At 34.5% G+C, this 72089-nt stretch overlaps 5 protein-coding genes and 1 long non-coding RNA gene across 11 annotated transcripts in view; 4 read left to right on the plus strand and 2 right to left on the minus strand.

Moving 5' to 3' along the window:
- The window catches only part of LOC132706571 (odorant receptor 30a-like), an 8289-nt gene extending 3985 nt beyond the window's left edge, over nt 1–4304 (minus strand). Inside the window, exons 1-7 of one of the 3 annotated variants that reach the window (XM_060677956.1) lie at nt 3974–4298; nt 3678–3917; nt 3307–3625; nt 3156–3255; nt 1347–1439; nt 1138–1293; nt 1–845 (exon numbers count right to left, since the gene is read on the minus strand). The exon at nt 1–845 is cut by the window's left edge and continues 3985 nt beyond it. In XM_060677956.1, the coding sequence (XP_060533939.1) occupies nt 801–845; nt 1138–1293; nt 1347–1439; nt 3156–3255; nt 3307–3625; nt 3678–3917; nt 3974–4271 (1251 nt within the window). In that variant the 5' untranslated portion in view covers nt 4272–4298 and the 3' untranslated portion in view covers nt 1–800. Of the gene's footprint in view, nt 1294–1346; nt 1440–3155; nt 3256–3306; nt 3626–3677; nt 3918–3973 lie in introns of all 3 variants that reach the window. The other 2 variants (XM_060677957.1, XM_060677955.1) reach the window with 2 other exon arrangements.
- Nucleotides 4305–16297: 11993 nt separating this feature from the next.
- LOC132706751 (cuticle protein CP14.6-like) lies at nt 16298–16752 on the plus strand. Its single transcript, XM_060678255.1, has 2 exons — nt 16298–16437; nt 16492–16752. Exons 1-2 carry the CDS (start codon nt 16310–16312, stop codon nt 16727–16729), a joined length of 366 nt encoding a protein of 121 aa, XP_060534238.1. The 5' UTR covers nt 16298–16309; the 3' UTR covers nt 16730–16752.
- Nucleotides 16753–21739: 4987 nt separating this feature from the next.
- Nucleotides 21740–29146, plus strand: LOC132706686 (odorant receptor 49b-like). The gene is made up of 7 exons (XM_060678164.1): nt 21740–21969; nt 22035–22271; nt 22324–22669; nt 27431–27530; nt 27596–27688; nt 27745–27900; nt 27953–29146. Exons 1-7 carry the CDS (start codon nt 21747–21749, stop codon nt 27992–27994), a joined length of 1197 nt encoding a protein of 398 aa, XP_060534147.1. The 5' UTR covers nt 21740–21746; the 3' UTR covers nt 27995–29146.
- An 811-nt stretch (nt 29147–29957) lies between these two features.
- On the plus strand, nt 29958–32224 carry LOC132706482 (uncharacterized). The gene is made up of 4 exons (XM_060677836.1): nt 29958–30769; nt 30828–31064; nt 31565–31892; nt 31950–32224. Exons 1-3 carry the CDS (start codon nt 30517–30519, stop codon nt 31822–31824), a joined length of 750 nt encoding a protein of 249 aa, XP_060533819.1. The 5' UTR covers nt 29958–30516; the 3' UTR covers nt 31825–31892; nt 31950–32224.
- Nucleotides 32225–32342: 118 nt separating this feature from the next.
- LOC132706413 (uncharacterized) lies at nt 32343–34690 on the plus strand. Of its 2 annotated transcripts, XR_009619584.1 has the most exons (4): nt 32343–32451; nt 32503–32658; nt 32713–32834; nt 34388–34690. It is a non-coding gene; the product is annotated as an uncharacterized LOC132706413 (long non-coding RNA). The 2 variants fall into 2 exon arrangements; XR_009619583.1 differs by lacking the exon at nt 34388–34690 and having other exon boundaries at nt 32713–34379.
- Nucleotides 34691–42596: 7906 nt separating this feature from the next.
- On the minus strand, nt 42597–59247 carry LOC132706040 (odorant receptor Or2-like). Of its 3 annotated transcripts, XM_060677101.1 has the most exons (8): nt 59050–59247; nt 57369–57605; nt 51848–52004; nt 51680–51763; nt 48189–48288; nt 48041–48133; nt 47832–47987; nt 46042–46696 (listed from the first exon to the last, which is right to left on the minus strand). In XM_060677101.1, exons 1-8 carry the CDS (start codon nt 59195–59197, stop codon nt 46640–46642), a joined length of 1032 nt encoding a protein of 343 aa, XP_060533084.1. In that variant the 5' UTR covers nt 59198–59247; the 3' UTR covers nt 46042–46639. The 3 variants fall into 3 exon arrangements, with proteins under 3 accessions (XP_060533083.1, XP_060533084.1, XP_060533082.1); XM_060677100.1 differs by lacking the exon at nt 46042–46696 and adding an exon at nt 42597–44779 and having other exon boundaries at nt 51680–52004; XM_060677099.1 differs by having other exon boundaries at nt 51680–52004.
- Between the last annotated feature and the right edge of the window lie 12842 nt (nt 59248–72089).

The following is a 72089-nucleotide window of genomic DNA, read 5'->3' on the forward strand; positions in this document are numbered from 1 at the left end:
GGTAAAACAATTCAAATACCTGACGCAAGTATTTAGGAAGACAATGATATCCCGAAACAAATAAATACAAGGGTCCAAGCTAAAAACAAGCACATGCCCCTTTGGTGTTCAAGGTTTAATGACGTTATCAAAGGAACTGCAACCACAAAAACTACACTAAGAACGACTAAAGATATTTGAAAGGAAGGTGCGGAGTAAAATATTCGGCTCAACCAAGCAAGAAGCAACAGGACAATACCGAATATAAACTAACGAGAGGTGTCTACAGATGGTGATATAATGAGCGTAGGAAAGGTCAGAAAATTACAGTAGTCAGAAAAATACCAGGCAACAGATTGACAAATCTAGTGTGGTGAGTGAGTAATGGTGGGGAGTGATAACATTGGAAAGGCCATGGAAAAAGGAAAATGCATGTAGTAAACTCTGCAAAATTCACCCAGAGTTGTGAAGTCAAAGAAAGAGAGAAAGAAGTGATTAAAATTAAATGTAAGGTTTCAACAAGACAAAATTTATTTACTCTAAGGTAGCGTTATTGACAATGTTTTCTATTTCAAGGCACATTTGAGAAATGTAACACAACCAAAAAATAATTTAATAATTTTGGTTAACTTCTTAATGAAGGTAACATTCGATTTTAGTAAAAAATGCGAAAACTTAAAATGACTTATTAAAAAGAGTAGACAAATACCAAAAATTTAGTCAGTCCTATAAACTAAGAAGAAAAGGCGTTTTGATTTAAAGGTGGATTTGATTCAATAATCTTGTGATATTACAAAAGCAGCCGAATTTTTGCAGTCAGATTAGGACGTCATCACTGACATATAGGAGTACGCCAGTTTTAGTCGCTAAAATGGAAACATGCATATTAACAAAAATGTTTAAGTTTTTCTATTGTGAAAAAAAGTAACTTGGCTAAGGTTGTTATTTGTTTTTATTTTGTAGAATAAATATCGTATTATCCAAATAAATGGTTCTATCCAACCGCCATCTTAAACTGTCACTGTCATCACGTATTATAACAATCGATCACTCGGAAATACAGTTTAAAATAGTGTTGAATAATTCTGAAATAGTGGCGTTTAACATGTTTTAGGATAGAAACACCATTGGGGCACATTTATTTCGCTTTTTACATACCGACATAGCCGACAACATAGTCATCGGTCCGAACGGTCCTATGCTAATACTGAGCGGCTTGCGACAACCCATCATCATGATTCCGATCAGAACTTTCGACTCTTGGCTTTGATCGAACCATTTGCTTTCGTAAAGCGCCGCTCCCAAACTGGAGCTCTAGAAGCAGGAAACTTCGACTTGATTGTCTCTTTGTTGTTAGATAATTTTGCCTGTAACGCGATTTCATCAGAAGTCCACGCTAGGATCATCAACTGAATGCATACGACAAATGCGAAGATGCTGTTGAACAATGTGTCTTGGCCCTGAAAAGTTTTTGCTATAAGGTCAGACAAGTTGTAAGATTTTGCATGGATTTGCATTCTTTTTTAGCCATATTTAACATGTGTATTGAAAAATTCTGGAATGTTACATCGAACCGCAAAGGAATTGTGGTGTATTGTGTGAAGAAATTCGAAAGGAATTCCACGAAATGGCGGTGTATCCATCCAACAATGTTAGTTAAATGGTTTTGACACTATTATAAATAATGTTCACCCAAGTCAAACTGGGAATACAGTGTGCCTAATATAGCCAATGTATTTCAAAGGGGAGAAAGTGACACAACGTTGCCAAGAAACCCAGGTTCGGTTCAGCCCAAAAAATACCTGCCTATCATTTTAAATCCATATAAATAAACATGCTAATACAAATATATGTTTTGAATTTGTAAAATAGGAAAGAAAAGCTGAATAGTGTCAGTGTTTTAGGGCAGGTATATTGGATTTGTTTAGAGAGGTATTGATGACTGGAATGAGCAAATTTTTTTGGATTGATTTGATTGAATAAAAGATATAGATAGAGCTGCTGAAAGTTGCCCTCGCATAAAGAAATAGAATAGAATAGAATAGAATAGAATAGAAATAAAATTAGAGTAATTATATAACATGTCATAGAAAAAAACGAAAAGGAAATGTGGTCCGCTGATAATCTCCAAGAAAGCGTAAATGATCCTATTATTAGCGTAAATTCTGGCTACAGAACGACATTGACATTTCCGGTCTGGACCAAGAATAAATAATTTAACGTAAAATTCGGTAATCTAAAACTGTTGAGATAAAATTTGGAGCAAACAACACACTTTGCCTGAAAGATGTATAAATAAATTTGTTGTAACTTTTAAAACAAGAGAGAAATTAATCCATATCGTAAAAAATTAAACCTTTTAATATAGATTGATCTCAGAACATAAAAGCGAATTCTGATTTTCACCATCGAATTGCTCTCAAGAAAACGAAAAGGCCAAAAAAAAACAAAAAACCATTCGGGGCCGTCTTTTTCAGTAAGGCATGAACATTTGGGTAATTTGGATCTCAGAAACTATGCGGGTTATTAATTTGGTAAATCCATCTTGAATTAACTTCAAACAAAAATATAATAAAACAGTGAGAGCGGACAACTCTATCAAAAAAATGTCTACCTTTTAAAGCTAAACTTTATTTTTATTTAGCACTTTTTGACGAACATTTTAAAAATAAAGTCATAGTTTGAGTTGATGGTTTATTTTTTAAATTAACAGCTATAATTCCTAAACACTGTTTAACAAACGAAAGCAGTTGGAGAAAGCACACTCTATCCAAACCATTTTACTTCTGATCGACTAGTTCTTCATCATGCCGCTAGTGTTATGTTGCTTTTTGATATGAAGAAATTGATTGATAAAAAAATTGAAGAAAATACTCTATTACAACAGTATTTATTCTTAAATCTATGGATATGTCACCAATTTAAGTTTAGTTGTATAAGAGCTGTCAATTTAAAAGAGTTTTGAATCATCCCCCATCATTGAGCATTGAATCATCCCTAAACAAAGACATTGATATTTGGAACATATTTTCCACTACCTTCTTTTGCCAACTTAGGTAATAAACTGCCTTTATTATTAGTCCACAAAGAAAAATTAATGCTGCAATAATTTGTACTAAAACCCGTTTTCAAAAAGTTGAGGTTTTTGAGCATAGGCATCAAACTTCACTACTTACTTGGACGACTTGGTATAAAATTGTAGCCAGTATTACTGAAATGACATTGTATTCAAAAAATACTGCATCTCTGACGGAGCAATTAACGTCATTTATGTAACTAAAACTATATTGTTAGCAAGCTACAGTAATATTTTTATAGGACCGCTACTTAATTAAGTCCTGGTGTTTCACACACAGCACATTCAACATTTGCAAAGTTGTCAGCCTGCCACTGAGTGCGTATTGAGGATAGTTTCTGAAATAGTGCTGGAGTATTCGCAGGCGACTCCTCACGTAAATCATTACTGAGTTGTAGTAAACGTTGTTGGGCAAAACGTAGCAGCTGGCCACGAGGATAGATATGAATTGATGAACCATCACCCAAATGTGGTACCGGTTTTTGTCGAACGGGTACCAGAACAACAGAGGGGTGGGCTTTTCTCCGACTCCGTCGACGATTTTCGAAAATTTGTAGCTATTGACAATCGCTGGAACGGCCATTAGTAAAAATAAGAAAATGTTTGTGGACCAAGTGTCTACCAATGGCACACAGAGTCGAGGAAGAAAGTATACTGGAGATGTAGAATAGTTTGCTCAACATGTGACAAAATCTGACGTGTTCCTTGTAAATTCTAGTGACGTCGTCGTCGTCTATATCATACAAACTCGACTCTTCTTCTGTCGCTTTTGCTAATAAATCTCTACATTTATTTGACTGATAAGAATACGCCTTCACAACTAAAATCATGCAGTAGAGCATTTTGGATGCTCCTTCGATAGCTTGAATTTAAATAATCGGTAATCGACATCCAGCATGCAAGAAGTAAATGGCTTACCTGAATTTGGATCGCTGTTCAAAAGACTGGGAAAATTGACAGCCATCAAAGCCGGTACCGAACACAAAATTGCACGCAGAACAACAGAATACAATTGGTACATTAAATTAGCAAATTTGGAAAGAGGCGGTCGATCCAGCCTCCACATACAAACGACCGTCATGCTTAGCTTTGCAAAATGGAACAACCTCATCCTCTCAGACATTTTGCGAAAATAATTATGTCGTACTTGTGTTAGAGCTTTTAAAACGATCGCAGGATATATGTAAAGAAACGCACCCTTTGAGGTCGTCGTCATCAATTATTAAGCAGAAACCATAGACGTAGCATAAATGCCAATGCCATCAATAATACTCTAAGATTCTCTTCGCTTCTAGTAACTTTAAAATTAGGTCGGATAATGAAATTCTCGAAGCCTCCATTTAATTATTTATTACTATCTTCTTAGGCCTAATTTTCCAAATTATGACCTCAAAAAATTATTGCCAATTTGTTTTGGAGCGATATTGTTGCCGTCCGCTACTGACGAAACGACATTACCGCCATCTACACGTATAATTATGCGAAAAGTGGTAATTCCTAGAGAATCCGAAAGCCAGCCTACAGTGCCCTGTAGTTGTAAACCGCAGGTGTATTATTATCAACATTTAAATAATTGAAATCCTTGGCTTGCGGTTACTGGGGTAGAAAAAGAGGGTTGCCAGAACTTGGTGAATCGTTTATGAGCGCAGTTTAAAAGAATGACCAGTTTGTATTAAATGCCTTTATATGAAGTCAACAAATTGTTATTGACACATCATTGGCGCTTGTATTTTTAAGACTTATTGGACGTGTGTGTATACCAACGATATCGTTTTGTTTTAAAGTTGTGGTGTCGGTGAAATAAGAGAGAAATTGTGCATTTTTAGAAAATTATAAAATTCCGGAACTAAAAACGACACTTGTATGGATTCTATTATTAATTAATGTTCACGTCACTGTTTTTGCAAAATTTACCCAAAAACTAATGGTATGCAAGACATTTATAATGTTTTATTTACTTTATCATTGTTGAGAACATATTAATTAAGGTAAACATTCATCCAAGAAAAAGATTCCTATCGTAGATGAGCTTGAACAAAATACTCCATCAAGAAACGATGAGAATATGAAAAAATCGTCGAAATTACAGCCGTAAAAAAAAATTCTTTAGGCACTGTTCAACTGATTTAAACTGATTGAAACGTTTAAAAAGAATTGACACCGGAGGAATCCACAAGATTTGTAAATAGTATTACAGTATTCTGTGCTTAGTGCACGGATTCTGCAAATTCTATGTGTGCATTTTGCTAATTGGATGTCTCATCCAAAGATGCGCGAGAAGCTCGCAACAAATCAAACATAAATATCGGTATGCGGGTTTCTTCATTCTCTTCCAATAAATACACATAAAGGAGCAATGTTCAAATTTCAAAATTAGGGAATTTTAAGTTAATCAATTTAAGGGAACGACAAAATCAAACACAGGTTGATGTACGACTAGTTTTATTTCGCGTTTGGTGGAAAAAGTAAGAAAGAGACATAAAAAAGAATGTGGCGCTGAACAATAAGAAATTTCTGTAAAAACAAATCAATTTCTGCAAAATAAGTCAGAATTTCTGACTAAGGGCTCTCGTAAGGGACATTGGGAATCGAAACGTCAGATATACAGGGTGATTCATAAGAAATGGACGATCTCTAAACTGGAGGTAATAAACACCAAAATATTATGAAGTATTTTTTATTACTATTAGCAACATTTTTATTGTCAACTATTGATTATTTGTTGCTCCCAGTAGGTACGGCTGGTCTCCTAAAGAACTGATACGACTCTTCAAAAGCACTTTTGTTCAAAGTTTTGAGAAGTCCCACCATGTCGTTGTCATGCGAACTTCATTGTTTTCATATTTCTAATACTGTCACTGTCAAATAAAAACAAATTGTCAGTGTTGTCACAAATAAGGTGGAGACAGGGAGAAACGTTTGAAAGGAAAAAGGGATCTGACAGACAGTTAGTTCAGTTCAAGGCGCTTCGTCGGATAGTCGAGGATGACCCGGATGATTTTCAGAGCAGTAAAACCACAGTTTATCTAAGAATTAAGCCATCACAAGTACAAGACAGGAAAAAACCGCATTCACTCCCCAAGGGAAGCAAGCACGGCTTATTGCCGCTCTTAATTATCAAACACAAGAACGGCAGTTTTGCGATGGCGTCATAGTTTCCAATGACAAGATCTTTAGTCATCCGGAGGAATGGGAGTGGTATGGCGGATCGAATGAAGATTTTTTGGTCCAATTTATCCTGAAATATTGCAGAACAGTATAGCACCGCTTTATCCAGAAAATAATTATATTTTCCAATAAAAAACTGACCTGTTCAAACTGCAAACATCGTGACGCAATGACTCCAAGTTGCAAATATTAAAACCATGGCCAAGTAACAGTTGTGACATCAACCCAACTAAAATATATGAGGGATAATGAAAAACGGCTGTATCGAAGAAATTTTTTGCCTTAAAACAGCGAGGAGATATGGCAAGCTATTCATGAAGTATGCAAATAATTTTCTCTTAAAGAAAACTTCACAACTCCTTTTATGATCATGAGCCGAACACTTCAAGCTGTAATAGATGCGGATGGCGATTGCATAAAATATTAACTTAAAATTTGTTACGATTCTTGCATTTACCCAAACCTAATTATTTTTACGTTGTTTATTAAAAAGTTACAAATTATCTTTGTATTTTTAAAGTAAATAAAAGTTGACCCTGTTTAGTTTAGATGTTTTTTAATGAAAAAACTTACGAGAACAACCAACGATAAACAATAAAATTGAATAAAATTCTGAATGCTCTAATACCCATATAAGCTTAATATACATTTTTGCAAGACATTTTCACAAATTTACCAAAAAGGATGTCTCCCACTACTCGCAATAATTTCGTGTGCAAACAAACAGTAAAGGCCGATTAGGGCAAGAGTTTTTAGTAATGAAACTAGATTTATTATAAGAGACCGATTACACTTTTCTTGTAGTTATGAAGTGGCTCACGCAATGGCAATGGTCTTACCCTTTGGCTAAAATAGTTAATGAAACTGTTAAACATAACCACAATAAAAAAAAACTCAACTGCATTTAGATCCCATATTAAAGTTCAAAACAAACTTTGTTTTGTATCAGGTTTTTATGAAACTAGCTGTACATTTTTTTTCTTTTAAGTATTTATAAAAAAATCAGACAAAATTCCTTTGGAATACAAAAAAGTCAAAATTTGACAGAGTTAGAGGGCCTAAACAAACTTTTCTGTAAAAAATTAAATATTCTTCAAGATTTTCATTATGTTATTCTAAATAATACGGTGAAACTAATTCCCTCCAATTTCAAATTCGTAATTTTCATGTCGAAAAACCTGAAACTAAGTAATTGAAAATTGAGAAATTGAGAAAATTCAGAATTATGTCTAGTACTTTACTACTAGTGCTATTCCAGTTTGCACTTTACCGTACAAAAATTATGACAAATTATCCAGAAATTTTTACTTTTTTTCGGAAATTCTGATTTACGTTAGAAATTCTGAAAAATTTGCCTTATTAAACTAAAAGCTATATTTATTTTGTGGCCTTTAAGGGCTTCCGTAATGGAACCTATTGGTCTATTCTAAAATCATCATCGGTCCGGAGGTAGTCGACCTTATGGGCAGAAAAACGTCGACTTCCTCCTCCCATCTTTCAAATTCTCGCGGCGCGACCATCCCTCCCTCCATCGTCAAGTACGATCCCGTCTCGACCGTAGCAGGATTCTTTTAATTTAAATCGCACCGAAAATATGGCTGCCGCGGGTCGCGCAAAAACTGGACGGCCCGTCCGAAAACAACTGAGCATCGCAATCGGCGGCAATTGTCACTTATTAGGCCGGTAATCAACCGGCAAGGCCCCGCCCACCAACGATGAACGAAAGCAACGTGGTGTCAGCAGACGAAAATGATGAAAAGGTTTACAACTCATAACTTCAACTTACTATTTCATTTAAAGTCATATATAGACGGTGTTTGAATAAACATGCACCAACCCTCTGTTGCAGATTCGTAATCTAAAACTGCAACTACTGTATCACTCCAAGTTAATGGATGTGCCGCGTAACAATCAGCTATATGATCAGGACATCTGAATAATCGAAAATCTGTACGGGGAACAAGGGTGTATTCTCTCTCCCCCCTTGTTACTTTTAAAAAATCGATGAAATCGATGCTTTTCGAAAGTATACGCGCTCCTCACTAAACTCGAGATCTCGATAACGGTGCATCGTAGAGCGTATCCGTTGGTACAGATGAAATTAGCATAAAAAACCGTTTTTATTTTTTGTCTGTCCGTTCTCCGTTCTTCGTTGCTCCATTCTCTGTTCCAGGGTTTTTCGACTATAACTTCTGATCGGATTGAGCTACACGCTTCAAATTTTGCTCCTTTTTAACCTTCGCCTTCTGCGTTCATCTTTTTTTTTTCGATTTTCGACTATTTTTTGGACGTTGCTATGAAACACGATAAGTGTCCGAAATTTGAAGCAATCGACTTCATATTTGGCAGGCAAGTAACATTTGGTTAGCGTTTGGACCCTTAACAGAACCTATTGAAATTAGGGGGGTTGGGGAGCCGGGAAGTATTTTTCAAAAATTAAAAACTTCGTTTGCAAGGGTAATTTCTCGAAAGCTGTTTATGGAACCGAACACATTCTTGAATGAGAGCACATAGAAGATAAACTTTTATTCTTGACAATTTTTCAATAACGTACAGCGTGCGCAGTAAATTTAAAAAAAAAACTGAAAAATGGGTCCCCCTATTATTGAAAATGGGCAATAACTAAAGGACTGTGTTTCAGGTATCAGTTTCATTTACATGGCAATAAAGCTCGCATACACAGCTAAAATTTTTATATTTAAGGTTTTCACCTATTGCACAGGGTATTCACAATATTCCGTACTATATTAAAAAATGTAATAGGTGCACCAAATTTGCAGCTACTGACTTCAGATTTGGCAGAGAAGTAACAGTCCAGACCCACACTTAAACTATTAATGTCGAGCGCAATTAAGTACCACAAAGTATTTTTCCTTATTTTTTGAATTTTTTTTGTGGTAATTTTGGCTTCCAGAAAAACATGCTTTTTTCCATAACCATTAAGCCGATCGGCAAAATTCTTTAACTGCCACACGAGGAAGTAAGTTTTCTGTAAAAATTTTAGAAATATTTCAGCACCTGAAGCACCCCACAGAAGTACCGCAAAGTATTTTTCCTTATTTTTTTTTTTTTTTTTTGATAATTTTGGTTTCCAGAAAAACATGTTTTTTTCCATAACCATTAACCCGATTGGCAAAATTTTTTACCTGCCACACGAGGAGGATCTAGTGCTATAACAAATATTTCTAGCATTTTTTTTATTTTATACAGGGATTTTAAATTATAGGCAAAAATCTAAAAGACTTTGAAAGTTGTTCTTTTCCAGAGTAAACTATTAACCGCAAAATCAAAAATCGTAAAAATTTGGCTAATGGGTTCAAACAGGCCACATCGAAAGCTACAATTTTTGTATTCACGGTTTTCGTCTATCACATACGCTGTTCGAGATATTTGAAAAAATCAAAATGAAAATCACCATTTCTCGCCCTCAATCTAGACGCTATCACATCATTTACTATTACCACATACTGCATGGTTCCAAAAAACAAGTATTTTCTTGAAAACCACTTACTCCATTGAAAAAAATCATATACAAGGAAAAGTGGGAGATACAGGACTATAACCCCTATTTCGAAAATTGTTTGAATCATATATAGGGTGTGTCGTTTATGGGCAAAAATATCAAAAACATCATAAAAATTTCCGTTTTTGTTGGTAAATTATTGGGGATAAATTGAAAAACTGCTAAAAATTCGTTAATTTGATTTGAACGGTATCGTAAACTGTGTCGAGAGAGAGTTTCAGGTTTCGTCAATGATACAGGGCGCGCGAGATATTTGAATAAATATCATTCAACAACGCTATTACTTGCACAAATTTTAATATTCAACAAAGTTTGCTGTAACTATGAAGTTCGGCGAGGCTTCAAAAACACTTTATACAGGGTGTATGCGCAATAAAATTACATCGATTTTGCGAAAGTTCCAAAGTGGTCCGCAGGAGCACGATAGAAAAACAATGCGTTCTTTTACCACAAGAAACCGCGAAGCTCTTTCTTTTTAAAACCAAAAGCTGCTTCGGGCTACGAACTTGCCCCACCCAGCGACGATTTTTCGAAAGCAATTTTGTTTAATTTTTACTCCTATAAAATGTTTAAAACGGCGTTTTAAACGTTACCCTTTTAAATACCATTAGATACGCTGGCGGCACTGTTATCATAAGCGATACCATGAATATCTTACAACAATTATTAAATAAAATCGGTATAGTTGCTCCAGAGTTCGGACTCAATATAAATATAAATAAAACAAGTTTACGATATTTAACCGAAAACCCTACGAAGACAAACAGCTAAAGACTTGGAGTAAGGGAGAGTAATAGAAGGTGTCAGGCAGCAATCACTAACGTTCGGGCACATGAAGAAGACGATGGTGTTCAGTTCATCAAGTAGATACAGAGTAAGGTATATTTTAAAAACGGCTTGTGCGAAACTCCTCACGGCGCACAGTAGACGATTTGACAAAATTAGTAAGAATATATTCGTTTGATAAACGTAACAAGTTTGGTAAGTGTCACTTTAGTCACGGGTTTGATTTGATGATGTTTGCTGTTTAACGAAGCTGATGATGACTGATGAACTTTTCCTAGACTAGCGCAGGTGTTATTGAAATGACATCATATATACCAAAACTGAATGTATACTCTACCAATCAAATAACCCAAGGTTGCCAAATGATCGAAACATAAACATTCTAACGTTGGTAGATTATTCAATAATCGCACTATCAAATAAGAGCATCGGACACACTAAACTTCAAGAAATCCAAACGACGAGTGTTGCGGTAAACTTTTACGCATGCCCAAATTGATACTGATGGCTATTGCGGTTTTTTTGGTTTCAAGTAAAGGTCGGAGGAAAACTAGACACAACAAATAAAAGTGTTTTTCTACTCGTGTCTGTAAAATACCTAATTACACACCGATCTAGAGTACGGGAAGCGTCACTTTACCACGTCAGTTTCGTTTCTCACGGATCCGAGCCATTTCGGACATTTCCGGGATTTTACCGCACGGGTTTGGGAGCAATCGGATGTTTTCGGAGATTTTACCTCACGGTTTGAATTTTGACGTTTGTCAATTCTGACGGTCATGTCAGTGAATATATACGTGTTGTTTTACAAAAATTAACCCAAAAACTAACGGTCGTAGAAAAAGTATAGTATGCAATACGTTCGGTAAACCTTTTAAGTCACTCGTTTATTAAACACTCGCTCCGCTCGTATCAAATAAACTCATGAGTCAAGTGCCTTTTGCATAATATACTATTAGTTCACTTTTTAGATATTTGTCTTTTTATAATTTTCTTCATTCCTTATCATCAAACATAATTTTTACTGAAGAGTCATTTAGAACAATTGCCTGTAAATCTATAATGGTACAGGATGAACCTAAACTCCATCCCTGAATTTTGACGTCTGTCAATTCTGACGGTCATGTCAGTGAATGTATTCTTGTTGTTTTGCGAAAACTAAACGGTCGTAGAAAAAGTATAGTATGCAACACGTTCGATAAACTTTTTAAGTCATTTTTTAGTCGTTCATTAAACCCTCGCTCCGCTCGTGTCAAATAAACTCGTGAGTCCAATTCTGTTTACCGCACTTCTTGCATAATATACTATTGTGAATCAATCACAGTTTATTTGAATAACCTTTTCCGTCCGTCCAAAAACAAAAGTAGTTCCACTGGTAGTAGTTATAATTTAGACTGATTCAACTTTTGGTTTGGTAATTTTGATTAACAACAGTAATTAATAATAATTAAAAAATTGCATTCTAAGAAGGCATTAAATAAACATAAATATTGTGAGAAATAAATAATAGACATTTCACTTTTATCTTCTTGTTTAGAGTTGGAATATTGCCTGCCCTAAGATTCATCAAAATGCTTCGGATTGGGTAATGTTTCTAGTTCTGTTTACTAATTCAGACTAATGCTAACTAACGTTTTACCGTCAAATTACCGTGTGTTGGAATTATCATTTTTACGACCAATTTCGGTTGTCTTCTTGCAGCTTTTTTGTGAAGTGAAATGAATTTCATTAAACCAAATATTCGTGAACCAATTTAATCTAATTCGCAATTACAAATAGACCACATTTTCAAGTATGAAATATTTTCGAAGGAAATTCGACGGGTTACAAAGGCCAAAGTACTGCTAATACCGCTCAGTGTAAATCAATGTAAAAATTGCTATCCATATGGATTATTCAAATTTATTATAATGTATTTAATAGGATTATTTGATTTCTATTGTTGCGCTCGGATAAGAATTCCTCACTGTGCCCTCGCGCCTTTGTGTTGAAGACAAATTCGATACGTTGTCTCCATTTTGTTAACATACACAAGTGCCAAAAAATCAAAACCTTAATTGCCGCCATTCTTGATCTTTCGTAATTATTCGTTCATCACCCGTTTAGCCTGATACGTTATTTTATTTCAGGTACCGTACGAAATACAGCGAAAAATTGAGTGTGGGTGTCGCCTCAATATTTTCAATACACAAAAAAAATTTTTTTTGTTTGAATTAACGAATTTTGAATTGATTGTATAGTAAGTTTTCTGTAAAAAATTTATAAATATTTCAGCACCTGAAGCACCCCACAGAAGATCTATGTGATTCGTGCATTTTTTTAGGTGTTTATATTATTGTCGTAGAAAAGGAATACTATAAATAGAAATAAATTGATTTCTAGCAGTGGCGCGATTAGTACCCAACTGATATTTTATAGTCTAGTTATCTCTCCACCTTTCGCACTTTCCTTTTTTAATCAAGTACTACACAGATAATACATAATTCTTAAGAAACTTGATATAATTGGATTACATTTATTAATTTTTTGAGCACTCATACTAGGCGTACTCTTACATCTTAAGTGTTAACATGCACTTTAAATATTAAGGTATGTCCATAAAAAAATCTAAGCAATCGGGATCAGGAGATCTTGCTGCCCAATGTTTAAACCCTCCGCGGCCTATACACAGATTCTAAAGATATATCTAAACCATTTCCGACACATAAATGATCATGACGTCCTCAAGCGTTCCAAGTAGAAAAAAATAGTATTAGTATCATTACTTTTCGTTAATTTAATCAAATTCTGATAAGAAAAAGGCAAAGGCATTTTTTTTTCTAAAACACGTTATAGAAATAACAGACGAATGTCACTGATAGAAATCAAAGAATGTGTCGTGCATCAGAAAATGTCTCTTGATTTGACAAAATGCATTTACTAAATTTCACAAAAAATACTCTAATCATTTTGTAGATAATATATAAAACATATTTTTTCCTGGAAACTTTGAATCTCAAAAGCTAAGACGTTTAGGACATATAATACCAATAATAATAATAATATTAATATTAATACCTCTTCTTTGTCAAAAAAAACAATACAATTTCATGAACACCAAATTGTGACTCACTCCCGATTATAGGAACTTCTACAGACACAAAGAGAAAGAAGAGTCATACTCAACAAGAGATATAGTTCGACAACAGCCTTCTAGAAGCCTAAAATAGCGCGAGTATATTGCAAAACTATTAGTGAAAATATATATATATATCTGATAAACTGTATTAAATTTCCTTAAATGAGAAATACAACAAACAAAAAACTAAAAATTGGGTTAATTGACACTCGATGTAATTTGCGTTTGGCAACTGCCGAAGGACAACGAGATGTGAAAGTTTTTATTTCTTAATGCGTATATAAACGTTTCTTTCTACTAAAATAACAACATATATCTATCAAAAACCATAACGTCCGAATAAGGTAAACCTTTATACTAGGAACGGATCACAATTTGACCTCCAATATGGCGACGCAACTCCGGCCCTTACTCAAAGATATTTTAATAGAACTTGCTGCCTACGAACGACCAAAGTGACATCTAGCGATCTTAAATCAACCGCGGATCGTAAAGATTGCAATAGAGCACGATGCTTACAATGCCATTGTGTGGGGCGCAGATCATACGCGTACGTGTTTTATTTCTAATAATTCTGCGTCACATAATGGCGGAATTAACATATCTAGTTATCCGGAGACCGTAAGGAATATACGGATAATGTTGTTTATGGCCCATCGACAGGCCAACTGCCTGAAGATATAAATCGGAGCAATGTATGGAATTATTATGATCGAGGTAGCTGTACTGCATTTTAAATGGTTCTATGCCATTCATGAGGTTAGTTTTGGTTAGTTAGTCCTTTATTGTTGAAAAAGCTGTTCATATGGAGACGATAATAATTATAATACCTCCATTACAATAAAGTGGAGAATAAGTAGACGTTTCTTTTTACAGCTTAACAAGAGTCATCTTTTAAAAAAAGTTAAAGTACTAATTGTAACACTTCAAAGAATGCCGGCTATTTTTATAACTCTAGATATTGTTCTCGATGGGAATGTAATTAAGTAGTTTATAACAAATGTACCAATTTTGTCAAAAATTACAGATTATTTGTTTCATCTAATACCCTTCACAGACCGATGTGTTGTATTGTTTGTAAATTTTTTGCCTCTTGTTTTTACACACAACCAGCACCTGTCAGTAATAGTCAAATCTAGCAAAGGTTTAATTAGACGCTTGGTGTATTGCGTATGTTTAAAATGTTTTCTTCTAGTAACATTTTTCCTAAAGATAGAAAAAAATTCAGGAAACATGTAGGTTGTATTTGGTATTCCATAGCCGGAAAGCGTTAGTATCTCCAATGTATAGTGACAAACTATTAAAAAAGTCCAACGATTAGTTTTTATCAGTATAATCGACTTTAGTGTCCATCTAACTAACCAAAATGTTCCGCAGAAAGCTAAATTTGCGGAAATGTAATAAAAAACCTGAGTCAGAGAGGGATCTTTTGTGATCGCAATAAAGCGTTGTGACTGCATTGTTGCAGGAGCGCAAGCAGTTTGTCGGTGTTTTTACTGACAAAGATAATCTCTGTTGTCAGATTATAATAATCTCTGTAGTTGAGATTGATATAGGTATTCCACAGGGATCGGTTTCAGGTCCTATCCTATTTACACTCTATATCAATAATGTAGAAACCATTTTTACAAATTCAACTTTCATGCTATATGCCCACTTTCATTGTCATTTCAGATGAGTGCGAACTTTTATTGTAAGATAAATGCAACGATGTGTTGAGCAACGTCAATCACTGGTATAACAGTAAATCCGGATAAGACAACAATTTTAAGACCACCATCCTCAGAAGACATGTTCTTGTCTTATTTTGAAGACATAATTGTCCAGTAGCTCAGTCTTTTAAAACCAGACCGCCTAACAAAATTCATATATTTTTGCCAAATATAAAATATCGTCTAGATCACTGCAAGTCTTTAATCGCATTCCCGATGAAAAAATAAAATGTAACTCTTTGACATTTTTTCAAATAAGATTAAAACAGTATCTACTTCCAAAATTTTTATACACTGTTTTTTTTCACATAACCTTTTTATAGTATCTCTGTACATTTAGTGTACTTGTTATTGTAAACTTTTTTTATTTGACAATTCCAATACAAATTGTCAAAATATTTGTCTTTATGCAAAATTATTGCCATTATTATAAAAAAACGTGTTTGATTTTGAGTAAAATCAAAGATACTTGAACTGACAGCTTTGAATGATTGAGTTAGTATAAATGAAGTAATTGTTTTGTTTTAAAAAACTGTTCTTATTAAAATATATTAAACAGTCTATAAAAAACGATATGCATATGCATGCTAATGAATTTCGGGTGTAATAAACTTTCCTTATAAAACTTTCTCGTTCGATCATCAATCCCACCTCTCCAAGCGAATAACAAAATCCCTTAAAGTGAAGAAATTCCAAATTACAATTAAGTGGGAAACCGGAGCGTAATTACTATAAATTATTGCTTTTTCCGAAGTTTAAGAAAGAAAAAACAGAATGAACCAACGATGCCCGTATGTATCTATTAATCTGTGACCTTTAATTTGATGACTCGCATTGGTAGTAATGAGGCAACCTTTGCATGATATTCCCCGAAGCATCAGGTATTTAATACGAGAAAATGAAAATCTGATGTATTTCATTATTATAAACAAGTATTCGCAATCGAGATGCGTGCGCGGTGTTACCTAGTCATCGTTACGATCTTTTGTGTTCAAGTATGTGTATTGCATCCCCAGAGGGGGAGCAAAATTGCGCTGGCCACAGACAGGCGCACCCCAAACAGTTACTATTTTAGGTGAGTACGCACGATTTTGAAGCATCGTTGCCAAAATTACGTTTCCTTTTCTAGTTACTATACCGATTACGGTAATTTTCGTGAAGAAGAGGGTATTATCACGCCCGTGGGAAGTCAACAAGTTTTAAGGGTACGTGGCAAGTATTATTACACCGGCGACAATGGTAAAAAGTACGAGACAATTTACACCGCCGATGAAAATGGATTTCGAGCTAAAACTAAGATTAGCCAACTAACATTGGCAGCTGATTCTACTCTGCTAGCGAGCTTGGCTGGGGGTGGGTTGGGCTGAATTCATCTTGACTGTTGTTAATAAAGTGCTTAAAGAAATGCGGTGTTTCATGTGTCTGACCCAAGTGCATCGAACAATGACTAATAATAGAACTGTAATAATAACTCTAATAGAATATCTAAATTGCCTAATGTAGTTATTAATAAAATATTATGAGACCGAAGGATCACAAATATGATAAACAGAAAAAATAAAAAAATATTTTTTTAATCATGTTGTAGATATCTTAATTTTAAAAATAACTTTGTTCATGTGACATTATAACAATCATTTTTGCAAATTTAAAAGTTTAAAGTGACATTTGCGCAACTTTAATCGCATACAATTATTATCAAAATAAATAAGAACTAAAAGTTCAGATTTTTACGAAATTATATATTTTGACATGACAATTGTTTCGACAACACCGTGTATTTATCATGATAATCTGAACTTCTAGTTCTTATTTATTTTGATAAATGGATTTTCATCAAGTAAAAGCCACCTCAGTTCAACAATTATTATTTATGAAGCTTTGTAAAGTGGGTTAATCCGAAGAAGAAAGGCTTAATGAAACGAATGAAAAAAGAAACTTAAGCAAAAATTCAGAACAATTAGAGGAAACGTCGAACAAGATTTAAATATTTTACTAGACTTAATAGTATATTATGCAACAAGTACGGTAAACGGCATTTGACTCACGAGTTTATTTGACATGAGCGGAGCGAATTTTTAATAAACGAGTGAGTTAAAAAGTTTACCGAACGTGTTGCATACTATACTTTTTCTACGACCGTTAGTTTTTGGGTTAATTTTTGTAAAACAACACGTATACATTCACTGACATGACTGTCAGCAAAACAACATGGACACATTTACTGACATTACCGTCAGAACTGACAAACGTCAAAATTCAAAGCGTGGGAAATATCTCCGAAAACATCCGATCGTTCCCAAATCCGTGCGGTATAATCTCGGAAATGTCCGAAGTGGCTCGGATCCATGGGAAACGAAGCTGACGTGGTAAAGTGACGCATTCCGCACGCTAGCTAGGGGAGTAGAAAAATATCTTTCTTCTACTCCCGTCTGTAAAATACCTAATTACCCACCGATCTAGCGTGCGGGAATCGTCACTTTACCACGTCAATTTCGTTTCCCACGAATCCGAGCCATTTCGGACATTTCCGGGATTTTACCGCACGGGTTTGGGAGCAATCGGATGTTTTCGGAGATTTTACCTCACGGTTTGAATTTTGACGTTTGTCAATTCTGACGGTCATGTCAGTGAATATATACGTGTTGTTTTACAAAAATTAACCCAAAAACTAACGGTCGTAGAAATAGTATAGTTTTATAGTATTTTTTAAAGAATAGTATTGTTTTAAGATGATATTAAAAAATAAATATTTCTTAAAAGATATTTAAAGTGTTTTTTATCATTATTTTTCAAAATTGTGTAATTCGCTATTTACAGCGTAAATATTTATTTTTAAAAACGTTAAAAGCTTTGGCCTAGTTGCTTTTAGGTCGTTCCGAATCTGCTGTCATTTTCAATTAGAAAAAGTCCCTAAGAGTACTTCTCGATTTTCAGCTTCAAAAAATTGTGCCAGTCCATGACTTTAGTCGATGCTATATGCAAAAATCATTTTCAGCGCCTTTTAGTAATATCTAAACAAAAAAATAATTATCAAATTTGAGCCATAAACAAACATTCTACAGAAATAATACTTAAGAGAAGCGCCTGCGGTATTTTGAGTACTCCGTATTCGAGCTTCATGGAAATTAGTTATAGGTGTAGATACAATCAGGATTTTGGTATACTTAAATAAGAATTCTTTGATACTTTATCCTTAAAGAAATTCCTTCTCCCTGTTTTGTTAAATAGGCCCACTTGGCCTTGACTTTAGGTTAAAGAAATAATCAAAGTAAGGTTCTAGTGCATTTTTGAGAGATCTGCCCAACAAAAACTATCAAAGTTGAACCATAAACAAAGATTTTAAAAGGGTATGCAATTCTTAAGTGGGACACACTGTATATGTCTAGAACGAAGGAGGGAAGGAAGGAAGACGACAATTTTTAAATAGCTGCTTATTTGGTGTACTATTTTAAAATACTTTTAAAATTGAAGCTGGATCAACGAAAAAAATGGAGAAACATAGCGAGAATAACCCTGTCAATAGTAGAATAACAGCTTCGAAAAAACACCCTTTCATATTTACCATTTCTAAATATATCTAATATATAGAATTATATAGCAGAATTACGCAGATCTGCTTGAACGGATTGCTGCTTTAATAATAATAAACAACTTTTAAATTCCAAATAAAATATTCAATATAGTTCAATGGATCAGGGGCTATTAAACTTACCTGATAAAACTTCTATTTTGCAATGTTAATTCGAAAGAAATTCCTTCCATTTCTTTGAATTGCAAATGGCTGTACATATTTAATATGAGAAATTTGTAAAAAACCGGACCATATAATTAATAATTAATTTAAGTGAAATTTAAACATAATTGCACGCATCAGATTCCAAATTCCAATAATTCCATAAAATTTAATAATTTAACAGTAACAGGAACAAGCAGTGGTTTTATTAATGCATAAAATTCGCAAATTTTTTTCATACAAAAAATTGCATTTGCTTGGAAGACTGACATACCGAATCCATATCTACTTTTTACTCGTGCACCTCAAACTCCATCCTCCTTGCAGGTATGGTCTGTTCATAGATATAAGAAAGTGACCAATTGCTTTTGAATGGGAATATCCAAGGGTTGTCATTAACATACAATGCAACAAGATTATTACCTAAAGTTTCGGAATTTAAATTCAGATAAAATTGTGGTCCGTAATAGAAAATAATTTAAATATACCTACCTGTGTTTAATATTCTTTGGTTTGGTATACTACTTATTTTAAGTTTACTAGTAATCATTCTTATTTCGTGTGTAATACAGCGTGTGTTGAATCGTGTGCGAATTATGCAAAACATGTGCGAGTCTAGTGTATCTCAGGAGATGCTCCCGCCCAAAAACACTATTCTATTGAGACTAAGGAAGTTATAAACAATGTTTATTTGACCCTCAGGCTTGAAAAAGATGAAACCGGTGTTAAATGTGGCAGAACTACCTTATGAAAGTGTCAACACATGGGTTTTAGATTTAAAAAAATTGACAAAAGGCAAGTTTTAATGGAATCTTCTAGAATTCGGAAATGGCGACTGGAATATATAGAAAAAATTAGGATTTACAAAGAACAACATAGGCCAATTATTTACTTCGATGAAACCTGGTTGGACACTTATGATACCCCGAAAAAGGGTTGGGTTGATTCAACTGATGAGTGTAAAACAAACGCGTCATCAAAAAAAGGTAAAAGAATAACTATTTTGCATGCTGGCTCTAAATATGGTTGGATTCCAAACTGACTTTCTCTGTCTGCGAAAAATATTAGAGATTCTTCTCTGGATTACAATGAAGACACCACCGCCGATTTATTTGAAAGTTGGTTTAAAAACAAACTTATCAAATGTCTGAGAAAGTGTGGAAACAATTGTCATGTCATAATATATAATTTCGTGAAAATCTGAACTTTTAGTTCTTATTTATGTTGATAAATGGATTTTCATCAAGTAAAAGCCACCTCAGTTCAATCGAAAACTACATGTATAATAACGACATTCATTTTCACGAAAATTATACCAAAAAGCAATTAATTGAGGTTCTACAAAGCTTGAACCTACAAAAGGACTACCTCTGTGATAATTATGCAAACAATCTAGGGCATACGATTTTAAGGCTTCCACCTTTCAAATTCTCAAATTCAAATTCTCTTAGACATATAGAAAAAGCAGAACAATCGTATATCCATATTGCAAATAATATACAACAAATAATAATTAGAACAGGCGATGATAGCGATAGTGATACTGATATATTTTGTGAATAATTTTAAGTAATTTAAGTAAGTAATAAAAATAATTTGTTATTTTATTTTAGATTTAAATATAAATACATTCATAAATAAATAAATAAATATTGTTTAGTATCTTTCCTAACAAAACCCCAAATAATTAAATTCTAAGCAAAGTACGGACCTGTTCGGCCATATTTCATTCCTACAGCTTTCCCGGGTATTTCCTTAATTCGTATCAGTCACTATCTTATATCTATGAACAGACTTTACCAAGTTATTATATTTAATAGACGCGTTAATATAAATGATTAACCGGATCAGTGTTTGGTACCCCGATAGAAAATTTTCACTAAATCACGGCACGGATTATTTGACCCCATTCTCCTTATATAACAACAAAGCTACACTTTTTTCAAAATTTATATGGGGCAATGTGCAACTAAAAATTTGTTAAACTCTTCTGGAAACATACATTGCCGCATAGAGAGAAAACACTACTAGTCCTAACATGGAACCCTGAGGTACTTCACCACCAACGTAATATAAGCAGATAATTATCTTATATAATAATTATATTATATTTAAAAATATAATTTAAAGCTCTGTATTAATAATTTAACAAACCACAAGCTAGGCGAAACTGAAAGAAAGGAATATAAAAGAAATATTCCATCGGTGTGCACAAACAGAGTGAAATATTTATGAATGCGGTAGCGGGTTTGAAAATTACAGATTGCGGATGGCTTGCGGAAAATTGAAAGGCGAAATTATTTTTATAATAAGGGATGCATACGTGTAAGTGTTTAAAGAAACATATTACGGGCCAGTAGCGTTGCAATTGACCTACGACAACCAACAGGATCCAATCAAAGGTAAAAGTAATTAGTATAATATAAGGAATTTTTATCAAAGAGTATGTTATCAGATATCAGTTTAATTAAATTGATGAATTTCTACACGCACTATATTCTACCGAACAAATTATGAAGTCTAAAGCTGTGACGCTACGCCTCTGAATTCCTGAAAGGGGAAGTTTCATTTTTTATCGCATACGTTAAAGCCGGCAATAGCACCGAATGTCCGGATGCACCATCTTTAAATAAGGCGGAAATGTTGTAATGACTCTAGTGTTGGAAATGGAAACTCAGAAGCAACTTTTCCACTATGCGATATTCGCTTTGAAACTGACAGGCATGTGGCGACTTGGTACGCCGCATTTTCCAAATATTTTCGAGTACATTTATGTAATATATTCGTTAGTACTCAAGGTTATTTGCATGTCTCTGACGGTATCGATGGCTGTGGATATACCCAATGTTTTAAGGACAGATCCTGATAAAGGTAATGATTTTCATAGTGCAAGCTTGACAATTTGAGCTAGGTATATGTTTTTACTTTTATTTCAACTATTGATAGCATATCGAAATTGACTTACTGCATACTACTGTTTGCCAAGGTCCTTTCCTATCCTAACATTTCAAGAGAGATACTACCTCAAGCACTGTCATATGAACGTTGTATCTATGACCAACACCATTCAGCCACTATGGAAATTTATACGAAACACGTCAATTTCTGCCACACGTTGAGCAAATTCTTTTACGTTTCCACGATGTTCACTGGAACGGCTTTTTCTGGATTTGGTATGTGATATGGGACCTACGACCTTTTCTAGTCAATAGCTGGGCATTTCAGGAATCATCAATAGTCTTCAATTTCACAAGCATAACACTAACAGTAACCAAACTTTGAACAAACCTCTACCCTTACAACTGTGGTACCCGTACGACAAAAACAGGCACCATGTGTGGGCACTCATGCACCAAGTGGTATCCATTAGCGTATGGACGATTTTTATTATATCGCTACAAGTGTTTAGTAACAGCACGTTGATATTTCTCAGGAGTCAGTTAAAAGTACTGCAAAACCAATTCAGAAATTTTAATAAACATGTCGGTGGTGATGAGCATGTACTGGATAGAGGTAGGGCCGTTATTAAGAGCTTGAAAGCGTTGTGCGTGGCACATCAAAATCTGCTTAGGTAAGTCTTGTATTCCAATATCGTTACTCTTGTTACACTCCAAAGACTCGAACCAACGGTGGAAACGGAAAAAATTATAACTCACCACCTAGGAACCGACATATAATGTCTTTATTAGGAGTTTTCGGATATTGGGTACAGCTGTCTTATAGGCCTTCCGCTGGACAAGTGTCCTATTTTAAAATCCAATTTTTATACCTAAGCTATCTGACTCGGTTCGTATGTGGAGCCCGTTATTTTGTGGGGATATTTTCTTCAAGCTCCATGGTGTCGGCAGCTAGTTTCAAGTATCTGATCCGTTTTCTCATCTTATATGTACAGAGTGTCCGATTTAAAAGATGTTTTAAGTAATTGTTTTTTAATTATTTTGTATTATTTTGATTTTCGGTCAATTACATACAAACTGGTCAAATAAAGTTACATTTTTCTATATCGAACACCCCATATTGTACTAAATTTTTAAATGCCCCTTTAAAAGACGAATCCAAAAATATATATAAATATGCGTGTTGCGATATTTCTTCTTCCATTTTTGTAAATGAAACACCCTGTATATTTTTGCATTTTCTGATAGCCCTTTTAAAAGACGAATCCAACGATATATCCATTCCGAATTTATTGACGACTTTTAACAAATTCCGAAGCAATATTAACGCCTTAATTAAATCTCATAGCTTTGTGACTTAATTCTGAAAGTGTTTCTCATGTTTTTTTATGAAATTGCTGGTTATTGCTGCGTCGGTTTTTGATGAATCGAACTTGTTGACGTTTCGCCAATCATCTTGGTGGCTTCTTTAGAGCAGAGAGAAACTGAAACAGTTTTATGCGAATATCAGTGAATTTTAGACAATGGATTGGCAAAATGGCACCATTTTGTGGTCAGTCAGGTCAGCAAGAATATCGGATTTAAACCCACCGGACCTCTTTTTGAAGGGGGCTTTAAAAGAGACAGTATACAAAAATAAGCTCGTGGAAGTTTTTGTATTAGAGTATCAAATTCTGGAGGCAATAAAGTGAGTGTCTAATTAGACGTGTATGGAGAATGACTTATGGTAAAAAAATTAAATGTTGGTTACTTATGTAAGCGAATATGAGCTACATATATAAAATATTTTTGGACATGCGGTGTTGCCAGATATACTGGAAACATAATAATAATAATTAATAAATATAATATAATAAATTATTAAAATAACTTTTGTGTTTTAAATGACACACTCTGTATATTATTTGATTTTTGGAGTCTGCGAAACATTCTGGAACTGTTTTATATAACAATACAGTATGTAAAATACTTTTTAAGAAATTTGGCAACAAACAACAATAACAATTTTTCTCGTACCCGTACAGCTAAACATTTGAATTTTTGGTTACCGTTCCCTATTAAATTGCTTTATCATAATATGGTATTAGAATGAACTTATCGCGTACAGGGGTTCATAAGATTTGGCGCAATTGGCAAGATATAAAAATCCATGTCACTTGGAAATTTTAAATTTAATATTGCCACGTAAATAAGCAATTAATTTGCCATCCAAAAGTACCAAACTATGGTATATCTATTTTAGCAGGTTTTTGAGTTATATGCAAAAAACCAAAATATTGCAATTTAAGCGAATTAAAGTTATCACATTTGATCTGGCATTGGTGACGTCGTTTTTTGTAAACATATGTGTCTTTGACATAAATAAGCTCAATATTCCATTATTCGTGTTTTTAAATGTAAATAAGGAAATACACATATACCAACCAAAATTTAACAATCACCGGTTTTAAATTGTTTTTAATGAAATACATTATGCCTGAAAAGACCTCAATTTGTTCTAAGATATCCACGGATTGACTTCATAACATTGGAAACTATTGCCTTTTGAATTTAGTTTGGATCAAGTTGTTGAAAAGCCTGCCTAAGACGGCGTTCCAAATCTTCTCTTATTCCAACTGGAAGTTTATACACTCATTTTTTAATAGCGCCGTCAACCGGTGTAATATCTGCCGACCGCGGTGGCCAATTCCATGAACCTAGACGCCTCATCCATCGGTTTTCAAACATGATTGTAAGTTCTTGACTTAGTCGATTTGTGCAATGAACCGGAACTCCGTCAAATTGTCTAAAAAATCTATAACTACTGTTCGTAAAATATCCAAATATCTTTCTAACCAAAACGCGTTGAAACTAAATGTATGTTGAAATCGCTTTTCTTCAAATTTTGGATTTTCCGATTACCAAAAATGATTAATATCTCTGTTAAAAATATATCCCCCTTGAAAATTTTGAAATCCTTTCAAACAATCTCGATCTTCTTTTATTCTAACCAATATCATTTCACGAGGGAGAAGAGATTGTAATGCAATTATTTTGTAATTATGCGTATTATGTTTCTTCAGTATCCGTTGAATCGAGGAATAAGATATGCCCAAATCATCTTTAGCGCTCGGAATGGACGCATGTGAAAATGTGTGAAAATATGCTAATACGTTGGTTTCATTTTCTACTGAGTTTGTAACAAGTTTTGGAAGTTCCCTTCTTCGTGGGTTTCGAAATTTTTTTCAATTCTTTTACGCTTTTTCTCATACATTGGTGGCAAATGCCGATATTGTTTATTAGATCTTCTACACTTTCTTGAAACAATTCTTTAACAGTCACCATAAATGTAAAACATATTCAAAATATCTGCCTTTGCATAATCATGTGCTTGTTTGCCCAAATAAATGCCACTTTTAACTATGAAAACACGATAAAATGAGAAATCGGAATGCTTCTAGACATGTCACTACCCAGATATATAACTCGAAAACCAGGAAAAATAGATATATTATAGTTTGATATTTTTAGATGGCCAATTAATTGCTCATTTACGTGCCAATATAAAATATGAGGTATTCCTTTTAAAATTCCCAAGTAACATGGATTTTTATATACCTCCAATTGGGGCTTATCTTATGAACGCTCTGTACCCGATAGGTTCATCCTCAAACTATATTATAATAAAGCAATTTAAAGGAAACCGCAAAAAAATGCAAGTATTTAGCTGTACGGTTTGCAAAAAAAAATTATTTTATATCAGTAAAATGTTCAAGATAGGTATGATATATGTTACACAAAAAAAGTTCCAGAATCTAAAAATGTAATAATATACAGGGAGTTCCATTAAAAAAACGAAAGTTGATATACGTTACGAGTATATCTTTCAACACCGAATGGCCAAAAATATTTTGCATAGGTGACGCATATTCGCTTACATAACGTTTAATAGGACACTCAGCGTGAATAACTCTGTATATTGAGGTTTGTCAAACGATACTGTGTAATGTATGTTATTGATGCAGCAATTTCATAAAAAAATATTAGAGACGCTTTCAGAATTAAAATTAATTGCGTTTCATGTTGCTTCGGAATTGATTAAAATCGTCAATAAATTCAAAACAGGGCACTGCAGACCAATATTCATATACATCATCGGATTCGTCCTTTAATGGGTTATCCGAAAAAGCAAAAATATACAGGGTATTTGATTTTGTAAAAAATGAGAGAAACATCGTATTTAACAATAATATTTCAATTATGAATATTGTCTGAGAAAAAGTATTATTTTCTAAAACATGTTAAGCAGAAAAATGTTTTGAAAAAAACATTTAAAGCATAACCTGAATTCCGAAGACATTCACTAATAACGCATTCGACTTTTAAAGGGGTGAAAAATGTAACAAAATATGGGGCGTTCCATTAAAAAAATATATATATTTGACCACCCTGTATGTAATTCAAATGATACAATTGAAATAATCCAAAAAATAGGGAAATTTTTGTACTGGAACCAACTTTTATATTCAAACTTTTGTTGTTCCTTGTGCCTTTCTTGGACCATTCTCTCAATGCCTTCGAATGAGCTAACCTTGGTAATCGCAGATAGTAAAAGAAGCTCGCTTACAAACTTAGCTTCTTTTACTCTCCACGCATGGACGAAATTTATCTTCCCTTTTGTGTTTTTTGCCTTTTCATTTCGTACCAGGCTACATAATCTAGATGTCCATGACAGAGTTACCTTATTTCAGCTTACAGGCCTTTTTGCTAACTTTTTATGGTTTTGGAGGAACGTAGATGCGATTTCAACGTCGTTAGTGCAAGTGTGTTGATTTTCCTCTTTGCAAATTATATTTCTACTGGCATTCTTGCAGAGATAAAGACTACCATTAATAGCAGCTAGGTGCGCTCCATAACACATAACTACAGCGTCTTCTATAGCCTTCTGGTTTAGTCTGGAAGTGGCCCATCTCCCCTCCTCCAGGTAAATGTGAAGGTGTAGCAACGTCAAAAAGGCTTCCATGAAAACTGTAAGCGTTGTATTAAATTCACCTTTAATGGAGGATCGTCCTTGGCGCGACTAAGTTCTTACGGTTTTGCCTTGCCGCCAAGTTGATATCCCAGAGTCCACATCACAATTAATGGTGGGTTGTCTAACCAATGATCTAGATTTATATAAAGATTGTATTTCTATCCTGAGAGCTAGCAAGGTGAATGGAAAATTAAAATCCTCTAGTATAAGTTTTATATGGGTGTCCCAAATTATTGCTACATTTTGAATATTTTTCACCTTCCGCTCTATTGAGGTGGGACAAGAAGGTTAAATTTAGTCTTTGGATATTCAGGTGAATATCTTTTATCAAAACTTTTTTCAAATTCTAGTTTCAGTTTTCCAAATATTTCCATAAACTAATAACTAATAACTTTAACTTCTTGTATTTCTGTTTCAAATATAGGTATATACAAGTTGTAAACGAAGCGTTCAAGGCAACGATATTTTTCGAATACGCGGTCATATCCTTAATCCTGGGGATGGTGCTCTTCCAAATCATTGCGGTATGAATTAATTAATTTTAAATAGTTAAAAATGCTTTCTCTTTGCCAAATATTATTCTCTGCAGGGCTTGGAGGCGTCATTAAACAGTACCTTCGGCTTTGTCGTAATCAGTCAGCTCATGTTATTGTCATGGACAACCGACGAAATCGTAGTTCAAGTAATTCAATTTCTAAGGTTTTGTTTCGTAAATATTCATTATATCCTTTCTTGTAGAGTTCCGAATTAGCAAGCGCCTTATACGAGAGCAAATGGTTCGAACAGAATAAGAAATCGATGTTATTCATTCGCTTTATGATCATGAGGTGCCAGAAACCGATTAGCATCGATATAGGTCCGTTCGGTCCCATGACGATGTTTTCTGCGATGAGTGTAAGTCAAATTGTACAAAATTATATCAGTTAACATACCTTTGCTCCCTCAGCGATTAAAATTGGCTTACTCGTACACGTCGGTAATGCTATAAAATGCTAAAAATCAGAGGTCACATGGGAATGTACAAAAATGGAGACTCATAAACAGGATTGGAATTATTGCTCAATGGATAGTCACCCCCTTCGCATGGACTTGTTATTGTTATAAAATAGCGTTTTTATACATCTGTAACTTTTAACAAAGTTTACAGTATACATTGTATTATATAATTTATTTAAAATTTAGTCACATAGGTTTTTGACTCCCCTCTATCGGTTTTCAAAATATTAACTATTTTCTTTGAAACATTTTAATTTCTTATTGCATGGTTAATTGAATATTTTGAAAGCTGACATATTTCTTTGCAATTTTCCAGGATCCTAGGTACCAGTTCCCTGTGGAAGTTTTTCGCAAAACTGGCAAAAAAAAATCTTTTTGAAGGGATGCATTGTTTATTATGAAATATTCTGACAATTAATTAAAACTGCTTACAATTGATAAATATTTGGTTTGCAAGGTTTTTGAAATAAAACATCTAATTAGTTTAACAGCCGTAAGTAAGTATGTATTTATTAACAACTAACAACATTTATTGGATTGAAAAACATTTAATCCTGTTTATCATTTTTAAACTGAGCGAAAAATGTTTCTATTATACGTTCAGTTGTTCATTGAATAAAAAAATAATTTATGGTTTATAACAAAAAGAAACAAGTTTATATAATTACATAATTGTATTAGTAGAGTGAGATCCAAAGATCCCAAAATAAAAGAAAATGTCAACAGGTTTACCTGTTTTATTTTATTGCCTTTATTGTTTTCAGTGTATTAATAAAAACTCAACTTAAATAGTTCAATGACGACTCCCAGCTGCAAATAGATTTTATTCTTGAAAATATAGACACGTCCCAAGAAAACTTTAACAGTGCTTAAACTCAACCTGTCTGTTCGGATTGTTGACAGGCGAAAAAGTTAAACCAAATAATGAGAAATTTTGGAGAATTTCAAACATCACAACATAAAACCGTTTCATTTCAAAAATGGTTCTTCTGCTTCGGTCCAAAATACTGAAATGAACTTCCGTCAAATGCGGCACGTCTGCCTTCAGCAATATTTGAAAAAGAATGATTGTTGTAAAAAAATGTGCACCTTGCTCTCCCTTGCATCCTTGATTTTTTTTCTTTCTCCCTTTTCGTTTGTTTTCTTTTTCCGGCGCAATTAAAAAATCACGTTATTCGCTGTTGAATAATGGTTTTTTTACTGGTATAATATAATATAATAACATCAAGTCACTCGTTACAAAAACTGGCAAGTAAAGTTTCAAAAAAGTCAATAATATTTTAAGCCATTTCAATATTTATGTATGTGTATGAAACTTCCAAAGGTTACTGTGATATACTATTTACAAATCTTCTGGATTCTTGCTGAGTCGGTTGTCCATAAATCGAACTTGCTGACGTTGGCTTCTTGCGCACTAAACTGAATTGATTTTAGCTCTAAAGAAGCCAACAGAAACCAACACAGGAGGAATCCCAAAGTAAATACAACTTCTAAGATTAAAACTTAGCAGATCAGCAGCAAAAAAGTTATGAATTCTATGCTTCAAATCAGGTAAAATCTCACCACCTTTCATCTTTGAGCTATCCAATAGGAACTCAGACCGGATGCACTGCAACAGATAAAACGTATGAAAACCTATTTTCCGCTTCTTAAGGGCGGCAACAGCAGTGCGGGCAAGAAGGTCGGTAGTCACGGGCGTGACCTCTGTTGAGGTGTACTTATCTCTAAACTTTACTTTCAATAAAAATAGATAAAAGCATGGCGTACGCAAGCCTTTGATACACCAAGACATATAAGACGTAAGTTTTTTGCGATACAAACAAACGCAAATTATATACGTAAAACATTCAAAACACGCCAATTGTCGGTGTGTCGGAAAATTACAGGTCCCAAATACCTGGATTCTAAATTGCGAGTTTTTTTATTCTTCCCGCTAGGGCACTGGCATTGTTTATTAACAGGAGACTTTTCTACAGTAGCGTATCTCAACTTTAGTATAAGTATATAAGTAAAATATTGAAAAATGCGCGACAGTAATTTTTTAATGATTTTGGTTACGATAATATTTAATTCAAGGTCAACTATAATTTTGTCAAAACAAAACAAAAAAATTTTGAAGACATATTTTTAAATTAAAAAATCTTCTTCAAGTCTACTTTATATTAATATTTCAAATATTCTTTTGACGATATTGCTAAAGTTTAGCAGTGTTATTTTATTTTAAGCCCAAGTAGATCAGTAGCGTCATTTCGGGGAGCTTCCTCGCCAATATTATAATCAATAATATCAATAATAGTTCTAATGTGCATGGAGCTAAAAGAGCTATTTTATACCCCAAATAATTCTGCCAAATTTGACATATGTAACTGAAAAACCAGGCAAAGATTTTTTGAAATTTTCACACGAAAAATCTTAAAGTTTATAAAAGTAAAGTCACCTACGTCTATGGACAACGGATAGGAAGTTCATGCAATATTTCGGAGTCTTGAAATGTTTGTTGTTATTTAAGAGTGCATGTGGTTTAAATTCAAGGAAAGTTTTCCTGTGAATTCATTTCTTAAAATGGAGAGCAGAAAGGAGCTCTTTCGTTTCGTCATCATAACTCTGAAGTTGGCGGGAATGTGGAGGTTGGACATATCACACTGTTCGAAACTTTCAGCTTATTTCTACATGATTTATTACATAATATTAACCGTTATTAGTTTCTATTTTACAATTTCGATGGCCATAGACATACCGTACATTTTAAGAACCGATCCAGAAGCAGGTAACGCTAAAAATGACTAGCAAAAATCAGCTCGCAGATACGATCCTAATGTTTGTAGCAATCGACAGCATATCGAAGTTGATCTATTTGGCGCTTTTGTTAGTCAAAGTAGTGTTTTATCCACGCATTTCCAAAGAAATACTACTGCAAGCTATGTCATACGAACGCTATATTTATATGCAAAACGATTCGGCAACACTGAGAATCTACTCGAAACATGTGAAATTCTCTCACGTGTTGAGTAAATTTCTTTGCACGACCACTTTATTTACGGCAATCGCCTTTTGCGGATTTGGTGAGTTTAAATCATCTTGTTATTGTTTCTTCTGCTCTTGCGTAAGTAGTAGGACATAGGCGGTTCTGCGACAAATTACCTGTTATCATTTACCAGTCACCTGTTATAACAAATGTATATTTTTCAATTTGAAGCTAAAGTTCGCACAAATTTCTTTCAAATAAGGTATTATTTCACCAATCATTCTATTTGACTAGTTACCCAAAAATAAACTGACGTTTTCAAAAGTAAATATTAGTGAAACTAAAAGAAATATTCGCTAGCTCGTTTCATCTACAAACGTTGCAAAATGCTGATAATTACTATTTAGCATAAAGACATACTTGAGCCATTTGAAATATGGAAAGAGAATTCAGAAACCAAATACATATTAATTAATTAATATATATTCATTTTGAAAATGAGTTTCCACTATCAGTAAAATTACCTTATCGGGACGAAACAGTAATGATATAAAATAATAACATTTGATATAATTTTATTAATTTAAGCCCTTTTAGGAATTTTGAATAGCTACAAGTTTCATAGACTCCAAAGACACGCGAATAACACACTGCAAAAACCGTTACCGTTCCTAATATGGTATCCGTACGACGAAAATAGGTACCACGTGTGGGCGTTGACCCAACAAAGCATATCTATGTTTGTGTTGACGAATTTCATCATTACAACACAAATTTTTAATAACTGCGTGATAATATTCATTAGAAGTCAGCTCATCATATTCCAGAACTATTTCAGACACTTTGATCAATACTGAAAGGGCGATAATGGAAGTGTGGTTGAAAATTTGAGAAGATTATGCGTAAAACATCAGAATTTGATCGCGTAAGTCACATTTTCGTTACTGGTTCGCTATCTTTATAGAAGTTTGATCTATTTCAGATACGTTCACGGCGTGAATGATGCGTTCAAAGCAACGGTGTTTCTGGAATATGCAGTAATATCATTAATTCTTGGCATGGTACTCTTCCAAATAATTGCGGTAATGTTGTAAAAATAATAAACTATGCGGAAATTTGCTTTAAGCCAGCACTTCATTTGAATCATTTCAACCGTCGTGATTCATTCATGGTACAAACCTGCTCCATGCTTCTCTATCCTCCACTGGTCTGATGATTTCTGCTAGTGACATATTTGGGAGGCCTTGATTTGATCAATAATCCAACACAATTTTGTTTCTTTAAATATGCTTCTCTGAATTGTCGGTAGATGCCCAACTAGGAGCTTCTTATTCTTGATTAATGCATAGCTATTAATTAAAGCTTTGCTTGATTACGATACTGCATTGGAAGCCTTCATAATTAGATTCAATTGGCAATTTTAATCGGAATTTCATAAGAAGTTGCTTCTATTGGCCTGGGCTACAGATGAAATTGTCGTTCAGGTAATGAAACAGTTTTCTTTAAACGAGTTTATTTACAACTCATTTTATAAGAGTTCCAAAATGTCTACGGCGTTATATGAGAGCAAATGGTATGACCTTCGCAGCCAAACGATGATCCTTATCAACTTTATGATCGTGAGGTGCCAGAAGCCGCTAAGTATTGATGTCGGCCCATTTGGTCCTATGACGATGTTCTCGGCAATGTCCGTAAGGAATATTAAAATTAGGCCGGAACTTTGTGTACAATATTTTTCATTTTAGCGAATTAAGGTGGCGTATTCTTACACATCAGTGATGCTTTAAATCTTGAGAAAAAGAAAAATAAGTTTTATTCCAACATTTGTTTTCTTCGTATAACGTTTGGAATGTACATATAGACCGGCGTAAGTTGTACGTTCAACCAAGACTCACTTAGTATTGTTGAGATGGATGAAGAACAAAATATATAAAATGTAACTAACACAATTTCAACAAACTACAAAATACTTTTAATACTGAACTTCCTTGGTTTGGCACTGATATAAATTACTAAATGTTTGGTGGAAAAAAGCTCTTCCCCCATATCATGTCACTATACCCCGGGTTGCTAAGCTGCCATTCATTGAATTTTTACGCTATAATAATAGAATGTGAAATGTGAAAGTTGCAGCACTTCTTAAATGGGGTCATCCGAATCACTTTTAAAGGATCGATTAAATAAATATAAATAATATTTTTTATTAAAGAATGGCCATAACAGAAAATTAAATGATATTTACGACAAAAATTGTAAGCTAATGGGGTAAATTTACTGAGTGTAATACACACACTTGACTTTGGTCTTCTTGTATTTCACTACAAATATTAGCGGGTCTCGAAATTTCAAACTGCCTCATTTTTGACAAGTTCGAAAATCTGACTCTAGGCAAACAACCATCATACCATTTAGCACAACTCATATCTGAAAAGATTCAGTATTTTTAATGAAAATAAATCGAAATTATATGATGTAAGTAAACATTAAATTAATATTTACCTTCATCAATATTGATATCTCTTGTTATCATTTGTAGTGACCCTATTTTTGACTGTTTTTCACAGCTTGATGTTTTCTCTAATGGAACGCTTTTATTATTTGTAGTATGTTTTTCTTTAATCTCAACTATACAACGAAGAAGAGAGATAAGCGGAGTATTTAAAGTAAATTTGTTAAATTAAAATATCTATCATCTACACGAGAGAAAAAAAAATAGTTAAGAAATTTATTAAACGAAATAAGTTGTAATATTATAGATGTACATCGGGATTTTATTTAAATTTGTATGGAAAGGACAGGACAATTATACATACCAATTTTCAAATCAGATAAAATTTAGTGGTCTGTATTTTAGATAATGAAATGACAATGAAAGTCCTAATATTTTCACACAAAGAATCTATCATCAACGGGTTGAGCCATCTTTTCGACTCATATTGTCTATAAAAAATATAAAAAAAGACTTACAATATAAAATAATACATTTGGCCGTTTAAAAACATTCACCTGGCAAAATTTGACAGTATCCAATTTTTCGACACTTGTGCACTTTTCGTATACATCTTACGAGTGACCCTGTAGATAATGCGCAAGAATATACGGGTAAACATTGTACATTTGACGTTTGATGAAATGAACCTGTTGACGAAATGTTGGTGAAATGTGGACAAAATCTGGGAAAAAATCCAGCGCCATCAATTCGAATAAAAATTAATAAAACGTGTAGAAAGGAATGACCATACACATTGAAAGTATTGTTTTTTTTAATTCAATTTTGCTTATACTTGACTCGATAATGTAATTTGCAGTAGACCTTGAGTAGTAAAAATAGTGCAAAGATCCTATATCCCCAAAAATTACAACAAAAAATCCTCCTCCCCTCCCAATTAAACTCCTTAAAATTGATAATTCTTGTTTCAGAGGTATTTAATAATACAACTAGAATTCGAAACTAAGCATAGATGAATAAAAAAATCTTGTAACCACTGAAGCAAATATGCGAATTCCAAATAGACCAAATCAATTCTTTGGTCTATCGACTTGCAAACCCAAATCTGTTAAAAATAATTAAATAATCAAATTTTATTTCTTAGTCAATTTAAGTAAATGGTATTTCATAAATACGACAAAGTAAAATTATTGATGAGATTGTTTCCAAATCGTTTAGAAAAAATGCCAAATAATCGTCAGAATCATTGAATTTTTCTCTAAAAAAAAAGTAAAACCGACTTTTTTAAAAATTTTGTAACTATATTAAAATAAAATTTCCTGTTTCTCAACTGTACCTTTGTTACTCACCACTAGGCAAATTATTATTGCAAAACACAGATTTCTAACGTCACTATCAATAAAATAACACCACTTAAAAAAAAATGATAACTTTAAATTTACATATTTCTTAACATATTCAGAATAAAGCAGTACCTAAAGTAAGGTATAACAGGCATGTATGCAGATAATTAATGGGGTTTCCTGAAATTCTCACATTGGCATTTCTGACATCGGGATTTTCAGAAAATTCGCTTCTGTGCGCCGGCTCTCGTATTATAAGGCAATGCAAAAACGAAACGAGCGACCTCGGCAAGGTTCGAAAGTCTCAAGAAGTAAAAATCCGCGATATGACGCCTGGATAACGCCTAATCGAAGGTCGAATAAATTCAAAAAAGAAAAAAGCGACAATCCGACACAGTTGCCGTAATTTTCTCGCGGCTAATATTTTCCGCGCGCGCGCGACTCAACTTCCTTGAGTTATTGTGCATCGCCGGTTAAGGTCACGAAGGAATAAAATTGTCCTTTATACGGGTGAGCATCGATAGGTAAAGTCTGTTCATAGATATAAGTGACCAATTGCTTCTGAATGGGATTATCCGAAGGTGGTCATTAACATACAATGCAACAAGATTATTACCTAAAGTTTCGGAATTTAAATTCAGGTAAAATCGTGGTCCGTAATAGAAAATATTTTTATACCTACCTGTGTTTAATATTCTTTGGTTTCGTATGCTACTTAGTTTAAGTTTATTAGTAATCATTCTTATTTCGTGTGTAATATAGCGTGTGTTGAATCGTGTGCGAATTATGCAAACTATACGCGAGTCTAGTGTATCTCAGGAGATTCTCCCGCCCAAATGTAGAAAACACTATTCTATTGAGACTCATTAAGTTATAAACAATATTTATTTGACTCTCATTGAACGTGGCGCCAGCAAGCAAGCATATTTAGAAGAAACGGACCACATTGACGAAAATTCCAACATCAACTTTATGGAAAATTGTGAATAATCCCATTTCAGCGAGGAAAAATAGAAGCGATGCCGAAGTTTCCTCGAGTGTAGATGAAAGTGATCAAGATATAATACGGCTTAAAATTTACCAGTTATACGAGAAACAAAGCGTGCCTGCATTAGATACCTTAATTAGGAGGCTTGAAAAAGATGAAACCGGTGTTAAATGTGGCAAACTACCTTATGGGTTTTAAATTTAAAAAAAATTACAATAGGCAAGTTTTAATGGAATCTTTTAGAATTCGAAAATGGCGAATGGAATTTCAAAAAAAAAATAGGATTTACAGAGAACAACAAAGGCCAATTATTTACTTGAATGAAACCTGGTTCGACATTTATGATACCCCGAAAAAGGCTTGGGTTGACTCAACTGATAAAAAAAAAAGAATAACTATTTTGCATGCTGCCTCTAAATATGGTTGGATTCTAAATGGACTTTTTTCTGTCTGCGAAAAATATTAAAGATTCTTCTCTGGATTACCATGAAGACACTACCACTGATTTATTTGAAAGTTGATTTAAAAACAAACTAGTTCCAAACATCCCTCCTAATAGCGTAATTGTAATTTACAATGCAAGTTATCAGAGTAGACAGTTGACTAAAACCCCTTCCTCATGTGACACAAAAGCAAAAAATCAAAACTATATGTATAATGATGACATTTATTTTCACGAAGATTATACCAAAAAGCAATTAATTGAGGTTCTGCAAAGCTTGAACCTACAAAAGGAATACGTCTGTAATAATTATGCAAAAAATCTAGGGCATACAGTTTTAAGGCTTCCACCTTACCACTGTATATTTAATCCCATTGAACATGTTTGGCACCAACTGAAACTGCCATTCGTCGTAACTTATTTAAAGAAAGAGTGAATGCGTAGTTTTAAAGCCCAGACAAATTCAAATCTTTTTTTTTTTTCAGTGCATTATTAATATAAAACTAATTTATTATTTAGGGTGGTTATTTAGGTTCCCACATTAGCAGCTGACTTTATAACTTCATTTTGATTAATACTTACTTTTAAAGAAGTCAGAATGTTATAAATTTTCATAACATATATTAATATAAAGAAGTCAGAATGTTATAAATTTTCATAACATATATTAATATAAATTCATGGCCGTATGAGGTATTAGACATTTGTGAACATATGAAAATACCCCGTTAACCCGTGATTAAACAAAAGCAGTAGCAGTAATGACAGGGTCAGAAGTAAGAAATAAGAGCTTAGGTCAGGGCATACGTAAGAAACAGCATGGGAATACACACAAGGTATAAGGTACAGTTTATAATTTCTTTTGGAATCGAATACAAGATTTATGTAACCTCTGAATTCTATCTTTATCCATTTTATCTAAGCATGAGCCGCACAAAACGTCACAAAAACTAAATTGGCCCACAACCACTAACTTCTTGTATGCATTTATTGACCAACTGAAGAAATATATGCAAATGTAAAATGTAAATGTCAATTTATTGCATATTTTGTGCAACTACTACGCCATCCCCAATTGTAACATGACCATGACTGGTGGAGTATGTAACATGCAATTACATATCTTCGTTTATCTTTTTTTGGGCAGTTAATGTTTCATTATCTGCATATAGGGCTTAATAATAAGCCCTATATGCACCTTCCGGAAAACGGATATACATTGACATACTACCTTAACGCGCAATAAAATAACAAGCAACAGCGTGCAAAACGAAAGTAAGTATTGTATATTGCATATACATTAAATGAAAATGATCTCTTAGAAAGTTAAGTATAGTACACATGAAATGAGAGCTTGCCTCGAAAATTCTCATCAGTTCCAAATTTAATGTTATTTACTAGTTGCTCCCCTTATTGGTTCTACTAGTACATAACTTTTTAGGCCCTCGGAACTTTATCTTTATCTATTTTATCTAAGCAAAGTTGTACACAACATTACAAACATTTAATTGGCATGGGACTAACACATAAAGTTGTTTATGTCTCGTTTGAAAGAAAAAAAAAGATGAAGAAAAAAATTAAGAAACGATTTGCAAATAAAAACTATGGATTCCCGGATATTTTTTGTATGCGCTTGATGTTACAATGGGGTTCAGCCCTGTTCTTGCCAAATATCACAACCGATGATTTAGTTGCATTTAAGTGTTTAATCAGCCGTTTTAGGGCTTCGTTAAGCTTGCCTTAAGCAGTTGCTATTTCATTAGTAGCAGAGAAGGAAAGATACACACATCATCTATCGGTTCCAAATTTTATCTTATTTACTAGTTGCTCCCCTTATTGGTTCTACTCGTACATAACTTTTTAGGCCCTCTGAACTTTATCTTTATCTATTTTATCTAAGCAAAGCTATACACAACATCACAAACATTTAATTGGCATGGGACTAACGCATAAAGTTGTTTATGTCTCGTTTGAAAGAAAAAAAAAAGATGAAGAAAAAATTAAGAAACGACTTGCAAATAAAAACTATGAATTCCCGAATATTTTTTGCATAAGCTTGATGTTACAATGGGGTTCAGCCCTGTTCTTGCCAAATATCACAACCGATGATTTAGTCGCATTTAAGTGTTACCTTAAGCAGTTGCTGTTTCATTATTAAAGAAGGAAAGATACGCACATCATCTGCATATAGAGCAGAGGATCCAGAGTTTATAGAGCTTATGGATCTAGTTCATAAAGGCAGCCGTACGATGCACCGAAAATCTGTGACATTTTCGTTTATGCTTAGCAATAAAATTACCCTATTTTGAAGAAAATGTATGGACATACCACGTTAAGGAGTGCGTTAATCTATCCCCGGGTTCCGGCACTGACTTTTTCCCGCGTCATTAGTATGCCGGTGGTTCGGTCATTTAGAATCGCGGGACCGGGGCAAAAAAAGGTAACGCGGCAGCGCGAGATGCCTGTCTGGGTTGGCTGTCGAATTTTCCAAGTATCACGTGGTCTATGGACCTCGGCACCGTTCGTTTTTTTTTTCGGCCGTGCCGCGAGCTCCCTCGTGCGGTCGGGGGGGAATTTTTTAAACGCTCTGCCGTTTTGGCCAGACAAAATGTTTGGCATTGGCTCGTCTTGTTTAAGGAACAGGCATGCGGGTCCGGTGCCCGTTTTTGGACATTAATTAACAAACATAAAGGCATTGTTTTGTCGGGTTCACATGCGTTTTCGGAGGTTTATGCATCTGTTCATGCGGCACCGCTTTTGACCGGGACGCGGCGGGGGCGGGGCGGGGCCGGAATCCGCCCGCCACCGACGATATCCACATTTTTCCGCTCTCGTTATTTAATGGCCGCTCCCGTTTTATACAATTTATACGACGGATGCGACGATTATACCGGGACGCCGATGCTTGCCCGTATGTTAATTTTTTTTGCGGTATTAATTTTGCCGCTCAGAAATCATGTATAGAATATATCAATCGTTTATCTTAACTCTAAAATAGTTCCTTTAGTTTAAGGGCTCTCGAAGTAATTTTAAATCAAAAAAATCCTATCAAGAATCTACATTATTATTTAACGGAACGAGAAAAACTTAACTTTCACTGTGAGTGCTGGATTTCATTGAATAATATCAAACCATCCTTGCTTCTCTTAATTTTGTGCCATACATAAATCAAATAAATAGAACTCGACATACAAAAATCACTTTTTCATAAAATACCCAATAGTTCAAAAACCATAAAATCATTTGTTTTTTAAACCAATATAAAGTAGGATAGATATCCCTTTTGCAATTTATATACCCAAAATGAAAATTTCAAAAACAAGCAATAATAAAATTGTCATTAAAACATAATAATTAAAGACAGTTAAAGAGTAACGTGAAAAAACTGAACTGAAGATTTTGAATTATTTATAAAAAAAAACATTAAGTTTGTAAACGTCAGTACGAAAACTTCAGTACAAACATACATTTTTGTACAAAAATAAATTACTTGATTCAATGCAAGATAAACAGCGTTTAAATAATCAAGTAATTTAGAACCCGTACAAATAATATACTTAAATACTAATGTAAGAAAGAAAGATTATTGTCGTCGACAACCTAGTGATGGAGGATAAACGAGAAAAACTTAACTTTCACGTAATAGTTGGTGATTTTAACATTAATGTGCTAGAAGTTCTGGATTTCAGTGAAGAATATCAAATTATCCTTGCTTCTCTAAAGTTTGTACTATACATAAATAAAATATATAGAACTCGACACTTTTTCATAAAATCACCAAAAAACCATAAAAGAGTTATTTATTTAATTTACCGTTATCGAGGTCAAGAGTTTATTGAAGAGTCCAAACAATTTTATTCATTTTGCGAGAGTCACTGACCACTTTCGCAAAATAACGGACCACTACGTAACTTTTACAAAATTAATGCCATCCTTTTATTCTTTTGTACATGCACCCTGCATAGACTGCGTTTCAATTTAAGCTAATACCTACTTTCCAAAATATGTCAAATTTTCCTCCAATACATAACAAAAAAGTAAGTACACCCGCCTATGAAACGCGTCTTCGATTTATTTACATACAGATGAAAAACGCTTTCGAAACTAAAAAGTCAAACTTCACAGGATCGCGGCAACAACCTTTCACTTTCAAAGAGTTAATTTCCCACAAAAATAAGCAAAAGCAGGTGAAATCGGGTTTAAAACTGCCCGATGCGTTTATTTACAATACAATTCTTACAAACTATATCGCTAATTTAAAAAAAAAAACAACTTTTTGTCGTTTTATTAATATTTTAAACGAAATGTTAGCAAAACAATTGAGTTAAATCTCTAATTCACCTATGCTTTCGAATACATAGAAATATTATTCTGTGTATAATGAATCGGCATCGGTTATGTCCTGCACTGGCAACATTGTCTTAGCCCACAAACGTCCACCTAAGTCATTCACAGACTTGCCATTGCTGGGATAACAATATATTCATTTAGGCAAGGGACGAGTGTCGTGAGGGCTGTTGCCTAAATATGAATGGTTAAAGTCTGTTGATAGATATAAGAATGTGACTAACTGATACGAATTAAGGAAGGACCCTGGTAAGCTGTAAAAATGGAATATGACCGAACAGGTCCGTACTTTGCTTGGAATTTAATTATTTGAGGTTTTGTTAGGAAAGATATATTTTTGTTTAAATCTAAAAGAAAATTACAAATTATTTTTATTACCTACTTAAATTACTTAAAATTATTCACATAATATATCAGTATCGCTATCGCGATCATCGCCTGTTCTAATTATTATTTGTTCTATATTATTTGCAATATGGATATACGATTGTTCTGCTTTTTCTATGTGTTTAACAGAATTTGCCCAACTTTGTGGAGGGATGTTAAAAACTTCGGTTTCTATAAGTTTGAGGCCGTTGGAGTTAACACGGGGAAAAACATTGTTACAACGAATGGCAGATTTCAGTTGGTGCCAAACATGCCAAATGTTTGGAACTGGTTTGTTTTTTAACCAACTTTCAAATAAATTAGTGGTGGTGTCTTCATGGTAATCCAGAGAAAAAGCTTTAATATTTTTCGTAGACAGAAAAAGTGCATTTAAAATAGTTATTCTTTTACCTCTTTTTGATGGCGCGTTTGTTTTATACTTACCAGTTGAGTCAACCCAACCCTTTTGCAGGGTATCATAAGTGTCGAACCAGGTTTCATCCAAGTAAATAATTGGCCTTTATTGTTCTCTGTAAATCCTAATTTTTTCTAGATATTACAGTCGCCATTTCCGAATTCCTTGTTTTGTCCTTTGCTCCTCGTATAACTGGTAAATTTTACGAGAAAATGTCAGCATCGCCTCTTTTTTCCTCGCTGAAATGGGATTACTCACAATTTTCCATACAGTTGATGTTGGAATTTTCGTCAATGTGGCCGTTTCTTTTAAAGATGCTTGCTTGCTGGCACCACGTTCAATGAGAGTCAAATAAACATTGTTTATAACTTCCTTCGTCTCAATAGAATAGTGTCTTCTACATTTGGGCAGGAGCATCTCCTGAGATACACTAGACTCGCACATATTTTGCATAATTCGCACAACTTAAACTAAGTAGTATTCCAGACCAAAGAATACAGGTAGGTATAAAATTATTTTCTATTAAGGACCACAATTTTACCTGAATTTAAATTCCGAAACTTTAAGGTAATAATCTTGTTGCATTGTATGTTAATGATCACCCTTGGATAATCCCATTCAAAAGCAATTGGTCACTTTCTTATATCTATGAACAGACCATACTATGCTAACCATGTAAGGTATAATCTGTCTCAATCTTCATCGTGTTGGCTTTCGGAGGACCCTCCCCAATAAATCTTTAACGATGTTATTACCTAATGTTATTGGGTAAAGCGACTAACCAAAGAATTTATTCTTTCTTGAGTGACAAGGCAAAGGTGGGCCAGGTATATTTCTTTCTTTCTGATATATTTTTTGAGTGTTGACGATTTGTGGCAGTATTGAATAATTGTTTTTACTGTGCGTTTCGAAAAAATTATTTTACGAGAACTGCTTGCTGTTGTCTACACAGAATATCAGGGATTCCAGGTTGGATTATGATGAGCCTACAAGTGCCGAACTTTTTGAAAATTGGTTTCAAAACAATCTTTTAAAAAATATTCCCAATAACAGTGTTATTGTCATGGATAACGCAAACTAACATAGCCGTCTGCTACGCAAAGCACCAGCCCCATCAAATTCCAAAACTGAAATTCAGGAATATTTGTAAGAAAATGATATTTATTTTGAATTCAGTTCCAAAAAGGTTGCAACTTTTGGAAGTCCTAAATTCATATTCAATTAAAAAACAATATGTATGCGATAATTTGACTGAACAGGCTGGGAATAATGTTTTACGTCTTCCTCCATATCACCGCACGTTTAACTCCACAAGCATTTTTGGACGTAAAATTAAAAGGTCAAAACGAAAAATGGTACTCCTACTTTAAGTCCTAGTCTGATAGATTTTATAAAATAAAGTAATTAACAACATACCATAGAGCTGGAAAAAAACATTATAAAAATTGAGGACTATATGGAAAACAATTATAATCAATCTCAAGGACGATTCTGTTAGTAAAACAGAATTAGATTAGCCATTTAGAATAAAAATGTAATTGTGTATAAATATTCCTACCTGTGAATTTATAGTACATATTTAATGCCCTTGTTTTTTCTTAGTGTAATTTAATAAGATTATATCCATCTAAATGAATAAAAAAATATATTATTAGCAAAACCTTTGAGAGTCCGTTCATAACTTTCTGTCCTTTAATACCCACCGGGCCCGAGTTTTATTGCCGTCGGCAAGTAACTTCCATAATTAGTGTCACGATGAAGATTGAGACAGACTATAGGACAAAATAATTCCCGAGAGTAGCAATAAATTCCCGTGGGGGATTAAAATTGGTATAATTCGTATTACAAATAGTTAATTTGATGTAATTCGATTCAAAACACGAATATCAATTCCTTTAATTTTATCTGAAATATGTTTACAAACAATTCTTAGTCCTTTTTAAGCTAATTACCCTACCATTTTTTGAGAATTCCATTGAAAGACTTCTCCAAACCGTTCACGTTAGTGTATAAAAAGGTGTATTTTTGGGAAAACTAGGAGTTCAACAAAACCACATTTTTCAAATTCTGTGAAATGTCGTATGTACCGTTTTCTTGGGGGAGACTGTGATGAAGAACTAAAAATAAACACTGTAATGTTTTTTATTAAACTTCTAGATTCCTCCTGCGTCGGTTTTTGTTGATTCGAACTAGCTAACGTTTCGCCAATCACCCTGTTGGCTTCTTCAGAGCTTGACTGAAACTGTTTCAGTCAAGCTCTAGTTCGCGTCAACAAAAACCGACGCAGGAGAAATCCAGAAGTTTTATAAAAAGTAAACACTCGGTCACATGGTCAAATTTAAATGAGTGTTTTACTTTGATTTTTGCGGTCCAAAAACTTCACCGCAAAATGTTTTTGGAAAAACATCTCGTTTAAAAAATTTAACTCCGTCGCATCGAAAATCGAAATTATAAGTTAAAAAGTGATCGCTACAAATTGTAGCTTTTGGTTTTCTGCAAGTCCTAGTCATCCACGTCGTCGTTTCAGCGATTCTTGGAAGTCTACAACAATTAGTAATACTATGCACACCACGTAATATAATAAATCCACCCATCTATGAAAACGCGAGTAGATTTGTTTACATGCCCATTAAATAACATAATGGAAGCGAAACCGAGAAGTTCATTACAAACTTCACACCGTTGCCGCATTTTGACTATCAGTCTTTAAAATATTATTTTCCTGCAACTTTTGAAAACTATTTTCGCAAAAGCAAAGCAAATTTGGAGGTACTAGAACACGCATGTAAAATGAAATTTAAACAACTCCCCTGCAATGGTGTGAGCGTCAATTCATTACAACGTTGTCACATGATAAAAGGGCATTTCTAAAAAGTTCTACTTGAAATTGTATGAATTAATCTTAACGAAATGGTAGCACGACATTTTGTTACTATACAACGATTAAAATATCTAATTTATGTACTATTTAATACTTTGCAGCACTGGCAACATTGGCTCAGCCCCTCAAGATATTGATAATTGATATTATTTAATTTTGATGTAATTTATATGTGACCTACAGATACTTGCAAGAAATTCGGGTTCGAAGATTTTTCGAAAATAACAAATACTTAAAGCGACGGCATTTCCTTCATTCGGCGGCGGTCAACACACAATCGCTACGGTCAGGCAAACGTCAACGTCGGGTAAGAAAGAGACGAAGGCGATACAAAATGAATGTTGACAAATATTCGGCGGCCGGTTTCAGTTGCGAAGGTAACTAGATGTTTATTAGGGCCGAAAAAAGGCGGTCGTCCTTAATTGCCGCCGCCGGAATTCGTCAACGGACGGACGGTCTCCGCCGCGATTTGTCGAATTAAAGGAAACAGACACTCGTTATGTCATGCCCCTGTATCGTCAAACGCGCTGCACAATTGAACGGGTCCATGTTCAACGTTGGATAATGGGATAAATATGTTTCTGGAAAAGTGGAAAAGCGAATATGGTACTCTTAAAATCAAATGTCAGGCCTCTCTTAAAAACAGATTTTTAGAAAACAATGTAATATGTCGCTCTTACTCCACAGCGTAGTTTCGAGCAAATAATAATAATAACCTACAGCTCAATACAGCCAAGCGCAATATCAACATGGATGTAACTGTATATGACTATCATATTTTTGATGAAACTCTCCCCCATTCTAACCCTTGTTGTGAGTTGGGGGTAATATTACACTCGACCAAAGGAACCTCCTGCTAATCAGGTACTCGCTGACAACTCAAAAAGTGGTGGATTTATCGTACATTGCACTGGAGACTTTAACAATACAGAAGTATTAAGGATATTAGAAAAGTCATACATCAATATACGGCTAGAGTAAGCATCAATAGTTTGGTTACCTGTTCACAATAGTCACATTAATAGCCTGGAAGAAATTGAGTGTAAGTTTTTGAAATATTTATGGTATTATTTGGATGAAGTACCCCTCCCCTCCAAGGCTTTTCGTTTGTTTGATTGCGCTGACATATTGTATAGACCAAATTTTCTTTGTCCCCCGTATAAACTTCTAACATATTAAAGCATTATTTTGCCTAGGCCAAGAACAAATATTTTTCTCCTGTAATAACGAAAAGCGGCATATAATATACTATGATACCCTTATATATAAAAAGTTTGCCGTTTTTGAAAAAAACAACTTTAGAACTATACGATGCGCGCTATTTCCAGAGAGCTTTCATAGGTTGAACAAGTCTATAAAGGGTATCTTCAAAAAATGATATTGTTGAACTGCCGATCATCTCAAAGTACAATAATTGTTAATAATTAAAACAGGATCGCTGTTTCTACATTCTTCTGGATTTCATAAAATAAACTATATCTCATTTATCTGAGAACTAACCAAAACTATTTGAACGCAGTTAAGCCTATTTGTTGAAAACTCTCGAGCAAAATATCAAATATGCTCTATTTTTGGAAATGTAATTTCCAGTACTTTTCAATGATTTATAAATAAACACACAGTCACATATAAAAAATAAAATTTTCGGTCGATAATTAATTATCTATTAGTTGTATTGAATAGAAAAATTTTTCAAAATGCACATTTTCAAAAACACCCTATTACTATGGTTACTAGATACCAATGTCCGGTTTTTACCAATAAGTGTTTAATGAAACTTGCGCTCCGATACCGACACTGGTTTTTCGCAACCTCTTGTATAAAAAGTATTCAATGTCGCCCACCCACATTAACTACGTACTACACTATCTACAGGTAGCAGAAATAGAGAAAAGTTTATAATTTGTTCATTTTTTAATTCTTTGAGAAAAATTGACATATTTAAACCATAATGCCTAGTTTTAAAGAAATTTGGGGTAATGTGCGCGTTTGCATTTTTTGATAGTAGTAGTTTTAGGTGGAACATGGTGTAGGTTATTGGTGGATTTACGAAAAGTTTGCTAGGTCATACGAGAAGTTCAAGAGTACAAGGACTATGCGACAAGAAGTGAGAAGCGTGCAGTGATGCAGTGGACGTTAAAATAATATAAAAATTTGTGCTTGATTTTTTAAATAATAATAATGATAATGAAAATAACATTACTTTAATAACCAAAGTTTACAAGTCTAGTCAGTGACTAGTCATACTAAATCTGTGAGGCAATTACATTATCATAATATCATAAAAATATTTTCGTTCACCAGAGACAACACAAAAGCAAAAAGTAAATTTCAAAAAATTTTTTTAAATTTCAATTAAACGATATCACTGATGTCTTCTGCTTCAGGCAATTTCAAAAGTTTAAAATCCGTATGCATCTGGCTAATGAAAAGGCAGTCTTTTATCGACGGATCTTTTGCACCATTACGGATGAATAAGAATAAGCCAACTTCAGTCGCTAAAATTAATCAAATATAAAACAGGTCTTGTTAAATTGTAGAAACTCTATTCAGAGATATAGTAAATTAACAACATCAAATTTATGAAGTGTATTCATGGACAAACAACGGAAATAAAATATACGGCTTTATCATTTTACCTCCTTTAAATACGAGAGAGAGTTTAATAATATAGCAATGAGCAAGTGTAGTTGTCTAATAAATAGTACAATTTTTTTGTTAATTATTATTACTTATTGGTGTTAGAGAAAACAGAAAATTGGAATTAATCCTGAAGGTGGAAATGATCAAGATGTTATGAGGTGAAAATTTGCCTACACTGAATAATTTATGGCCTGAAAAGATGAAATCTGAATTAAACGTGTTAAGATAAAAATGTATGGATATGTATGCGAAGCAGTAGAATTGAGAAATGGCGATTTGAAAATTTAGACAGAATCAGACTTTATCGAGACCATCAAAGGTAAATTATTTACTTGGGCGAAACTTCGTTCGGTACACATAATAATCTGAAAAAAGGTGCAGAAAAAAAATTACGTCTTGATCTACTAACGGCATAAAGGGCTGGATTACCTTGAGGATATCAGGTCAGAACAATTTGAATATTGGTTCAAAATCTAACGAACCCTAAGCTGCCTTTAAACAGTGTTATTGACAGCAAACAACATTTCCAAACTACATGCACAACAATGATATCTACTACAACGTAGTTCATAAAACACAGCAATTAGTAGGACCTTTAAATACTTTAAACATAAGAAACTAATGAGTAGTATACTATACCGCTACCAAATATGCAAACGATTTAAGGGGAACAATTGCAAGACACGACATTTCATCCATGTTGAGAAAGTGGAGAAATCCTATATCCATAATGCCAATGTTATGGAAAATCTAATAAGAGTAAATGAGTAACCGTAATTAGTAATGAAACAAATTTTTGTAAATACGTTATTATCATGATTATTGTTATTAATTATGATTTAATGTCTGAGAAACAAAATAATTAAAACCCTATCAAGGTAGGAATCTGTCTGGTTATATTTAAATTTTGTAGCTTGCACGACTCTTTCTTAATACAAATCATCACATCAGTTATTCACTTTACTATACCTCTAAATAGTCTATACTCACTGACATCGCTGACAGAATTGACATCCGACCGAATGGCCCGATATCGATACTCAGAGGTTTCTGACATCGCGCGATCATAAACTTGATCGAACCCACCAATTCAGTATCGTGGACGTACCAATTGCTTTCAAACAGGGCCGTGGCCAACTTCATACTCTGAAAACTTTATTTTTAACCGGCAGAGTTTCATCTAGAGTTGAATATATTACTTGCACCACAATTTCGTCAGCGGTCCAAGCGAGTAACAATAATTGACTGCTTACTACAAACATAAAAGTGCCGTTAAGAGACGCGTCCATCCCCTAAAAAAATATGAACCGTTATCACTTTTCAAACACTTTATCCCGAATTATTTACAGCAATCACTTGCAATAAAACCAATCCAAGAATCACCGAAATTACTGCATATTCCAGAAACACCGTCGCTTTGAAAGCCTCGTTTACCCTGTTGATGTATCTAAAATGACGTCTTAAGAGGTATTGTGTTTTTTAACATCTAATAAAGTGACATGACATCCATGATTGTAATGGATTGTAATGTTTTTCGATGTATAGAACTTTAAGTTGGCATTACTGTTCAAGATGGCGACCGATTTAACAGCGGTCAAGTGATTTATTCTCAATTTGGTTTAGCAATTCATCATGAATAGACTCACGCCTGAACAACGCTTGCAGATAGTGCAATTTTATTTGGAAAATAATGGTTCTGTGCTGAATGCGTATTGCGCACTACGTCTATTTTATCGTCGAGAAAATCGTCCATCAGAGCAGTTAATTCGATTAACCATTATTGATAACTCGCATCTCCAGAGACGCCGTACGGTGCGTACAGAATAAGCTATTGCTGCTGTAGAGCGTAGCATTGAGGAAGACCCGAATGAGTCCATCCGCCATAGAGCACAGGAATTGGATCTGTGTCTATCCACTTTATGGAAGATTTTGCGAAGGATCTTGGTTTACGTGCTTACAAAATCCAACTCGTGTAAGAATTGAAGCCAAACGATCATCAAATAAGGCGTAGATTCATCTAATGGACCCAAAACGAGATTACCGTTGTTTTCGATTTGCATAAGCTTATTTTGTTTAGCGATGAAGCGCACTTCTGGTTGAATGGCTCCGTCAACAAACAAAACTGCCGCATTTGGAGCGAAGCTAATCATCAAGTGTATGTCGAAATACCGTTACATCCAGAAAAACTGACTGTTTGGTGCGCTTTATGGGCTGGTGGAGTCATTGATCCGTACTTCTAAAAAAACGATGATGGCCAGAACGTTACAGTCAATGGTGATCGGTATAGAGCTATGATTACTAACTCTTTCATTCCTGAATTGAATAAGCACGATGTCCAGGAAATGTGATTTCAACAAAACCGTGCAACATGTCACAGCTCGTGCCACAATCGATTTATTGAAAGACATGTTTGGTGACCGCCTAATTTCACGTTTTGGATCTGTGAATTAGCCTCCAGGATCTTGTGATTTAACACCGCTAGACTACTTTCTGTGGGGCTATGTAAAGTCATTGGTCTATGCGGATAAGCCACAAACGCTTGACCATTTAGAAGACAACATCCGCCGTGTTATTGCCGATATACGGCCACAAATGTTGGAAAAAGTCACCGAAAATTGGACGTCCAGATTGGACTACATCCACGCCAGCCGTGGCGGTCATATGTCAGAAATCATATTTAAAATGTAATGCCAAAAGATTATCCTTCGGATAATAAAATCCATGTCAATCGAATAATCCATCGTTGTTTTATTGCAACTTAAAGTTCGATACATCGAAAAAAAACACCCCTTATAAGATAAGATGAAAACATTAAATTATCATTAGACTCGATCGGGTACCCTAACAGGGTCTGAGACTATATGGTCCAATCGCCATTGCATATCGTCATCAATTTATCTTGAGCCTTAAAACAGTGTCTATGAAAATTTTCACTTCTTTCAGTATGGTTTGCCATATTAATAGCCTATCGCCTGTAAAGCCTTTCTTCTTACCATTTTATTATCGTCGTTTATTCTCTTTCTCTTCCAGAATTTCAAATTCTAACCCATTTTGATACGTCTTGGTCTTCCTTTCTCACCCTATCGTATGGTGATTTTCGTAATATGGAACTTACTGTCTTTATTTCCACTGGGCGCATCATTTACATGGTCTTGCCTCTGCTGCAGAATTTTGATGTAGACCTTACTGCGGTTTTATATATGCTTGCTGGCTCTGGGAGACTAGATATTTGGTTCTCCGTTCATAAACACGAGAGAATTGATTGACCTGTTCAACGATTTTCGTATCAATTTCTAATCTACATCTTTTCGTCTTTAGATGTTGCCATGCATTTAAAAAGTGTTGTTCTTGACTATCATCACTATCATATCACTATAAGAAAATGGGTTCCTCCCATTCTATATTTATCCATTTTAAACGAATGGGCTGATGGAGTCTAATTCCTGTTTTCATGTTTAGTTCTTTAGTTAGTAACTGTCCTACCCTTACGTTGCTTCTTCAGGGTATTAATTCTAACAAGTGATGTTTAAAATGAAGATCAAATGAGCAATTTTTTTCCCAAAATAAATAAGAACTAAAAGTTCAGATTTTCACGAAATTATATATTATGACATGACAATTGTTTCGACAACACCGTGCCTTTATCAACGACAAATCACATTTAATAAAGACACGGTGTTGTCGAAACAATTGTCATGTCATAATATATAATTTCGTGAAAATCTGAACTTTTAGTTCTTATTTATTTTGATAAATGGATTTTCATCAAGTAAAAGCCACCTCAGTTCAATTTTTTGCCCGTTGAAGCAAAAATTATGAATAATCCGATAGCGCCTAGAAATCCCAATAGACAATGGTGTACCGAAATGTATTCAGAACAAAAAGTGCCATCGTGATCGTGACTTTCACAAGGACTGATAGTGACATTAATTGTTGGCAAATTAATTGCCAGTTATAATGGAATCCCTGAGTTTGCAAAGTTTCAGAATATCTTGAAAACATAGTAAGGTTGATAATTCCAGTAAATGTTACCTGAAAACAACGTCTAATAGAGGTAAGGAATACCTATTTCACATGCAGTATTAGAAGAATGGTGAATACCAGAATCTCCGTTGTGATTGTGATTGTGATTATAGCCTCCAAGTGAATTAAGATGCCAGTTTCCCCTAATAAATGTGAATTATAAGATTGTTTGTTCGAACGAGACTTCTATTTTCACAACTGTGTTAGAAGTATGAAGTCTTATTACAACTTATAAAAAGTTATAATTTATCAAAGGAGTATATTTGTGGTCAAATTACATGTAAGCGGGTCACCAGGTGATTCGGCTCATCTTCCTCCATATGATTCTGTGTTTAATGCGATCGAGTTGAAATGGCATAAAATAAAGTGCTCACAATAAACTGACTTTAAGCACAAAATAATGAGCACTCGTTTAGGCATATCTACATATATATAAATACTTTTTAAACCTTCTGGAATTGTCCTGTGTCAGTTATTAATGAACTGAACTATTACTGTTCCAGTGAAGTTGTCAAGAAACTAACAGAATAATTGATGAAACGTCAACAAGTTCGTTTCATGAACAACCGATTAGATGTTAGATAGTTCAGAACCTGTCAAAAACCTTACTATTCCTGTGGAGGATAGTGACGACAGCTAAATTATACTTTATATTAAATTATATTATATTACATTATATTATATTATATTATATTATATTCAAGTTTATCGTAATTCACGGCTTTTGGATCTTATCGAATATTATTTGGGTTTAGGTAGTCAAATCGCTTTCTCAGATCGTGAAAAATTACTGCCGCGTGAACCCTATTACAAACCTAATGAGATTTTGATGTTTGATGCCCAACGACTTCAGCCCTTCAGCTAAAGGGCCAGTTTCACAGGAGTGTTCGTCGAAACGCCTAAAATAAGTCTGCAATACTTTCAGTTGGCTCCTCAAGAATAACATCGTGCAGTTGCTAAATATTTGAACGGATATGACGTACATTGCGCAGACGGTAATAGAGACGACTTGCTGCGCCAGCGCCCAAACGTGGTACCTGTTTTCGTCGAACGGGTACCATTGCATCAACGGCAGCGGTTTCTTTAAAGTGACGTTCGCACTTTCGTGCAATCTGTGGAACTGATAACTGTTGAAAATTCCTAAAATGTAAAGTCATAAATCAAAACGACAAGACCACATATTAGTTTAAAAGTATTTTCTTTGCATGTGAAAACCATAGCAGTGTTAAAATTAAAAAAAAACTTGAAGCTTCCACTGTGCTTATTTTTATTTCATGACATAAGGTTTCAGACAGATGAATCACTGAAACTATTCTGAACGTTATACAGGGTTATTCATGGTGAATATCTTATTAGACGTTTATGGAGAGTGACTTATGGTAAAAACCTGAAATATTGGTTACTTATGTAAGCGAATATGAGCTACCTATGTAAAATATTTTTGGTCATGCAGTGTTGCCAGATATGCTTGTAACATATATTAACTTCCGCTTTTTAAATCGAACACCCGGCATATTATTACATTTTTTGATTTAACGAAACAGTCTGGAACTTTGGTTGCGGTTCCCTATTAAATTGCATTATCATAATATAGAGCAGAGGTAAGGCCCAATTGGAAAAATAATTGGCATGTAAATGAGTAATTAATTTTTCATCTAAAGGTACCAAACAATGGTATATTTATTTTCAATGGTTTTAGAGTTAAATAATAAGTAATAATAATAATAATAATAAATAAGCTTAATATTCTGTTAATAGCATGTTGAAAGGCGTAATTGTTGCAGTGAAACTGAAGGAAATACATATGCCAACAAAAATTTAATATTTATAGAAACTGTTATTCACAAACCTAATATTGAAGTTAATAAATGGTTTCAAATGGTTTTTAATTACATACAACTAGATATTATGCTTGAAATGACCTCCATTTGCTCTAAGACATCCATCCATATCCAGTTGTTAAAGCCTGTCTGGCATATCGTTCTAAATCTTCTATTATTCCAAACTGGAGTTGTATACACTCTTTCTTTAATAGCGCCCAAAGGTAGGCAACATTTCGATGGATGGGGTGCCTCTTTCTGCAAGCGGAAATGTAGAAGTTCTTGGGGGTATCGTTGGATTCTAAGTTCACCTTCCAGGAACATATAAGATCAAGGACCAGGTCGGCCTTTGGAGCTGTGTGGGCGTCCCGGAGAGGGGTAGGGGGCACTTGGGGCCTGGGGCCGAAGATCATGCAGTGGATCTACGGTACCATGGTGGTGCCTATGCTCACGCATGGGACAGTGGCATGGTGGTCAGGGACCAAAAGAGAGGGAGCAAGGCTAGTTCTTGACAAACTGTAGAGATTGGTTTGCTTCTGCATAACGGGCGCCATGAGAACGGCGCCCACGAGGGCCCAAGAGGCTCTGGTGGGGTTGCCCTCTCTGGCGGATCGGGTGCAGATGGAGGCGGCCAGGACAGCTGTGAGACTGGCGAGTTGCGGATCTGGAGGGAGGGAACCTTCAATCGGGGTCCGTACGACATTTTAGAGTGCTGTCGCGGGGTCATGGCCATGCCGACTGACGTCATGATCCCCGAGATGACCTTCTTTGACAAATTGACCTTTCTCTTCCCATCAAGGGAAGAGTGGAGAGAGGGCAGAGTGGGAGATCTGGCCGGAGCTGGAGCGTACTGCGAGACAACGGTCCCTCTGGGTCAGTACTGCACTATGTTTCAGGCGCAAATTTTCGCTTTATTGATGGCGGCCAGAGAGATGCTTCGGCTCAACCACGGAAGCAGGAGAGTCTTCTTCTGCTCGGATTGTAGGGCTGCACTTATGGCGCTGAAGTCAGTGTGTACGGGCTCCTTGTTGATAAAGGAATGCAAATGCGTACTGAGGAGGGTGGCTGAGGAGAGGAAGGTCACGTCTGGACCCGGGTCACACCGGTATCCGGGGCAATGAGGCAGCGGACGCCTTAGCCAGAGAGGGCTCCTCGCATAGGCATATAGGGCCAGAGCCCCGCTTGGGGACCGCCCCGTGTGTGAGGCGGGGAGCTCTCGAAGCCTGGGCGAGAGACCGGGCCGCGGGGGGCTGGAGAGTTGCTCCGGGAATGAGGCAGGCGAGGCTTATGATGGATGGGCCCACCCTCCCTCGGACCAGGGAGCTGCTTAGACTGACCAGAAGGGAGTGTAGAGCACTACCAGGGGCCTACACAGGACATTGCAGACTTAGGAGGCATCTTTGCTTGCTAGGCATTGGAGACGACCCGGAGTGTAGGTGTTGCATGGAACGGGAGGAGACACCGCATCATCTGTTCACCGAGTGCCTTGCCTTGACATGGGCAAGATTGGGAGTCTTCGGAACGGCCCTGATCGATCCGCACTCAGTGCACGGTATTGGGCTAAAGGAGTTGCTGACCTTCTATAGGAGGAGCGGCATTCTGGACCCAATCTAGAACGGCCTGGGGGCACAACGGGCCCATCTGGTGGCCTAAGTGCTTGGACGCCCGCGAGGGCGCCGTCCTTTAATACCAATACCAATACCAATAAGGTAGGCATCAACCGGTGTAATATCTGGCGAACGCAGTGGTCAAACATGATTGGAAGTTCTTACTCTATTTGTGCAATGAGTCGGAGCTTCATTGAGTTGGTACATCTGCAATGTAACGCTAATGACAAATTGTCTAAAAAATATTTAAATATTCTTCGTAAAATATATTTTCTCGTTCAAATTCTCGTTGTAGATACAAAAATCTGTTTTATTATCCATCATCAAACAAAACACGTTGAAAATTTTGGATTTTCTGATGATCAAAAATGATTATTCTTTCTGTTAAAAATGCCCTCCCGTAAAAATTTTGAATCATCGGTCCAAATAATTATTTTCAAAAAATCTCGATCTTTTGTATTCTAATTTTATAATTGTGCATATTATGTTTTGTCAGTATTGGTTAAATGGATGAATAAGATATGCCTAAATGATCTTTAACGCTCGGAATAGACGCATGCGTGAAAATATGCTAAAACGTTGGTTTCATTTTCTTCTGAGTTTGTAACAGGTTTTAGAAGTTCCCTTCGTAGTAGGTTTCGAAATTTTCTTCAAGTCTTTTAAATATTTTCTCATGCATTGAACTGAGGAGGCTTTTAAATAAGAACTAAAAGTTCAGATTTTCACGAAATTATATATTTTCACATGACAATTGTTTCGACAACACCGTGTCTTTATCAAAATAATAAAAACACGGTGTTGTCAAAACAATTGTCATGTGAAAATATATCATTTCGTGTTTGTTGCAACCAAAAATTCAAGTGTTTAGTTGTACGGGCTGCGAAAAAAATATTATTTTATATCGGGTTGTTTGTTGCCCAATTTCTTAAGAAGTAATTTTCTCTCCGAAAATGTCCAAGATAAGTATGGTACATGTTACATAAAAAACTTTCAGACTTTTTCGCAGAATCTAAAAATGTAACAATATACAGGGTGTTCTATGAAAAAAACGAAAGTTGACATACGTTACGAGTAACCAATATTTCAGGTTTTTATAGTAAGCCATTCTCCATAAACGTCTGATAGGACGCTCACCGTGAACAACCCTGTATAAAGACCAAGTTACACTTATACACTTTGGATGTATCTGCAGTAAGTAAACCTACTCTGTATTTTTGATGAATTGAATATGAGATTCATTAATAGTGAAGGAAAGTCTGCGTTTGCCATTTCATATGACATTACATGATAATGGAGGGTCATTTGTAATTTCAGTTTTGCCGTTAAAACCTTAGAAATGTATACTGAGCTTCACTCGTTTTTCAATGATTCCTGTAAAGTTAAAAATTGTGTTGATGTACGCAATTGTTCTCTTTGAATTCTATAGTATATGTATGGTATAAAAACAGGTGAAAGAAGTTCGTCTTAAGGACCCCAGCGCTGGTGCACTTTTTTAGTGGTTACCCAATTATGAGTACTTCCTTCCTTGGGTTGCTTTTGGCTATACTAATAGCTCTATTAAATTTGAGTCATCTTCTGTAGTTCGATTTCGTTAACCAGACGAAACCATGTAGCTGAATGATTAGAACAAGCCCACTAAATTTTATTTAGTGCGACCACTGTTCTAGGAAAGGAAAAAATAAATCACACCAATATAATTGTACCCTGTACCAACTTACATGTAATTATAGGATGGGGGTTATCATGCTTTGTTTTTTTTTATAGAAAAAAACTGTTTTAAATTATCAACGGAATTCAATTTTTTAAACACATTAAGTTATTTAAGCAATACTGAAGATTTCCTAAATCCTAAATTTATTATTGTAAAATTCCAAAAATAGTCCATTTATCCAAACATTTCTGAGATCGAATAATCACCCTTCTCACACGCATTTATTATTACAAGAACTTGCATATTTCAGATTTGAAAAGCAATATTTACAAGCTCTATATTCAGAGGGTACAAAATACTAATGACTTTATATTGATACGTGCATCTACCACAGAACTATGGGCCGTACCAAAGTAGTACTAATTAGGGAAAGTAGACAAATTCTTTCAGAATATCAAAAATAATATCGGGGGAAAGAAGCAAAGCTTTGCTCCTATCATATTTTCATGGGATATATTAAGATATGAATATTTTTTTTCATTTTTGTAAATTGTATCAACCTAACTTAAACCCGGAGAAGACTCAAACAATTACAATTACAAGAATCAGTAAATGACCCTGGTGTAATTAGTTTTTGAGAAGTACGTTTATACAATTAAACAGAAACCAATGCAGAATTTGGAGTTTTTACTAAGAACTACTATTAAGGCAATTTTTCTTCTATATAACTATATTGTTTTGCATTTCCTTCTATTGCTGTAGAAACTTCAATATGCTAAACACTTTCAAAAAAAATTGTCAGAGTATACTAGCACGACATTACTTATTTTATGATTCCAACTTGGTATTCTATAAATATATATATATATATATATATATATATATATATATATATATATATATATATATATATATATATATAAGATTTGTATGTAAGCTAGTTGATTGCTTTGTAGACTCGGTCTTCTGTATTATTCATCTGCTTTTTCATAATTTTCCAGTGAGTTTTCCGTTTCATTAAATTGCCATTTAAATTTTTATTTTTAGTACCCAGAAATTCTGAAATGGTCTCAAAAAGTGGAAAAAATCTTGTCAAACATGTCTTTCGACTGCCAGCGTACTTCAGTGCGCTGCTTCGGATTCGGTTTAGTGCATCAATGACTAATTGAAAAGATTTATACAATCTAACACTCAAATTTTTTGCAACTAAATGCTGTAATGGATGACGCAATGCTTGCTAACACTCTTGACACATTTTGTTTTAAATAGCTTACAAATCCACGATAACGTCCAACTATATGTTAGTTTTGATATTATATTTGTTAAAGAGATTGCTTGAAAACATAAAATATTTATTCACCTTTAGTATCGGTTAGGCCTGTCGTAACTATTGTATATACCGTATTCTCTTGACGATTGTACTTACCGAATCCACAGAACGCTGTTCCAGTAAAAATGGTAGACGTGTAGAAGAAATTGCTCAATCCGTGACAATACCTCACGTGTTTCGCGTAGATTGCTAGTGCTACGCTGTCACCTTCCGAATACAGAGTGCGCTCGAAACATAAAGCTTGAGGAAGTAACTCTTCCGAAATGTACGGATATGACACTACTTTGGCGAACAAAAGCACGCAATAGAGCAACTTCGATGTAATGTCTATTGCTGGAAAAATTAAAACACATCATGGGAACTGGTGCTAACAGATAACCGCCAGACGAAATAAGCAACGATTTTACCCTTTGCACTCGTATATATGCAAATGTGTTATCTTCCGCAAATGTTGGTTTTTTTATTGAATCAGGTATAAATTTGCGGTACCTGCCAAATGAACATTTAGTTCTAACAATTCTTCTGCAAGTAGCAAGCTCGTATAATATCTATCGGTGCAAAAATGATATCCTCTTCATCTTGTCTAATAATTTTTGACACTACTATCCTTGTGCTTACAGGTACATCTTCCGATGTCAAGCTTCCTTAGTACGGCAAAATTGAATAAACATATCCGGTATTAGCATCCGCCATTACCTACATAAATTCGTATTCCCCGTTTCGTAGGCTTGTTATGATTGTAAGTTAAAAAACTAATTGTACCCTTAAATCCAACGACAGATTCATCTAACTATATCTCTGTTGATGAAACAAAATGTTCTTTAAATTGCTTGTTCAAATAGTGACTAACTTTCTAAGTTCGAGCCCTAAGAGAGATGGTTTTCATGCAAGTGGGGCATCCAAAAAAATTTTAAAAATCGTTCTCCTCTAAATATGCTACTAACAAAAGGTATCTTGGCTTTAGAATCTTGTGACGAAAACTCTTGGAAATTAGATAAGATTATCGTACCCATATCTAGGACAACCCGAATAAAAGCGTTAAACTCTTCCACTAGTTTATGTCTAGCGTTGTTATTTGTTTGTTCCACTATTTTTATTATTAGCTCAGCGGTAAAAAAAAAGCTTGAAAAAAATAAGTGGTCCTACCATTTTATCCCCAGAAGTAAATAAAATTCTGTCTGTCTGATTGGCACATGTGACGTCCTGCCATGGATCAAAATTACTAGGTTGTGGTGTTATATTCTCGTTTTCTTCACTGCTGCTTGAACTTAATGGTAAAGCTATGGTTGTCTGTCTTTTAGTAACTATGATATCAGTACCACTACTAAGTCATTAATATTATCACTATAAAATTTATCGTTTCCATCTTCACTACATTGCAATTCATTTTCAATTTCATCTTGGAAAAATTTCTTAGGCATCTGAAATTTTTTTTTTCGAAATATGCACCGAAAAAATGTAACGAACTTTACCCAGTCGTGTTCGTTATAAAACTGAGTAATATTCAAAATGCAAAAATGGTGCAAATGTGAACTGAAGTGGTTGAAATATATACATCAACAGATATACGATGGCATGTAAAAAATAAATATCATGCTATCTTTTATTTTTACGTAAACCTGTCCTCTACGAAGGTTCAAGAAATCAATTTAGAAATATTAGAAATGAGCTTAGGGGATGACAGACCGGCCAACCTGCTGTAATGATAAGACATGGTGTGCCGCCTATACGGCGACATACGAATGCAAAGGATTAAACTTAACCGTTAAGTCCTTACCTGCTGTGGTGTTGGTTTGCAACATACTCGGTATGTGAATGGCCATCGGAACTGTCAACGATAAGCAAATCATTTGCAATATTCTGGAATATATAACGTAAATGAATCTAATACTGACTGGAAGATGTGACGGGTCTATACGCCACATGCCTGTCAGCTTCAGTGCTAGTATAGCAAAATGGAAGAGTCCTTTTTTCGTGTTCATCTTGAACAATGAAGTTTTTCAAAAATGTACGCGTATTTAAACCGGACATGGACACATAGCACCTATTACCGCGTCATACCAGGAAAACATAAATTGTTCAGTAGATCATAAACGGCGAAGACAACTTTTGCCTTTCACGCTCTATGATAACGATATTGACAGCTTTGGGTCGGTTTAATACAACTTTTTAGGCAAATTCAAAGTCACACTATTACCGCTGTTTCGTTAACAAGTTAAAAAGAGCCAGTCTTCGTTTTGGGATATCAATGCGTATTGTTGCGCTACTGTCCCCACAAGAATATTTATTTCACGGGTGACGCGTACCAAAACCAAACGCTCCTAATAACCGACATCGTCTAAAAAGAGTCATGCATAATATAAATCCACGCGAAGTTGGAATTTGACCCACCCATACGAAATCTGTAATTTGCGCACACCACAAAATATCTCCTCGTGAATATTTTAAGACATTTTGTTTCCGCGAATATGCTATTCCTCTATTTCCTTTACCTATTGTGTGTTGAAGTAATGGTCTATAGGTGCGTGCGGAGCTTCGCAGCTATATTATTTTAAACGGTGTTAATTATTTTTCTCGTAAAACGCAGTTTAATGGATTTTCATTAAAAGTAACGGTGTTCCCAAATAGAAACTCTTGGGTAAGATTCGTTTCATTTCTTAATGGCGCAAATATTTTTATAAATCCGGACGAGCAATTATTGAAACATCCGGAATTATTCTATCTGCTTTAATTATTTTTCTTAATTTGATTGACTCGAAGTTATGTTCTTATAGCTAATGATACAATTTTGGCGAAAACGTAAGTCTCTGACTCTCTCTCTCTCTCTCTCTCCTAGCTAAAAACCAAGCTAAATCTGAAAAACCACTGGAAGAAAGCAATCTAGCAATCTGTCACCAGGTCTAAGTACAGCTTCAGAAGAGGGAGTAGTACTAAGGAAGCTATCCTTATAATCATCTAGAATATTTTCTGGAACCATCAAAGTTGTATTCGACGGGAAAAGAGTAACACAAAGTATATTAATATAAAGAGAGGAGTTCGCTAAGGCTGCTTTTTATCTTCTTTGTTATTTAACGTATACGTAGAATAAATCATTAGATCATCCCTGAAGACCGACTAGAAGGTACAAAGGTTAACAGCATAATCGTGAATACCATTAGGTCCACGGACGACGCTGTCATTATAGCTGAACCGGAAGAACATTTACAAATATTGATGAACAGTCTGACCAAAGATGTGATGAGAGACAGACAGAAATTTTTCTTCAGTCCATACATGCCTGTTGTGATTTATTTCTATTACATTGCTTGAAAGACTAGCTTAGCCAGAAAATAGATTTTTTTAACAAAATAGAAGGATCATTCTTCGAAACCATTGTAAAAAAATCATCACCTCATATCTCATATAATAAATCTGCAGTAGTGTAGTTCAGCATTATTGAATTAAAACTCTTATTATTGGACAATTAAATGATTAATAAATAGTTATGTTGGAGTAAATAAAAACGTTTATTTCATTAAACTCAAATTCGCAGTGCACATAGAACTTCAAAAATGTTGCACTTTACGGGAGCCAAACTGCGACCCACCAACTAGTCCCGAGAATACTGCCTTTCCTCAAGGGTATGCCGCTCTTCCAGCACTACCATAGTTAACCATGGTACCAGAGTTAACTATTCACCGACTGCCAGGGCGCGCTACGAAGTGCCAGCAACCCACTAGATTTTTTTATGCATTGCTTTAGATATTTTTTATTTGTAAACGGTAAGTATTATGAAAAAATTACGTTAGACCAAAGTTTCTAAATAAAACAGTATTAAAAAATGTCATTACATTGTATTTTCCTTAAACTTAGTTAAGAAAAATGATAAGGTTTGTCCAAAAATAAAAAATATGCAAGAAGTGTGTTTTTATAATAGTAACATTTTGGCAATATTTTATTGTTCTAACTATTTTCGTTTTTAAGACAAAAAAAACATTATTTTTTGCTTAATTGCGGAATGGGACAGCTTGGCAGCAGATGGGATTGCTGTTATTCGGCTGCCATCGGCCGATGCAGTTGCCTAGGCAACCAGTTTTCGTATCCCAGCAGTGGCGTGTTATTATTTTTTGTTCTCATTTGTCCGTGTTTATTTTATAGGGCTCCGAGAACAATGGTATAAAAAGGAAAATGCTTCATTAGACGTTCGCAATTGGTCACCTGATAGATGGTGTACCCTATACTATAAACAAGGAATCACCCCCTTAAGTTTTTCGCATTGAGACACTGTATAGATGGCCGTTCACTCATGTTCGTGACAAAGCATTTTTTTCTTCTCTCTATTTCTCAGCACTTTCTTTCTTTTCTCCTTTGTACTTGCTATCGCGTGCATAATTTGTAGTTTGGAATAATATGCTTTATTATTATTATTATTATTGTCAATTATCCTATGACGAATTTAAAATAGTGAAACAAACAATTCAAAAGACATTAGCCTCAGTTCTAAGTGAAAGCTAGCTAGTTTTTACCTGTTCTTTCTTTAAAAATTTTCAACAATGACTTTCAGACTTTCAGCATATGTTCTCACTACCGTACGCGAAGATATTTCCCTAAGGTGTACCCGCTGAGATTTCAAAGGAATCAGAAATGGTATCGATTACTTTAACTTTCTGAAGGTATAATACGACCAAAAATATAATGCACTTATTGCTTTGACGTTTTAAGTATTTTACGGTACCTTAACCCCAGACCCTCGCAGGACCGTGATAAAAGCCATCCCAACAGATGTTTATTCTGCATAAAGTAGGTCTTGCCTGAGATGGACCGTAACGAATATTTGTAGAAAATTCAAATTTTTATTTCAAACGTCATTTCAACGTCAGTATTGATACTGGGGGGTATTTTCGAACGTATCGTTCTGAAGAGTTTAATCTAAATCGCAATATGTTCGTATATATTACTATGATCCTTCTAGTAAGTACGTATTTATGTACCTGATTCTCGAGCTTTGGCCCTGCGAGGCTGTGTTTATTGATGTTGATCATTGAACTACAGTAGCGATAGTGGTGATTTTTTAAGTGACTGATACTTTATTACTATTATATTTAATATTTTAGAAATGTAAGGAAATAGAACGCAATAAATTGTTACTTTGTACTAATTTTTTTATGCACATGTTTCAGGAATGGCTCGGCGAAAAAGATTGAAATCATACTTATTTCCCGCTTGTTAGTGTAGGTAGATAAATTCCTAGGACGGTCCTGGAATGGTTACAGGTTAGGGTCTGCTCGGCAGGGCGTTCTATAAGGACCTTAGGTATTGGAGTAATAAACAAGCAAAGTTAATCACGGGGTCGATTATAAAAGCACTATATTTCTGGTCGAACCTTATTGCTGCATTCTCGACAAACTAAATAATATAAAGGTGTCTAAAAGCTGTTTCCATCGGGACACGGTCATAATAACCAATAGAGGCGGTACGCAGCCGCACGTTACCGTCTAATTTGAAACAACGCGAATTCACGCCGTCGAGATGGCCGACGGGGGTCGAAATTATTGAACGAAAATAGCGACTTGCGCACCGCATAATAATAGCGACAAAATGGAGACTGTTTAAAGTACGGGCGCGTTAAAAAGTCGCACCGATGACGCTTTGAACAAATCCAATAAGCAATGGAGAAAATTGTCATTACCGTCGAGTCGAAAATAAGTGTCTAATGTCCGTTTTGATATTAATTACCGTGCCATAAATTGTCGAAGTGATATTGTGAACGCTGGCCACAATATGCGCGATACACAGGAACGGCTTCGGGCTAATTTGTGGAGAAACTTTCGCGAATTGCTCTTGGAACCATTGTGTTGTTCGAAAAATATTTTTTTATCTGATATGTCGCTAAAGTTCAGTTGTGCTTTCTTTATTATTTTATTGCCGTAAATTCTAAATAAACTCATAAATAATGCAATGTATCAAAAATCTAATATTTTAAGCAGAAAATGATGATTACTCACAATCCGTATTCCCAATACTTTATAAAAAAAAGGAAATTTTTAATTCCTTTTCAAAAGAAATATAAAAAACTAAAAAAACTACATTATACTCACCTACAAAATATATTTTTCTCTCTCGCGCTTCACTTACTCGCTCCGTGTGTGCTAATGTTGGAATGCATTTGTATTTTTTAAAAATTATAATTAATTGAAATATACATTATAAAATATTACTAACCACAACTTGGATCAGACATTTCGGTCTATATGTCCTCGAAAATATTTTCCCGGTCTTAATGACGACCCCAATAATCTTAGGAAATCTGTAGTGATTTCAGGTATTCTGGAAAATCAAGAGAAAAATTTTTTAAACGTCTTGAATCGCCGATCAACTTTGTCAAAAATGAATAACATTATTTTCGAAATGAATTGAACTCAATATTATTAAAGCTGGGTTTGAACGATTTTTGTTTATTTGATCAAGATACACTCTAGATAGATAAGAACTGTCTTCTCTTGGGAACCTTTTGAATGACTCCACCTTTCACTGTCTATGTTCCTTATACTTTGTGTTTATGAGGTTTGCCTGATTGCTTGAGAAAACCATATAGTTCTTATCTTGTTCTTATTTGGCCTTGAAAGAAACGAACAAATTTTAAAACATTATCTTTAATCTCAGCCTTTATTAGGTTTCCGTCCATAGGAGCCGGTTGGAAACAACAACCTAGAATATTTAAAATAAAAAAAATCGCTATTATTTATTTAATATTCATTGTAAAAAGCCAGAATTTATATTTCATTTAACATTTTTGTTTGCAAAATTTTCCAATATTTAGGCAAATGTCTACATTCAACGCCAAATTTATTTAATTCTATTATTTCCCCATTGCAAGGCACACTGTATCGCTAAATTTTACTATAATTTATCTGGACTCCTTTGGATATAATAAAATTGATTCTACCAATATGAATGAATTATTACGAATGACATAAAAACATACAAAAACTAGTGAAATTATTCTGACAATATTGCTGAAAATATGCTTAGTTTTCTAATAAATTCTGACTTCCTCGATACAAGAATTAAAAATTGAACATATTACATCCATTAAAATTTTAGGTTACATTTCCGCGATGTCTTTTGAACAACTTGATCATCTTCAAGACTGAAATTTTCAAACAAAATTTCAAAAAATGATCAGACAATTAACAGTGGTAATTGGTTGGTTTTTACATATAGCTTTACAAATTTGGTTATTTTTATAGTCAAAGAGAATGTCAAAACTAGAATATATTACTAAGTAGACAACTAGAGATATACTTTCTAGTTTCGATGATATCAGAGATAATGAACAGCATGTTGAAGAAGAAACTTTGCTCATACTTTGAAACCTCCAGACCACACTCAGCGCCCAGGCTGAACGCCTTCGATGTATAGCGGTATTAACTGAAAGAATAATTACTATAAATCAATTCAATGCCTTTAGAGACTTTTTTACACGTTTTGCATTTAAGCAGACTCGAAATTTCAACTAAAAATACATCGTGCTTAAGTTGTCATTTTATAGATATTTATATAACAAATGTTCGAATCCATATTGCTAATTTTGGTTAACTTTGGAAATAACAATGAACCTCTTCATGATAAGACAACGGGTTTATGTTATATTCAAAGATATTCAGTATTATCCCACCCAAAAGGATGGTGTTGGCTTCTCCAATAACAACCACCAAATCAATATTACTAATATGTCAATAGTAATGAGTAATTCCCGAGTACGGCCCTGCCGAAACGACCGTTCAAATATGCATAGGAAACAATTAATTTTAATACTTTCTTTGCCAGTAGGTGTACGTATGATTTATATCTGCCACATGCACTTTATTTCTGATTGAGTGGGGATTTTATGGAATCCCGAAGTAATTGTCATCCAGTCACAGACATAGACTCTATCAAGGGTCCGTAAATCACCGCTGCGCAGACGTTCACGTTTATTTTTGCGCCGTCGTGGTTTGTTGCTTTTACCCGGCGATCGTCGTTAGATGTTCATTTGTTAGTTTGACAACCACAAATTAAATCGTTTGTTTGGGACTCCACGCGATCTTTTACACGCTCGCCACTTCATGAAATCTAACTCATATGAGAAGGAGGTTACATTTTCTTTTAAATGGGGAAGACAATGTTCCAGCGTTGAAATTAAAAGAACTTGCATTGCCTTTCCTTGTACTTTTGTCTACTAAGGCTGAACACTCATGAATCTATGTTAGATTGAAGGAAGACTAGACAATGCTCTAAAAAATGGAAAAATTTAAAATCGAAGTTACATTCGACGCGTTTTAAGTAAATATGATTTCTCATTTAGTTTATTGTTCTTGTAAAAGTTGTTGAATTATAAGTTTCAAAAAGAGCTTTGGCTTTAAATTTTTTATATGAATTTGCAGGTTTCTCTACCAAGGCAAAAAATACTTCTGATATTCTGCTGTTCTATGTCTAGGTGCCAAAATAATATGTGTTTGTATAGTTTCTCAGTTATCTATCACTTTAAACTGTGTTGAAACTGTGTTTCAAGATATTTTCTGATTTTGATTAATGTTTTTATGATGGGAGTTATGCAAAAAAAAATATGGTTGTTCTATGATCTTAATTTTGTTGGAGCGTGTTTGTTTCAGTCATCTTGCAGAGTACTTATAATTCGTAGTTTTTTGTCAGCATGTTACTATATAGTATAAAGCTTTTCATTTAATAGCATGACCTTTACCAAAAAAACTTATGGTTAATGGCGTGATCATTTGTGATTGTTTCTCTCGAGAATTGGATTTTCTCGATCTGTAAGGTGGAATATATCAATTTATGATTTTTCCTTAATAGAAAAGATCTAAAAGGTTCTGATTAAATTTAAAAATTTCGATTTTGATGATTCGGAGACAACGCAATCAATAAACTGATATTAAAATCACCTAGCAAAATTATGTTAACGAGTTTGAGGAAATTCGGTCTGTATATTAATTAATAACAAGGTTCTTGCAATAATAGTAATGGTAATAAAAATATATTCAAAAGGACAGTTTTTGTCAAGTTTATAGGATTTAATAGGCACTTCTTCTAGTCGGTCCAAATTGAAAGACTGGTTTTATATCCGTCAGATCTTTTCCTACGTACGTACATTGTACATACGGAATCGTTAAGGATGAGAGTGTTTGTCCGTCGGATGGGAGTACTATTGAGTCTGTTTCACAACTCGTTAAAATTTTATTATGAAGATTCTCACTACAACCATTATGCATATCTGCAAATAATTTTGTCATTCCTAGTTTATACTATGTTTTAACTGTTCCAAGTTGCTCCGGAAACCTTAACTTTAACCTTAATTGCAAGGTCATTGAAAAATGACATTGGCATAAAACATTTCTTTAACATGAGAGTAAGAGTTGTACTGAAGTATATTGATTTTCTCAGTATATCCTTTTTTTTAAGGTGTTTTGAGAAGATTATTATAAAGATTATTTTAACAAACATTTAGGAAAAATATTGCTTGATCACCAAATAACTAGTTTCAATTAGAATATATAGGAAAGTAATGAGAAAACGAGAACACCCGATTCTTTCATTTATATAAATCGACAAGATAATGGGAACAATCCCCATTACTTTCCTATTGTAAAATTTCCCTCACTTTAATCTTACATTATTACCAGTCCAGTTTGGATGTCATGAAAAATGAAATTCGCAAGAACATTGATTTGTGCATTTAGCAGTGCTTATAAATGATGAAACTTAATAAATCAAAACATCGTACAAGGTTGCCTGTGTCACTATGTCGTCGTTTTATTGTACCTATTTGTTTTACTTTAATTTTGTTATTTTAATAAATTGTATTCTAGTAACAATGTCGTATTATCCGTCGTTAGATATTATGAACACTACTTTAAAACACTACTTAAATTTTGCGTACAACATGTCAAAGGTTAGCCATACCTGTAAATTTTATAAGATTACAAACAATTAATTAAATTATAATGCTTGGCAAAGACTGTTAGCCTTTACCGCTCGATATTACCTGCTTGAAACAAATTTGAGTAGGGGAATACTGAGTGCGACAATGTTAATGACGACACTCGTCGTTGACTTAGCATGAAAATCATGGTACTTGCACGAATTTGCAGGAAGTCCTGGGATGCAGGTTGACAATGCATCTAATAATTCTTTTCTGAGCCTCGCATGCTTGGAAGAAAAAAAAGACAATCTTTACTAAGACTTTCTTTCCTCCTGAGTTTACTACTCCACTTTGAGAAATGAATGAATTTTGGAATTTAGATTTAAAGCTGTTTCTGCAAGTAAAGTCGTTTGGGAAGCTGAAGTAAATACCGAGCAAATTTGAAATCTACGGCCATCTAGCGGCCACGACCTAAAAATATAATTTTACCCGCGTCATTAAAACGGACATAAAATATGTATGGAGGTATCGCGACTCTTCATTGTAATCGCCAACGTGCAATATATTAACGAATAATTTATTGCCAATAAAATTGATCTTATAAGATGAGTAGCACGAAATACGCACACTGTTGCCTGGAGATTTACTTTTGAAAGCAAAAATTACATTCTCCCACAAAATCGCCACGCGCAGGGCCGCGAAAGTTACCATAAAACGTTCCGTAGAAACGTTATTAATTACCAGACTAACGAAAGCACGGTTCAATTGCTATCATTTGGGTGATGCTCATCAATATTCCCCGCGCTGACCTTGGACATACCTCAAATACGAGAAACATTTTTCCAGTCGAAGAAATAACATTTTTTCGACAGGACCGGGTCAGTGCCGTAACGCAAAATTTCTAATGAGTGTTTTAGATAATCCCAAGAAATTTTGAAAATAAATATTGCATTTTTTAGCATTATTTCGAAACTTAGTTAATACAAATATCATTGCATATAGCATATTCTAAGCTAGATTATACTTTTCATAACAAGTTGAAATTAGATCTGTAGAATGTCCTTCCACCTCATTCAAAGGAATTGCCTTCTATTCGATATCTCAGTGTTGAAGGTAAATAAGTAAGTACTGCTGCAGTCATAGTCATCTTCTTCATATTGATTTTATTCCTGATGTAAACATTTCTTATTAACTATATATAATAAATTAGTAATACTTAATTCTTAAACATCCCCAGTTTATTATGATTTTAAGAGATAAATATTAATTGCATCCTTCTCTTGAGAAGTTTACGGTTCTATAATTACGTCATTGTGTAATTAATTTACTTATGTAATATATATTCAATAAAGAACCAGCTAATTAGCAATATATCAATATAACAAAACTATCCAAATCTTCCATATTCACTTAATCAATTATCAATTCATTAGATAATTATAACTCAAAAACAGCATTTTACTGTTAAACTTGTGAATGTTTTCAATATTTGAAAACGTGGTTTTGAAAATCACTTTTTTTGTTATCTTGTCTGTTTTCTGATACATGATTAAACTAATCTCGAAAAGAACTTAATAATAATAATAATATATGTAATATAATTTCTAACTACCAATTTTAAGAAATTTTATTTTATTACAGTGTGAGGAAATATATATAACATATTCCCTGTCCTTCCTAAAGACGAAAATTTTCGGCAATTTTAATTACCGTTTCAGTAATTATAACGGTTGCAGAGACGTCCAAGTCCGAACCTGTCGGTAATCGTATAATAGCCTTTTTTCTACGTCCGCTCTTAACGGTACTCTCCTTAAAACAATATTCTTATATTATTAATAATCTAAATAGCAACGAATTGACAGCCTGACCTCTCCGCTGCATTAGATGATTTTTATTCCCACTACATCGATATGGTCCCTTACTTTTTCTCGTCGGGTTTAACGAGTGGCAACTGACTCGAAACAATTCAAGGGTTTCAGGTGATTATTTTCGGGTTAGTAGCCCCGGCAATTCATGTCGTAAATCCTGCAACATAAATCTTTAACGAAAAAACAGCCGCAGCGTACGTCTCCCAGGATCACACCTAATAAAAACAACCACCCGTTAAAAATACATCGTAAATCGTGTGTCGGCATCTTTACGGGTTACATAACGATTATGTAAAATCGACAAAATAAAAAGTAACGTCGCCGTGTGGATACATTTTCCGAGAAAACGATTTTTCTATTCGTATTAGCTTGGGTATGGTAATAGAGATACGAGAGAAGCTTTGTTCCAGCTTCTACGATTGGCAATTTATAACTGTAAAACCCTAATTATGGAAGTATTGTATCAATTCCCTTAAAACTGTTTGTAGAGAATGCTTTAGAGTCCCGTTTAATTTTAATTATATTCCATTTCTAATTTGTTAGCGAGTAATAAAATCTCGTTATATATCCCAAAAGGATAACAGCGCGGATAATCTCTTTTCTCCAGACGAAGTTGGTGTTTGTTCTATGCGTCGAGACTGATAGCTATCCATTTGGTACAGCTTCAAATACGTTCTTGGCTAACAAAGAATTTCACCGCTCTCAAATAACAGGCCTTTGTTCTCTTGTCCAAGCTCCCTCAAAATCAAAATAAATAAGAACTAAAAGTTCAGATTTTCACAACAACAACACGACAACACCCTGCCTTTATCAAATGTCGGTGTTGTCTAAACAATTGTCATGTCATAATATATTAATTCGTGAAAATCTGAACTTTTAGTTCTTATTTATTTTGATAAATGGATTTTCATCAAGTAAAAGCCACCTCAGTTCAACTCCCTCAAAATGATACTCGGGACATACATTTCGTTATCATTTTTGCTGTTCGGGAGATTATTTACCGTACCCTTTAAACAAAACATGGCTTCCCCACTAAACAGTATTTATTTGACAATGAAAAAATGGATTTAAGTAGTCTGAGGTCGGGCTCATCTTCGTTCGGGTTCTGTAGTAATGTCATCTTATAGTGATGATACTTTTTCCATTTAATAACGCAAAACTGTTCTTTAGCTACCATCAATATTTGAAACTACTCCAGAAGATACGCGATGGGGATTATTCTCAACTTCTAATGAAATTTTTAATCTTGTGTATTCCTTATTTTTTGTACGACCTGACCATGCGCGATTTTTTACATGCCCTGTTTATTTACATTTTCTCTCAATTTTACTCACTGTAGATCTTGTAATGCGTCTTTCTAGATATTTTGCGTTAAACAAATTAGAACTTTTTCTTGAGTTCTCGTTTTCTCTGCATATCCAAAAAAATAAAATAAAATTTCAATTCTCTGTATGTAATGTATATAATGTATTTGTGAAAATTTCAGAACTTTACTAGTACTAGCTACTTACCCTTTCATTTCAAAATTAAATTTGTTTTTTATTCTTCTGCTCAGAAAAAGTAAGAAATAGATATAGGCTACTGTCCTATTTCAATATATATATATATATATATATATATATATATATATATATATATATATATATATATATATATATATATATATATATATATATATATATATATATATATATATATATATATATATTACTCTGGAAAACCAAGGAGTATACAGTGTAGCATGCGGATCGTGCAGCCTGACGTATGTGGGACAGACCAACAGAAGGATTTCAGCCAGGCTCGAGGAACATCGTTTAGCCATAAGAAACAAACAAACAACATCTGCTTTGTTTCAGCACCAACATCAGACAGGCCATAAAATTGATTTCGGCACTTGCAAACAAATGGCTAATATTCCTGATTTTAGGACTAGGATTGTACGAGAGGCCATCGAAATAGAAAAGTCCGGACACCTCAATACGAGAGACGACGCTCTGCATTTATCCAACACGTGGAGAACGATAATCAAACAGCAGAGCGATGCGCAGCAGCCAACGGGGACATCGCAACTACGATCGGGCGAAATTAACAACGCGACAATTCAGGGGGCGGAGCCACCTCCCCCCACGCACAAGCAGCACCGTTACCATCTCCGGCGCAGAGTATAAATACCTCACGCACCGCCGATAACCTCCCAGTGTTCGAAGTGTTTTCGGAGCGCGAGCATTGAAGATGCCAAGTGAGATTTTGGCGAAACGTCTGCAGGATTCCAGTCGGATGCAGGATTCCAGTCGGAGTTCAACGAGCGAACGGATGATATCCCGGAATATAGTGTCATCACATTTTTCCATCCGTGAATCAATACGTGAGAATATCATACACCTTTACGGGAAGGAGATCTTTACAGCCACCAAGTGTTATGAAAAACTAAGACAAAGGAGGGTTATTTCGCTGTGCAACTTGAATTTTCTTAAAAGCTGCCGCAACCAGAACTTGCTGCCAACATTTACAAGGTTGTCTTATCACACACGCACCAGAAAGACACAAGCTATCCTGGACAAAGCTAGCAAGGCCCTACTCCAAGACCAGATCAGGCGGACCCGGTACGAAATTAGTGAGACTGAGCTACAACTTTTCAGACTCCACCTGAAACTGAGCAACAAGATCCATCAGTTGCTGTGGGACCGCATAGAATTATTAACATCATGGCGCACTGAGAAAGACAAGGACATCACGTCAAAAAAACTGTGGAAGAAATTAGAAATCCTTCAGTCAAATTCCAAAAAATCAGGACAAGTGCCAAATACAAACCGAAGCAGTACAGTTCATAATATTTCAGCATACCATCTTTCCGATACAGAAGTCAGCGTACTGAATAAAGGATTTAACTACGCAATAGCTCCAAAAAGAGTACCCGTCGAAGAGATCGTTTCCAACGTCGAAGCAAGTCTTTCCACCATAGACGAACAAGATGCGGAGTTAATTAGGCAAGATGTCGCCAGAGTCTTAAGACAGTCAAAACCACCGCAACCAAACTTAAGCAGAGAAGAA

Source organism: Cylas formicarius, unplaced genomic scaffold (assembly GCF_029955315.1).
Source record: "Cylas formicarius isolate icCylForm1 unplaced genomic scaffold, icCylForm1.1 PGA_scaffold_8__14_contigs__length_24414737, whole genome shotgun sequence".
Taxonomy (NCBI): Eukaryota; Metazoa; Arthropoda; class Insecta; order Coleoptera; family Brentidae; genus Cylas; species Cylas formicarius.

Coding starts and splice junctions, on each gene's coding strand:
- LOC132706751 (XM_060678255.1), top strand. CDS start 16,310: ATGCGTGCGCGGTGTTACCTAGTCATCGTTACGATCTTTTGTGTTCAA. Junction 16,438..16,491: donor CCAAACAGTTACTATTTTAG/GTGAGTACGCAC, acceptor TTCCTTTTCTAG/TTACTATACCGATTACGGTA.
- LOC132706482 (XM_060677836.1), top strand. CDS start 30,517: ATGTGGTTTAAATTCAAGGAAAGTTTTCCTGTGAATTCATTTCTTAAA. Junction 30,770..30,827: donor AAGAACCGATCCAGAAGCAG/GTAACGCTAAAA, acceptor TAATGTTTGTAG/CAATCGACAGCATATCGAAG. Junction 31,065..31,564: donor AATCGCCTTTTGCGGATTTG/GTGAGTTTAAAT, acceptor AAGCCCTTTTAG/GAATTTTGAATAGCTACAAG.
- LOC132706040 (XM_060677099.1), bottom strand. CDS start 59,197: ATGTGGCGTATAGACCCGTCACATCTTCCAGTCAGTATTAGATTCATT. Junction 48,134..48,188: donor TTTTATTGCAAGTGATTGCT/GTAAATAATTCG, acceptor ATATTTTTTTAG/GGGATGGACGCGTCTCTTAA. Junction 46,697..47,831: donor CAATTCTGTCAGCGATGTCA/GTGAGTATAGAC, acceptor GATTAATTTTAG/CGACTGAAGTTGGCTTATTC.
- LOC132706686 (XM_060678164.1), top strand. CDS start 21,747: ATGACTCTAGTGTTGGAAATGGAAACTCAGAAGCAACTTTTCCACTAT. Junction 21,970..22,034: donor AAGGACAGATCCTGATAAAG/GTAATGATTTTC, acceptor CTTTTATTTCAA/CTATTGATAGCATATCGAAA. Junction 27,901..27,952: donor CGATGTTTTCTGCGATGAGT/GTAAGTCAAATT, acceptor TTGCTCCCTCAG/CGATTAAAATTGGCTTACTC.